A 72,089-nucleotide genomic window follows, 5' to 3' on the forward strand; every position below is an offset into this window, starting at 1 on the left:
GTCCTGCTCCTTTCCTAACCCGCCTGGAGGCCCTGATTCAGACACGCTCGAGCCCGACCTCATCCAAATGCTCTACACTTCACTTCAGGCTATAGTCTCTCTCCAGGACCTACAGAAGGCCTCAGATCAGGACACAGTGCTCTCCCAGCTGCGCAGCTTTATACGCTCAGGCTGGCCCTCCAAAGTCTCTGCCGAACTGGGCCCCTTCTTTCGTGTCAAAGAGGAGCTCCTGTGTTGCCCGGGGGACCTGCAGGGTTGATCCAGCCAGTCTCCAAGCACAGGTTCTCCAGAAGGCACATGCAGGCCACCTGGGCTCTGCTAGGGTCAAGCAACGGTGCTGGGATCTGGTGTGGTGGCAAGGAATCGACTGGGACATAGAAGCACTGGTCAGAAACTGTGATGCCTGCCTCCTTAGCGGGAAAACAAGAGGTCCTCCTCTGCCTCCTCTTCAGCCCCTAGACTGCCCGGCCAAGCCCTGGGATCACCTCCAGCTGGACATCTGTGGGGAGCTACATGGTGTCCTGCCCCATCAGCACTTCCTCATAGCGGCCTATGACCTAATTCAAAATGGCCAGAAGAAGCCTCCACAGGATTGGTCACTACTCAAGCTGTCACAAACATCCTTGAATCCCTCTTTGCCCACTGGGGGCTACCAACTGTCATCACCACCAACAATGGGCCACAGTTTGTGTCTGGAGTGTTTGTGTTTTTCTTGGCTGACCGAGGCATTCGACATGTCCGCACTGCTTTCTACAATCCAAAGGCGAATGGGGGTTGTGGAACGACTGAACCAGACTCTCAAAAACAGTATCAGAGCCCACCTGTCCGAGTGTAGTTCCTTCTCAGCCGAGCTCTTCTGCACTTTTATCCCAGGGTCACACAGTACACCACGACTGCCCCTGGACAGGCTCCGGGCATACCCAGCTCCGACCCCTCATGAAACGTCATGAAAAGTCAAGAAAAGGCGGTATGACAGGTTGCACAGGGTGAAGCCACCTGGAATCGCGGCGAGGTGTAAGTCCCGGTGGAGCTGTCCGGCCCTGTGGGAGAGCAGCCCATAGCCCCTTCTCCACGGCCAGCCAGTTTCAGGTCCAAACCAGCATGGCTTAAAGACATCATGATGCTTTTATTGTGCCCTACTTCCAACAGTGCTTTTTGCTGTCTGGAGAAACTGTTTGTTGTTTTTCTGAAGGGGGGATGTTATGGCGCACACAGCATCTGTTTGGGGTTTACAATGCTTTTGACACTTTACAGCACCTGGGTGCCTTGGTGTTTTTTTTTTTTTTGCCATTCTGTGTCAGTGCTGAGTTATGCAAAATAAAGAGCAGACATCTGTGAAATCATTCCACCTCAGTCCCTGATTTTTCCATGGTGCAACACTTTCCTTACACAGCATGATGTGAACCGGTGCAATTTCTCCACAGTCTCCAATCCTAACTCGGCCACAGTCCTCATTTAACTGTATTATCTGATCCCGAGCTGCACACACTAGTGTTTCTTCAAGAGACTGTATTCACCTGTATCTGATATTTTATTATTACAAAACTGAGCAGAGCAGCTGATGTGTGATGTGTGCCTTGATTTAAGTATTGTTTTTTTCATTTAATCCTGCACTGTTCAGAACGTGCATTATTATGTCCTGTAAGTAAAACGTAGAAATAAATTTGAATTTGTACAAAATTCAAACAGCATAACTCGCAGACTATTCACTATTCTTGATTAGGTGGCGCTCGCAGTTGCAGTGAGGTTTATATTCGGCTGCAGAAAGTCGTTCTCAGCTCTGCTCCTCAGTTGTTTTGAAGCCGCGGCAGCGCTGAGGAATGACGTCATCATGCTGCGCGGCTGTGAAGTTATTTTACCCGTGTGGCGGTGATTGAACCGGTTGCTTCAGATAAATAATAAAGAAGAAAGTAATTCTGTTTAAAAAATAATTGTCTTGCCGGTTGATCAGGACTGATCACAGGAACTGTGAAGAATAAAAAATATAGAAGGAAGGTCTTGTGTTTAAACTCCGCATATCAGACTTTGTTTCTGACTGTCTGTGAAGAAGGATGGCGGCGTGCTTGTTAAATCTGCAAACCCAGCTTCATTGTTTCTTAGAGGTTTTGCTCAATTCGATCGTGTGTGAAGTGTCAGACGTTTTCCGAAAGAGGATGAGTGATTCTGAGGACGAGTTTCAAGAGAAACTCCGCAGCGTCTCCCAGATCCTGGTGAGACGGGCCGTGTTTAAAATCACACAGTGTGTGGAGGACAGTGTCGGGAGTGAAATGGCGCAGCTGAAGAAGGAAAACGAGAGCCTGAAGTTGAGATTACAGCTGTGGGAGAAGGAGTCGGGAGCTGGAGGAGATCAGGGACAGACAGATCGTGTTGGACACACGCTTTCCTGTGAAGTCACTGCAGGAATAAAAGAAGAAATGGACACGAAACTGGAGCTGTCAGGTCAGTGTGGTGACTTATATGAAGTCAGTGTGTCTGTGTGTTTAAAAACAGTGTCTTTAACTTCCTCACTGGTGAGAATATAGTGGAGAGATGCAGAGTGAAGTGGGAAAGACTTGTGTGACGTAGCAACGGGATTATTTTACTGGAAACTGAACTGTTGTTGTCTGGTTATGGCGCTTAAAACACATGCAATTACAGAAGGGCTGAAAACACCTTCTTTATACTCACAGTGACCGGGTGTTTATTAATTCAATCAGGCGTGTCAAACTCTCGTTACAGTGGTTTAGTTTAGAGGTAAACGTACTTCAAACAGACCATAAATAATGCCATAAATGTAATGCTCTACTCACTGGGGTATCTAAATTTACTCTGAACAAACTGTAGTATGTCCAAAATTCAGCAGCCAGAATCCTGACCAGGTCTAGTGCAAGTGTTCAAATTACTCCTATCCTGGAGTCCTTGCACTGGCTTCCGGTCAAATTCCATGTAGACTTTAAAATCCTCATGCTCACCTATAAGGCTCTGCATGGCTTGGCACCTCAGTACCTGTCTGAACTATTATCGCCCTACTCCCCACCTTGCAACCTTTGCTCTTCTAATTCTGCTCTCCTTACTGTCCCCCAAGCCCATCCAAATTGTATGGGTGACAGGGCCTTCTCCTGTTCTGCCCCCAAGCTCTGGAACTCTCTGCCCAAGGATATCAGAGAATCACCTTCTCTAAACTGCTTCAAATCCAGACTCAAAACCCTCTTCTTCAGAAAAGCCTTTTCTGAATTGGTTCCATTCTTCACCCCTCTGCTTTTCTTAGTACCACCATCTCCTCTATATATTGTAATTGTGTTTTATCTTGTGTATTCTTCTTTTTATTGTTTGTTGTCATCCTGTAAAGTGCTTTGAGAAGCCACCTTTAAAGGCGCTATAAAAAATAAAAAAATATTATTATTATTATAAATACCAGAAATAAGCTAAATATTGATAACCAAGTTTTTTGTAGAGTTTTGCAATATCCATGTGTTAAAAAATAGTGTTTGTAACTTCCTCACTGTTGTTGTACGGTTCAGAACAAAAACATCTGTGATACAGTAAGAGGTCTGCAAACTCCTCAATCAGACTTAAATTGACTTAACTAGAATGTTTGTTTATTTTTTAGAGAAGCATTTCAAATCAGGGTTGTCAAAGTCTCGTTATTGCGGTCCAGGTTATATAATCTTAAAAATAACAACAAATATAAATTATATTTGAATTTTTTGCATTATTGGTGTTTATTTTTTAACGGATTGAGGCCTACTGATATGCAGTCGCCACGAAATGACCAGCAAAACGATCTCATTACCATGTGAACGTGTGATATGTGTTTAGCCGTGATTAAATAAAAAAAGTCTAAGCCATTTACGTAGTGAGCAATAATCTGTTTTTTTTCTAAAGAAATATTATCTGGTGAACCAACTGGAAATGTGAATGACATGAAATGTGATTTTGCCACTTGACGCTACTGAAAAGAAAGAAGGAATTTCTCCTGTGAAACTAAACCTAACAGATTTTGTCTTTACCCCTGTCTTAGGTGAAACAAGGCCTATTAACAGTCGTGAACATGCAGTCGTGTCTCTCACTGTGACAGTCCAGGACTCTAAAGGTGAGATTGAGCTGCTATCATGATTCTAGTGATTTTACAGGTCACTAGTATTTTACAATACTAAATCTCTCAGCATCTCTCACACACCTCACCAGCCAGCATATAACACTCCTACAGGCCTTTAACATTTCTCACGCAGCCCAGCAGTCTGTATACAATATTACAGCGCTCAGCATCTATCTCACTACTCACCAGCCTGTATACAACACTCCTACAGCCCTGAGCATCTCTCTCACAACCACAAGCCTGTATTCAATACTACTACAGCCCTCTGCATCTCTCTCACACCTCACTTGCCTGTATACAACACTACTAAACCCCTTAGCATCATTCTCACAGCTCACCAGCCTGTATACAACACTCCTACAGCCCTCAGCATCTCCCTCTCAGCTCACCTCCCTGTTTACAACACTCTTACAGTCCTTGGCATCTCTCTTACTCCTTAAAAGCCTGTATACAACTCTCCTAAAACCCTAAGCATTTCACACACCTCAACAGCTTGTATACAACACTCCTACAGGCCTCAGCGTTTCTCACGCACCCCATCAGTCTATATACAATACTATATTTCTCAGCATCTCTCTCTCTCACCTCACCTGCCTGTGTCCAACACTCCTACAGCCCTCAGTATCTCTCTCACACCTCACTAGGCTGTATACAACACTCCTACAACCTTCAGCATCTCTCTCACATCTTACCTGCCTGTCTACAACACCCATACAGCCCTTGGCATCTCTCTCACACATCACTACCGTGTACACAACACTCCTACAACTTTCAGCATTTCTCATGCACCCCACCAGTCTATATAAAATACTACAGTTCTCAGCATCTCTTTTTCTCACCTCACCAGCCTGTATACAACACTCCTACAGCCCTCAACAACTCTCTCAAACCTTACCTGCCTGTATACAACACTCCTACAACCCTCAACATCTCTCTCACACCTTACCTGCCTGTATACAACACTCCTACAGCCCTCAGCATCTCTCTCACACCTCACCACCCTGTATACAACACTCCTACAACCCTCGGGATCTCTCTCACACCTCACTTGCCTGTACACAACACTACTACAGCCCTCCTTGTCTCTCTCACCTCACCAGCCTGTTTACAACACTCCCACAGCCCTCAGTGTCTCTCTCACACCTCTCCAACCTGCATACAACACTCTTACAGTCCTTGGCATCACTCTCACACCTCAACAGCCTGTATACAACACTCCTACAGCCCTCAGTGTCTCTCTCACACCTCACCAGTCTGTATACAATACTCCTACAGCCCTCTGCATCTCTCTCACACCTCACTAGCCTATATACACCACTTCTACAACCCTCAACAACTCTCTCAAACCTTACCGGCCTGTATACAACACTCCTACAACCCTCAACATCTCTCTCACACCTTACCTGCCTGTATACAACACTCCTACAGCCCTCAGCATCTCTCTCACACCTCTCTAGCCTATACACAACACTCATACAGTCCTCTGCATCTCTCTCTCACCTCACTGGCCTGTATACAATACTCCTACAGCCTTCAGCATCTCTCTCTCTCCTTCCAGTCTGTATACAAAACTCCTACAGCCCTCAGCATCTCTCTCACACCTCACCAGCTTGTATACAACACTACTACAACCCTCGGCATCTCTCTCACACCTCACTTGCCTGTACACAGCACTACTACAGCCCTCCTTGTCTCTCTCACCTCACCAGCCTCTCTACAACACTCCCACAGCCCTCAGTGTCTCTCACACCTCTCCAGCCTGTATACAACACTCTTACAGCCCTTGGCATCTCTCTCACAACTTACTTGCGTGTACACAACACTCCTACAGCCCTCAGTGTCTCTCTCACACCTCACCAGCCTGTATACAATACTCCTACAACACTCGGCATTTCTCACACACCCCACCAGTCTATATACAATACTACAGGTCTCAGTATCTCTTTCTCTCACCTCACCAGCCTGTATACAGCACTAGTACAGCCCTCAGTGTCTCTCACACCTCACTAGTCTGTATACAACACTCCTACAGCCCCCAGCATCTGTCTCACACCTCACCAGCCTGTATACAACACTCCTACAGCCCTCTCCATCTCTCTCACACCTCACTAGCCTATATACACCACTTCTAAAACCCTCAACAACTCTCTCAAACCTTACCTGCCTGTATACAACACTCCTACAACCCTCAACATCTCTCTCACACCTTACCTGCCTGTATACAACACTCCTACAGCCCTCAGCATCTCTCTCACACCTCACCAGCCTGTATACAACACTCCTACAACCCTCAGCATCTCTCTCACACCATACCTGCCTGTATACAACACTCCTACAGCCCTCAGCATCTCTCTCACACCTCACCAGCCTGTATACAACACTCCTACAACCCTCGGCATCTCTCTCACACCTCACTTGCCTGTACACAACACTACTACAGCCCTCCTTGTCTCTCTCACCTCACCAGCCTTTTTACAACACTCCCACAGCCCTCAGTGTCTCTCACACCTCACTAGTCTGTATACAACACTCCTACAGCCCTCAGCATCTCTCTCACACCTCACCAGCCTGTATACAACACTCCTACAACCCTCAGCATCTCTCTCACACCATACCTGCCTGTATACAACACTCCTACAACCCTCGGCATCTCTCTCACACCTCACTTGCCTGTACACAACACTACTACAGCCCTCCTTGTCTCTCTCACCTCACCAGCCTTTTTACAACACTCCCACAGCCCTCAGTGTCTCTCTCACACCTCACCAGCCTGTATACAACACTCCCACAGCCCTCAATGTCTCTCTCACACCTCACCAGCCTGTATACAATACTCCTACAACACTCTGCATTTCTCATGCACCCCACCAGTCTATATACAATACTACAGGTCTCAGCATCTCTTTCCCTCACCTCACCAGCCTGTATACAGCACTAGTACAGCCCTCAGTGTCTCTCACACCTCACTAGCCTGTATACAACACTCCTGCAGCCCCCAGCATCTGTCTCACACCTCACCTGCCTGTATACAACACTCCTACAGCCCTCGGTGTCCCTCTCACACCTCACTAGCCTGTATACAACACTCCTACAGCCCTTGGCATCTCTCTCACACCATACCTGCCTGTATACAACACTCCTACAGCCCTCAGCATCTCTCTCACACCTCACCAGCCTGTATACAACACTCCTACAGCCCTCGGCATCTCTCTCACACCATACCTGCCTGTATACAACACTCCTACAGCCCTCAGCATCTCTCTCACACCATACCTGCCTGTTTACAACACTCCTACAGCCCTCAGCATCACTCTCACACCTCACCAGCCTGTATACAACACTCCTACAGCCCCCAGTGTCTCTCTCACACCTCACCAGCCTGTATACAATACTCCTACAACACTCGGCATTTCTCACGCACCCCACCAGTCTATATACAATATTACAGGTCTCAGCATCTCTTTCTCTCACCTCACCAGCCTGTATACAGCACTAATACAGCCCTCAGTGTCTCTCACACCTCACTAGCCTGTATACAACACCCCTACAGCCCCCAGCATCTCTCTCTCAGCTCACCTGCCTGTATACAGCACTACTAAACCCCTTAGTATCTTCCTCACACCTCACCAGCCTGTATACAACACTCCTACAGCCCTCCTTGTCTCTCTCTCACCTCATCAGCCTGTATACAACACCCCCAGAGCCCTCAGTGTCTCTCTCACTGCTCACCAGCCTGTATACAGCACTCCTACAGCCCTCAGTGTCTCTCTCACACCTCACTAGCCTGTATTCAACACTCCTACAGCCCTCATCTTTTCTCACGCACCCCACCAGTCAATATACAATACTGCAGTGCTCAGCATCTCTCTCTCTCACCTCACCTGCCTGTATCCAACACTCCTACAGCCCTCAGTGTCTCTCTCACACCTCACTAGGCTGTATACAACACTTCTACTATGCTGGGCAAACATTTGAGGTCAACATTGTTCCACGAGGGGGATACCTTTAAAGCGGAGACGACGGCACCAAAAATTTTTGGCGCGCCCTCTCTTTAAAGCCCTGACCAAATACGAAGACAGTACGTACAGTTATAATTCAAACTGAATTAAAAACTACACATCCCGGTTAACATGGGGGTGCTTGTGATCCTTGCGTTTAACCAACGAAGCAGGGCGAAAAATCAGTCACATAACTTTGTTTCAAAAGCTTAACCTATCGGCAACAAAGCGAAATTTACACGATAGGCTACCTCAAACTGTCAGCTACACGACTGTGTATGTCGCTTAAGCCACTCCTATTTGGCTTTTTAGTTATGGAGGCGGGAAGACAGAATTTACTGCTAGTAATTAGTGTACAATTTATAGTTAAAATCTGAACCTGAATTCTGTTAGAGAGCCTTATATGAATTAATAGCAAACATGGTTTCACAAAGGGCTTCTCAGATAGTTGGGGATTCAGGTAGATTGCCAGGCGAAATGATTTGTAAAAGTGTTTTGTTAAAGCAAGTCAGTTTTTTGCAACACATAAAAGATACTTTTCCAAGAAAGTTTAGCCTTCATCACTAATGAAACCACTAAATAAAGACATACACATAAAACTCTAAAGATTTTTTTATTCAATGTTGGTAGCAGGATGAACTGTCAGGTTGAGCTAAGTGTATATTTTGTTGCAGAGTTGCTGCAAGATGTTAACAGTGAAAACTGGTATTTAGAAATGAGTCATTTCAAGAAGACAATTTTTGTAATTATTATGTATCCAGCAGGATAGAGAAAGCACAGAAAATAGGCAGATTGATCAGATTAGTATGAAAAGCCATTTAGCAAAGAGGAAATGACAAACTAGTATACTTTAGATCTTTTTTCTGAACCAGGGAAAATCTGATCATGTTTCTCTTTAACAATAATAAAAACTTTATTTTATATAGCACCTTTAAAAGTGGCATCTCAAAGCAATACAGTAGGTGTAAAAACAGTTACCACAGGACCACAGATTACAAAGTAAATACATATAAGAAAGACAAATCATTAGAAGTGCTACTAAAATTAGAAAATGAAGCAGATACAGACACTATGTCTCCTGAAAAGAAATGTTTTGAGGTTAGATTTAAATGCACTCAGGGTAGGTGACTCTGATATCACTGGGGATACAAATGCTGGGGTGCAGCTAGAGAACGTCCTGTTACCCACAGAATGTAGATGTTCTCGAGGACAGCTAGAAGACCAGAGTCAGACGGACAAAGGTGGGAAGTAGACAGATAATAAGCCTGGGTCTGAATGAGTTGACTCGAAACCTGATAGGAAGCCAGTGCAAGAACTTGAAGACGTAATGCATCCCAATCAGGATTCTGGCTGTCCAGTTCTGAACATATTGGAGATTGTTCAATGTGGATTTAATTACCCCAGTGAACAGGATGTGCATTTATTAATTCTAGAAAAAAGCCTTTCTTGATTTCTCTAGTTCCCTTTAAAAGAAACTATTATTCCAAATGCAGAGTAGTAAATGGCCTGTATTTACATGTGATATTTGTGATTTAAACAAATTAACACAAGCAGTTTTTGGTTTAAGTGTAGGCTGAGTTATTGCAGGATGTAAGACTAGAGATTTAGGTAGGAAAAATATAATTTGGGGAAAGTTGAGGAATACACTGATAACAAGATCACTTCCTAATGAGGTTAGGCATACTTTTGACAAAATGTCAGGAGATGTTATAGACTGCAGAGGAAGATGATGAAGTTAACAGACTGGATGTTTGTATAGATACTGAAATGAAGATTGTATTTTAGATTTATGTAGTTGCTAGCATTGAACTTTGTGTTGGATGCACATGAATTGAAGGATTGGGCAAAAAAAGCTGATACTGATCCACAGAGCCAGCATCTTAAAATGTTAATATTTAGAGGCGATTTGTTTAAATACAGTGTAGTTTTGGATACTGATGTGCAAGAGAGGTGGAAAGGCTGTTTCCTTAAGCCAGCACTATAAAATTATTTATCCTCAGTGAGATGCTGCCATCTTATAGTGGGTTTCTAACAGTGTGTATAGTTCCATCCACACAGTGCCTTTACTTCCATCCATTTCTAATATCTTTATCCAGTACAGAGGATTTGGATCCTATCCCAGTAAGCAATGGACACAAAGCAGAATACACCCTGGACATTGCGCCTGTCCATCACAGGACAAACAGACACACCAGGGCCAGTTTTCTCATAAGCCAATTAACCTACCAGTATGTTTTGGAGTGCGAGAGGGAATCATATCACACATATGGAGAAAAACCATGGAACCCAGGGAGAACATGCAAATTCCACACACACACACAGGATGGCAGGAATTGAACCTAGGACCCCAGTGCTGCAAGATAGCAATGCTAACCACTTCACCACCGTTAGAAATGGATGGAGATCTTTCTAGTTCAGTGGTTTGCATGCATAATTTAATTTTGAAAGCCACAGAGACATCTGGTACTACTGTTGTATTTATGAAAAAAACACAAAAGCATACTAACAGCTGTGCCATACTATTCCTTAGTGAATACATGTTATTTTTATAAACAGTTATAATTCAAAATATTTGGCTAACAATGTCATTTTACCCTATTTTTTCTTTGTGTATTTAACTTATTTTCTGATAGTCAGATTTAATGTATATTTCAACAATAAAAATATATTTTTACAAGATGCGGGGAAAAGTGCAACAATTTATTACAGTGCTAAATTTAATATTATTGATTACTTATAGTTTATGCTAAATTAACTTTCTTAATTAGATGTATTTAAGCAATGAACTAAGTGTAACATAGCATTCAGAAATACAATCGGGAATAGGTTTGTGGTGTATGTATAGATGAAACTTTTCTAAAATGTATAACAAAGTTAAAGACGATTAAAATCTGTAATCTCTCCACGTGTAATCACGTTAGAAAGTACAATAAGTTCCTGCTTGGTCTAACGATGGTATCAAAAAGTAGTCTAAGTGGTGAGAAACCTGTGCTTAATGATAATTAAGGGACTTAGAAGTCAAACAAAATAATTTACTTTGTTTAATTTTAAACATTTTGTTATGAATGCAGACGCAATTGGTGCCATTCGCACTCCACACTATAGAACAGCCATTGTGCAATACTGAGCTCCGCGCCTCCTCCCTCCCTCTCTCGGGGACGCAGCGCAGTGGGCGGTACGCTATTTTCAGAGCCTCTGATTAGGGAAAAAAAGACCTGCTGATCTGTTCTACATACCAGGAAGACAACAGAATATGATTTTTTCTATTCAAAACTTGTTGTCTTTATGAAATTAGTGTATTTTATATATTTTTTTAGATTTTCATGTATATTCATGTATACACAAAGATTCTAAGCTGATCACAAGGAAGAAAATCACCCATTCTTCGCACATAAAAACTGGTTATTAACTCTCGAAACCTGCTTTTATAGCTTTTAAAGTCATGTGATGTCTAAGTTCAGCAGGAACACATCATTATATCTCATTTTTTATTTTTTTTAAATTAAAAAAATTGCCCAGCCTACTTCTACAGCCCTCAGCATCTCTCTCACACCTCAACAGCCTGTATACAATTCTCCTACAGTCCTTAGCATCTCCCTCACTCCTCACCAGCCTGTATACAATACTCTTACAGCCCTCGGCACCTCTCTCACACCTCACTATCCTGTATACAGCTCCTCATGCTGTGTCATTGACAGTGTATCTGTAATGACTGTGTGCAGTGGTCAGTATCATTTATTATTTAATAAGAAATTGAGTTGCTGCAGTGCGTATTAGGATAGAGTATTCTTCTGTCTTATGTGTGATTCACCTGTGTAGATCTTCTACTTGTCTTCGTGTTTCCTGATATCTATAGATGTTTAAAACAACTTAAAATAATTGGTGTACAATAAATCGGCTTTGATGATGTGTAATAAATGTGTTATGATGCAGTTGCATAGTAATTGAATTGAAATTGCTTTCAAATACAGTTTGTGTCTTGATTCAGGATGGCTTTTATTTTTTCTTTTGAATGGAATGTGAATATTTGTATGCAGAGTTTTAACATTGACTCAGTAGCTGAAACATGTTGTGTCTTCATTTGTGTTCATTTCACTTTAATCTTGGCATATGACATCTATGGTACTTCAAATACTTGAATTTAACATTTATTGAAATTTCTCATTTTGTTTATTAATTTGCAGGTACGTTTTATTTTTTCTGTGAGGGTCTTATGGATCTGATTCATAGGGCTAGGCTCGTATTGTGTTTGCAGGGACAAAAACACATTTATTGCATATTTTACTATTACCTATGTACAGTTGTTATTATTATTATTATTTTACTTCACTTGACTTCAGCTTTATTTGTCTTATTTATACGGGTGCCTAGTATAGTGAAAAGTGTTTCTCATTAGTCTCTCAGGTGCAGTATATAATAGACAGAAATACAATAACAACAGTGTAAACAACAGTATGGTACCAATGCAAAATTGTCAGAAACTGTGCAAATACACAAAGAAAAGTATACAAACAGGACAAAAACAGTGCAAAAGTAATACGGAGAACAGTGCAAAAATAATACGGCAATTAATAAATACTACAACTTGTACAATTTCGGCTTACATTCAGTTGTCGTGTATGTAGTGGTGTAGGAGTACAGTCCTTGTGGGTATAGGAAGAAGTGAGGAGAGATCATAGTATGATGGGAGGGAGTTGGGGCGTCACCAGCTTGACAGCTCTGGGGAAGAAGCTATTTTGGAGTCGTCTTGTGTGCGACTGGAGCATTTGGAACCTTCTTTCAGATGGTAGGGGGACAAACAAGTTATGACTGGGGTGAGTGGGGTCAGACAATTTTTTCAGACTCCTGGTGTTGTAGATTTCCTGGATGGATGGTAAGGCACTGCCAATGATGTGTTGGGCAGTTTTGACCACCGCTGCAGTGCCTTACAGTCGGCCTGTGATGCAGCTGGTTGGTTGGTGAGGATCCATGGATGCAGGCGAATGCATGTATTGCATTTGTACTTGTTTCTTTTTCTAAAATAACCTGGGTATTAATTTACATTTGGCTAACTTGTCAGTTGAAAGTTTTGAAATATTTTTTTAAATCTCTAGCACTATCGTAATTATCATCATAATTTCTTCCTTATTATTCAGAATTGATAATTATTGCTAGATAGTGGTGAATAGACGTTTTTTTACAATGATGGTACTTTACATTTTCTTTTTTTCCAAGAACTCTTCTCAAAACCCTTGTTAAAGGTTTTGTTCTCTTGCCCTGTGTTTTTCAGGGTCAGAGGTCAGTGTTCTCCCTGATGCTGAGGAAAGGGCTCCTCTTGAACAGCAGCACAGTGAGGAGGAGTGGGGCTCCAGTGTGATGCAGGAGACAGAGCTCCCTGCTGCAGAAGGGAAAGAGACACTCAGTGAGCAGCACACAGAGAGCAGACAGAGTGTGGGGGATCTGGAAACTGTGCCCATGATGAAGACAGAGCCTGAGAGTGAGACACCTGTGCCCTTAGTAGCTAAGTGTTTTACAGAGAAGTTTAATAATCTGGACTCAAACCTTTTCAAAAACAGTTGTAATGAACTGGATGTCTTTAATCCCACAGAGCTTGACATGGAGCTCCAGTTTATTGACCCTGCAGAGCAGCAGAGTGATGTACCTGGTGAAGAGAAAAGTACTGAGATACAGTACAGAGAGGAACAACAGCAGAACCTACAGGGCTTGATTATAACAAGGCCTTGTTCTGTTAAGGTGGAGAGACTGTCATTGCAAAAGTGTTTTAAACAGTCACATGATCCCTTAGTATCTGATGACTTTACACACAGGTTAAATAATCTGGTTACTAAGAAAATTATTGAACTTAATGAACTGGAGTCTGTGTCTGTTCTTGGGCACAGAGATGAACAACTGAATGAACTGGATGCTTTTAGTCTTGGAGAGCTGGAGATGGATCCCCAGGTGATTCACACTTCTGAGCAGCACACTGAGGGACACTATGGAGAAAACACAGCTCAGTTTCAGCACACAGAGCAAGACCATTCCATGGAGCATTTGCAGAATAAGAGACCACAGCACAATGAGAGGGTGAGGAAGAATCAGTCAAGGTCTTGCTCAGATGCAGTGGACAAACTGCCATTATGGCAAAGACAGGAGCAGCCTTTCTGTCAGTCTTGCATTTCAAAACCCTACCAGCACCTTCACACAGGAGAGAAACCGTTCAGCTGCAATCAGTGTGGGAAGAGTTTTAGTCAATCACATTACTTAAAAAAGCACCAGCGCATTCACACAGGAGAGAGACCATTCAGCTGCAGTCAGTGTGGGAAAAGATTTAGACAGTCACAACACTTAAAACGCCACCAGCACATTCACACAGCAGAGAAACCATTTTGTTGCAGTCAGTGTGGAAAGAGTTTTAGTGACTCAAGAAACTTAAGAACCCACCAGCACATTCACACAGGAGAGAAACCATTCAGCTGCAGTCAATGTGGAAAGAGTTTTAGTCACTCATGTACCTTAATAACCCACCAGCGCATTCACACAGGAGATAAACCATTCAGCTGCAGTCAGTGTGGAAAGAGTTTTATTGCCTCAAGGAGCTTAAGAGCCCACCAGCGCACACACACAGGAGAGAGACCATTCAGCTGCAGTCAGTGTGGGAAGAGTTTTGGTGAATCAGGTACCTTAAGAGTCCATGAGCGCATTCACACAGGAGAAAGACCATTCGTCTGCAGTCAGTGTGGAAAGAGTTTTAGTCAGTTAAGTAACTTAAGAGTCCACCAGCACATTCACACAGGAGAGAGACCATTCAGCTGCAGTCAGTGTGGGAAGAGTTTTAGTAACTTAAGTAACTTAAGAGCCCACCAGCGCACTCACACAGGAGAGAGACCATTTAGCTGCAGTCAGCGTGGGAAAAGTTTTGTCCAGCTAGGTGACTTAAAAACACCAATTTAGTCACCAGTTTTTCATTTAATCATAGTCTTAGTCAAGTCAACTAAAATGTTTATTAGTTCAAGTAGGTAACTGAGTCAGCGTGTAACACCCACAGAAGGCTTCACAGCCGAAATAGTTTCCTTTATTCTCTTTTCAGCATGGAATAAACCTTTACTTGTTACTAAAATGTCTAGTAGTCATAGTAGCTTTGTAGTCACCTACTTTTGATTAAGTCTAGTGAAATAAATTTTGAATGTAATTACTCTTGTGGTTGACAAAAATGGAATTAGTTCTAATCATGCAGTTTAATTTCTGTGTATAATAAAATGTATAAAGGTTTTAGTTTTATTCATTTTTGAATGAAGTCTAAATTGAATTAATTCTTTAGTTTATTTCTTTATAGCCTTGGAATGTTAAGTTTAGCCCTGTTTAATTTACAATTAAGACTGTTCTCATTGGAGAATTAGAATTGTGTAACAGTTTTAACTTACCATGTAAAGCACGAAATGTGTATAAAACAGATTAGGATTCTTTATTTTCACTCTAAGGAAAAAAAAATCACAAATTTGATTAAATTCTACCAAAAAACTCAAAGTCTTTGTTGCACAATCTAGAATGTGTTTATCCCCTGAGAGGATAAATATCAAATGCAATAAATATTTATGCAATAAAGGGTAAATAATAAGGAATCAGAGATATTGTATGGATCTCTCTCAATAAAAAAAAAATCTGTTTTGGCATCATTACTAATAATTCCATATTTTTATATGTTTTTAATTTTTTTTCAATGCACCTTTTTTTAAACCCAGACAGGACAAACAATATATATATATATTCTTTAACAGCTACATTACTAAATGCAAGTAAACATTATTTTCTGATTACCTTGTATGAATATCATTTGCAGTTCCAAATACAACATTCACTCTACAAAGAAGATGTATTATAAATGCTGACACATTTTTTGGACATTTTGATACTGGCGCCACACTGGGTTCGAAACCCACTCATGGAAAGGAGTTTGCTCTCTGGGCTTTCAAATAGCGTGCACGTGAGAAAGGCATATAGGTAATATGTTGACAAAAACACACAAAATGTCCCTTTCCATTCCTGTTTCAGCTCATGCTTAATAGGAGGGAAGCGATTTCTCTTGGTATTTGGTACTAATATATCCTGACCACCACTCAACTGATACCCATTTAGCTCAGCTGTGCTTCAAAAACTCCTTGCATGTTTGGCCCTTTTTTCATCTGCTGGAGATCAATATTTAACTTTTTTGAAGAAAAAAAACAGTAATCAAACACACAGGCAGATTTTCAAAAGTAGCTGACAGGTTGCCCCTGGGGGGAAAACCCGGCAGATAATGACGGGAAAGGAAAACGAAGAAAGCTCTTACACACTACATGAGAGGATAGAATCTGATTGGAGAAAAGCTACCCTATCAGAGAATCAAGCCCTGGTCTCCCTCATGTCAGTTGTGGTACTAACCACTATACTTACAAGGAGCACTTGCTTGCTGTTAGGAAGCATTTCCTCATACGGCTCGTTTTCAAAATTCATTTTCATTCCTTCCAGAGGAGTGCAAGAAAACAAGTTTCCATCTGTGCCATCCCCACTCCTCCTCTGCTATTGTCACTGCTCCTCCTTGTGCTCTACGAACACCTATGGAGTCGGTTCTTTCAGATTTTTTAATTCGGTTTTCAAAGGCTGGAAGTAGGGCACCAGACACACGGACACAAAAAGCATTGTTATCTGCTTCTAGCTGCGAAATGTTGTTTGTAGATGCTGAAGAATTTATTTCCAAGGCTGCAGGTCCAAACGATTTAGTGTTTTAAAAGTACCAGGAAAAGAGAAAGGGCACAATTTTTTTTTTTTGTGCAGCCACACAACAACTTGTGAAGGTTGCTGCAGTTAGCAGGATACAGACCTGCACAAGGAGACCCCAAAGGATTTCTAGGCTATTACCTTACCCACTCAACCATGTGTACAGCAAGTGCTGCTGTCTTGCTACAATCTAACATGGAGTGCGAGGTAGTGGCGGAAACACTTTTCAAAGTCGCTTTCCATTAAAAAAAAAATTTTACAAAATACATGCTAACAGATGGACGCTCCAGAGGATTTTAGGTTGTTTACAGTTGGAATGATAAAGTCTCTCTGTTCGGAAATAGAAAATGAAACTTTGTTAGAAAAACGTCAACCACGGAGAAATGTGGACAAGTGTTCAGAAGTTGTTGTATTTTGAATAGCATTTATAGTCATGTTAGAGGCAGAAATTGCCTTTGATTTGACTTATGCTCTTACAAACGCGATGAAAAGAAAACCTCGTCCTGCAGTTTAACTTTCCTAGCCTACTGATTCTTTAATTTTAAATCTCCAAATCTTCAATGAGAATCAGTAAAACGAAAACCAAACACATATGCACACTCGTGTCCTAGCGTGAAAGCAATATGATGGAAGCATTTGAGAATCTCCTTCACAGCACAGTCAAGGATTTCGATTTCGCACAGCTGTATGGGTGTTTCCTCAATATTCTAGTTTGTAAAGCTGTGACTTAATAGGGTTGAAGCACTTATTTAGTATTTTCGTATCTCTGATTTAAAAGCTAGAAAAAAACAAACCTAGTGCAAGACTTGAAAAACTTCCTGAAATAAAAAAGTTTAGAGCTTCTTATCGCCAGCAGCCATATCACTCTGCAACCCACTGAAGCTAAGCAGGTGTGAGCCTGGTCAGTACCTGGATGGGAGACCTCCTGAGAAAAACTGCTGGAAGAGGTATTAGAAAGAGGTGGGGCCAGCAGGAGTTGATCACCCTGCGGTCTGTGTGGTTCCTAATGCCCAAGTATAGTGACGGGGACACTAAACTGTTAACAGGCGCTGTCCTTCGGATGAGACATAAAACTGAGGTCATGACTCTCTGTGGTCATTACAAATCCCAGGGTGTTTCTCGAAAAGATGGGGGTGTAACCCCGGCATCCTGGCCAATTTCCCATTGGCCCTTATCAGTCATGGCCTCCTAATTAATCCCCATCTATGAATTGGCTTCATTACTCTGCTCTCCTCCCCACAGATAAGCTGGTGTGTGGTGAGCGTTCTGGTGCACTATGGCTGCCATCGCATCATCCAGGTGGATGCTGCACACTGGTGGTGGTGGTGGGATTTCCCATTACCTGTAAAGTGCTTTGAGTGGAGTGTCCAGAAAAGTGCTATATAAGTGTAAGCAATTATTATTATTATTTTTTTTTATAGGAAATATCAAGAGCAGCCTGAACAGCTCCAGCCTATCAACTGTTTTACAAAGTGATCAGCAACTTGATAACTAGTTTATAAGGCTGAAAATGATGTTGGAAGCACAGCAAAGTTCTAAAACCGGCGCTTGAAAAGCGACTAGATACATAAAATGTCAATTTTTTTAAAAGTAAAATCTTCAACTTTGAAAGATTGTCATCCATGTTTTAATTTTTTTTCTTTTTTTCATAAGAAGCTTTCGAGATATAAACTGTCTATTGGAATATAGGGTGCATTAGAAAATGTGACTATAGCTTTGTTAAATAAAACCGGGACGTGTGCCTGTCTCAAATGAATTGCTCTTTCCAGGCACACTACGGAAAGCTTTGGTCATGAATGGGGAGAAGTTACTCTTTTAGAGAGTGCTGACCTTCGAGAAAAGGACCCCTCTCAGGAATATATTTCCACGTGTTGAAGAGACAATTTTCTTGATTTTCGCCATTTCTTTCCGATATTTTTCCAGTGTGGTTATTGATTGCGTTCGAAACATGATTTTACCTGAAAAGTCACAGTGAAACTCTTATGGTGAAAAGATTCATAATATTTATTTCATTAGAATACCTTTGGAATTTCTTAGCATTCTTACAAGCAATTTTTAAGGAAACGCTAGTGTAAATTATACTGTAAATAGACAGGGGCAATTTTTGATAGCTGTAGCTCTTAATTGCGTCCAAATACCCAGTGCGAATAGGTTATCAACAGAATCTTTGATTTATCTACTCATTCAAGGATCTAGAGTCCTTTTTTTATCAATTTGATCAAATATGTGCATTGTAATTTAGTGCTGGGTACCATCAAGGTGAAAGATGGTCAAGAATGAACAGGAAATTTCGTTAATAAGAAATATCTGTATCGGCCAATGTAGAGCATAAACCCATGACCCTGAGATTAGGAGACTCATGCTTTACTGGCTGAGCTAGTCTGGCATTCGCTGAAGAGGTTATTAGTCCCTGCTGATGTCAATTTGAAAAAGGTATACTAGCTGTCTTTTCTTTATGTGGTGTTCTTTGTTAATTACTGAAAGCAGTGCAAATGTCAATAATCATCACAATGTACGCTTGAAAGAAAAATAAAAGCTCAGTTCTCTCACACAGTAACATGCTTTTACAAGGGAATATTTTCACTGTGTTTTTCAGTGCCCAAGCACCTGTTATGTATTAATTGTTTACAGAGTCTTGCACAGTCTGTGTCTTGTGATGTACTGCCAGGTATCATTAAGGTGTCATATGTAAATGTACTGTAAATAAGATGCCCAGTGCTCAACTTGGGCTCAAATCCATATACCTGAGATGCAGAGCCTCTTGCTCCAATGACTGAGCCAGTCGAGTGCTGGCTGGTGGGTGTTATCATTACCTTGTAAAGGTTTAATAGCTGAGTTTCAGTAACTACATAGTCCGGTACAGCGTTGCAGGGTGTCGAGTCAAATGTTGTCCAAAGCAGAGAAATTGTAAGTAAAGTTTGAAACTTATGGTTGAGATAATTAATTTGTTTACTCTTGCAGTTACAGATTTAAACACGGAAAGACCTTCTCTGGGTTTATCTGTGTCTGAGTGCCTGTTGTAAATATGTTGAATGCAGAGTTTTTGATTAATCTATTCAAACAAGGAAATAAATTTGCTCTTGATTATTTTCAAGTTCATCAATTATACATATAAAAAATATAACAAAATTACTATATACTGAACATCATTCATGTTTACATTCATATTCAAACTCAGGTAACTTTATCAAAATATTAAAATGCAAGTCTACAATCCCAATTTAACAATGTCAGCGATCTGTCATTTTTGCTTGTCAAATTCCCCAAAGAATTTTAAAATAGTTTAGCTGAGGATCCAACGTGAGTAGAAATGAATTCTCCTGTGACCCATTCGAAGATCAAATTACATGGGTAAGTGTGATTTTTTTAGAGGATACCAACATTGGGACATTATTTGGCGTTCCTGGTAATGTCTGAACTTATTTATTTACTTGTTGTAGTTGGACACGCATTTCCTGCAACTTTCAAGAGCGCTATACATTTTGCTGAACATGCTAACCGATTGCACGACAGAGACTTCCACGGCTGGCCTTCTCAATCCGCAGGCTTTTGTTCAAAGAAAAATAAAATAGCTGGCATTTTCTCGCCAACCGACAATATTTCTTCTGCATCGATTTGTATTTTATCTATTGGGAAGTTGAACGAATTTCTTGAGAAAAAAAAAGAACCGTTAATACGAAAAAAAAAAGAACCTCCAGTGAAAAGAGAACGGGCAGGCAATGTTCCAAATGTGCTGACCAAGTTTCACTGAAAATTACCAGGTCGAACAGGTAGGCAGACGCATAGTGGAGATGGGGTCTCAGAAGCCGGTCCATCAGCCGTTGAAGGTTGGCGGGGGCTCCATGGAGTCCGAAGGGCAGCAGTTTGTACTGGTAAAGCCCCATGGGAGTCGAAAAAGCGGTCTTCGGCTTTTTCAGGCTCGACAGTGGGATTTGCCAATAACCTTTTGTAATAAATTTGGCATTGCCCAGCTTCTCCAGGAGCTCATCTATCCGGGACATCGGGTAGGCATCAAAACGGGAGATGTCATTGAGTTTCCTGAAGTCATTGCAGAAACGCCAGGAGCCCTCAGGTTTCGGGAGGAGCACAACGGGGCTGGACCAGGGGCTGTGGCTTTCCTCGATGATGTCCAGCTCCAACATCCTCTGGACTTCCTTTCAGATCTCCTCACGCTTCGCTTCGCGTACCAGGTAAGGGGGCGTCTCCACCTGATGCGGTACCAAGCGTGTCCGCCTGAGCAGATCTGAAAAGAGGTGACGGTTCCGGTGTAGGAGCATCTGGGCCTCCTTGATCTGAGGGGGGGAGAGGTTTTGAGAGAGGGAAATTAGGTCCATGGAGGAAGAGGGAGTGTCGCTTGACAGTAATGCCAGTAAGGCCTCTTCCGACGGGGGCTCTCTCCAAGGTTTCAGGGCATTCGCGTGGTATATCTTTTCTTTTTAACGGTGGTCCGGATGGTATACCTTGTATGTGACTGGCCCTGTTAGTTCGCAGATTTCTTAGGGTCCCTGCCATCTCACGTAAAGCTTGCACTCTGGTGGGGGCAGTAGTACCATTATGCAATCCCCAGGGCGAAACATCCTTTGCTGCGCTCAATGATCACAGTATTCCTTTTGTCTACCTTGTGTTCGCTGTACGTGTTCCCCTACTAGTGGCTTTAGCTGTGGAAGCCTGTCCTGAAGAGAATGGACATAGTCGAGCACATTGTGGGAGGACAAGCGCTGCGACTCCCAAACCTCCCGGGCGACATCTAAGATTCCTTGGGGTTGTCTCCCATATAATAACTCGAAGGGGGAGAACCCTGTGGAGGCTTGGGGTACCTCTTGGATGGCAAACATCAGGAGAGGGAGGATTAAGTCCCAATCTTTCCTTTTTCAGCATCTGCTTCAGGGTTTTTTTAAATCTCTCCACCAGCCCATCTGTTTGTGGATGCTGTACTGAAGTTCTCAGGAATTTTATGTTCAGGTTTAGCTATCTCCTGCATCAGGTGTGAAGTGAACGGAGTCCCTTGGCAGGCCGAAATGGGTGAAGAGATTTACCATCTCCTTAACGATGCTGGTGCTGACGGCCCTACGTAGAGGTATCGCCTCCAGACACCTGGAAGCGTAATCCACAATCACGAGGATATATTCGTGTCCCCAGGCGGATTTAGGAAGGGGACCTACTATATCCATGGTGATACGAATGAAGGGCTCGTCGATGACGAGCAGGGGCTGTAATGGTGCTCGGAACTGCGGTTTCGGGGCGCTTAGCTGACAGTCAGGGCAAGATGTACAAAAGCGCATCTCAGCGTATACTCCTGGCCAGAAGAAACTTTTCAGGACTCACTCCCGGGTTTTGTCTACGCCCAGGTGTGCACCCAGCAGAGGTGTGTCCTCCGCTTGGTCTCGGGGGAAGTCTGCAGTGAGGATGCCCATCTTCCAGTTGTCAAGGGGGTCCGTAGACGGCCCGGCTTGCTTAGATCCGGGGGGCAAAGACGGCGAGGCAGATGCATTAGTATTAATTTGGGTAACGCCTCCTTTTCTTTTGCACTTCCCCAGGGCGAAAATGCCTACCTCTGGCTTGGAGTTTTGTTGGTGTTTCGGTTTCTTTGCGGAGTCGCAGTTCGATTCAGAGCTGTTCATCTCAGTGAACAGGGAAAATTCCTTCCTAGAATCAGCCCCTGTGCTACTGCAGCTTGTGACCACTACCGTACACCCTCTAAAACGAAGCCGTAGGCAGGCTACCGGGTGTTCTCTTTGCTTCCCATGAATGCAGCCGACAGAGATCTCATGATGTTTTTCGACCTGGTGTGGTCGGACTACATCAGGGGTGACCAAACAGAGAGCGGTCCCAGAATCGACGAGGGCTAGGAGGGGCTGTCCATTCTACTGGAGGATTTGTATGCACCATCCCCTTGTACCAATTACGGGAGGAGTGGACGATGTTGCAGTCCATTTTGTATCTTCAGCAAGACACTGATCGGACTCGTGTCCCTCTATGGCATATTGGGTATAGCAAGATGACCCGTGAATTCTCCTGGTGGCCCAGTCCGCGGGGGTTGAGGGCACCTTAAATTTGGGGCGGACCCCCCGGTAGGTTTCTGATGTCTTCCCTTCCTGTTGTGCACTTGTGCTGGTGGCATCCTCTTCCCGCCCTGCAAGGTCGGCTGCGGCCAGATGTTTCTCCAGGGTGGCCATGAAATCGTCCACTGTCTGTGGGACATGCTGGGCCACTGAACGTCGCAGCTGGGGGGGCAATTGCTGCAGGTACACATCTAGGACAACCCGCTCGACTTTTTGGCTCGAGCCTTTTTTTGTCCAGATATATCGCGCTGTCCAGATCGTAGTATGCCTTCTGGGCCTCCCCACAAAGAAAGGGAGCCACGAAGCTGGCCCATAGGTTGCGGTCCCATTCCAGGCACTTGGCCGTCCACTCAAAGGCTCTCAAGTAAGCCTCCACATCGTCTTCAGGCATCATCTTCTGCAGGACATGACTGGGCTGGACCTGAGCCAGTGCCAATGATGCGGGCGCTGGTGGGGGGGGTGAAATCTGAATTCGGTCTCCCATCTGTCGGCACAGGTACTGTAAAGCAGTTACTTGGTCCTGTAAATATCTGGTCTGAGCAGAAGCTGACTCCTGAACAGTGGAGATTTGAGCCTGGAGGGTGCCCTGAGCTTGTCGCTGTAACTCGTTGGTTTCCCGTTGTACCGTTACAGAGACACTGAGGGCTCGGATTGCCTCTTCCATCAGGGTCAGGCGATTTGCCATGATGACTACAAAAGCAGGCAGCCCCACGTTGGGCACCAAATGTGATAGTGTTGGTAGATTTAGGAGGCTACCTGAGCACCGGCAGAGCGTCTTCCCTGCGGTGTGCCGGTGTGTAGTCGTCTGCAGAGATTTTGGTTCTCTCGTACAGGAGGGAAATCTTTCTCTAAGGAGAAATTAGTTTGTGTCTCCTGTGAGGGGAACACATTCGGTTCTATTGTGAACACCAGCTGTGGGCATGTGGGGATCCTAAATCGCAACGCTGATGGGTGTCAGGTGTGGAAGCTGCTGAGTAGGAAGCGCAGTGGGAGAGGTGTTCCTCTGTCACACTTATATTTTGATACACCAGAGCATCAAAGCTCTTTACAAAACATGCCTAGAAAATAGAGTATAAATGTGTAATACTATAGTTTCTGAAGTAACTGCTTGGATAATCCAACCACCACTGTTGTTACTGCTGCTACTGCTATTACTACTACTCGACCATGACTACAAATTCTAATACTAATACTCCTGCTACTACTACTGCTGTCATTACTAGTAATAGTGATAAAAACAGAGCACTCACAGCTCTCTGGACATTGGTCTGGACGTGGTTCCATTCCCAGGCGACTCTGGACCTCAACACCTGTTGATGGGTCAATTCTGTCAGACACAACAGCGGAGCCCAAGCCCATCTACACACACATTCACAAACACTGACAGATATACACCTACACACTCACACACATTATCACACACTGACAGACACACACTCAGACACATTCACACATAGACATTACACACACTCACAGGCGCCACACACATTTATACACAGACACTCACACACACTCACAGACACACATTCACACACTGATAGACACCACACACTCACACACACACACATAGACATAACACACACTCACAGACACCCCACACATTTATACACACAATCAGACTGTAACAAGCCACGTTGTTGTTGGAGTGAGGAAACCTATGCGGAGCAAGGGGAGCCGAGGCAGAAGAGCTTTCTAACGAGTCCAAAACGTTACACAGAGACGTGGTCAAGGGCGAACTCCGGGTTCGATACCAAAGGTTATCCAAATGGAGAGAGAGGCAGACAAATCTTAAGTGTTAGATGAGATAGAGGTCAGAAGGGGAGATCTAGGTTCGGGTATCCAATAAAGGCAAGAGAATAATGCGAGACGTTCCGTAGAAACTAACAATATTGAGCAGTGTTCCGTAAAAAGCTTAAGTAGGTCTGGAAGTAGAGGGTGAGTTAACAAGTGAGGTGTTCAGAATGGATGGAGGGATAGACTGGCGGTGTTTGCAGTGTTTGTTGAGCCTCCACCTGGTGCTTAATTGGGACGTTTGTGAGGAGGGTTCCGATTAGTGGCGGATGTGACACAGACACTCACACACATACTCACACACATTTACAGACACACATATACACTACAAATACTCACAGACACACACACCCACACACTCACAAACACCACACACACACAGACACACTCCACATACACTCATAACTACAAATACACTATAACTAACACAAATGCCACTAACATTACAACAGTTACACCAGGGTGGAGCAGTGGCTCTGTGGCTAAGGATCTGCACCTGTGGCTAAAAGGTTGCCGGTTCAAATCCTGCAGCTGGCAGAGAAATCCTACTCTGTTGAGCTCCTGAGCAAGGCCCTCAACCCTAACTGCTCCAAGGGTGCTGTACAATGGCAGACCCTGTGCTGTGACCCCATGCTCTCTTTCTCCCTATCTGTGTGTCTCAAGTAGAGCAAGCTGGAGTATGTGAAAAGATAATTCTTAAATCAAGAAATTGTAAAGGGTTAATAAAGTGATGTTGTTATAATTGTAATAATACACAAACTTATCAACCTGGAATATAATTTTCTAGCTCTAGGATACAATTCCTAAATAATAATTTGAATAATAATTCTTTAATTTCGGATTGAACGTTATTAACACTAAACACACTATGGTAATTGATTGATACAAGGCTGTATTGACTGTTTTCTAAATATTTAAAAAGATATTACACTATCATCATCACTAACACTGACACAAACTACTACTACACTAATAATACTAATAATAACAGTAATGCTATCACTAAAACTAACATGACTACTAGTGTAAATAGTCTAACAGTAAATCTATAATAAGCACTAATATTAACATGAATACTAGCATTAAAATTATCAGTAGCGGTATCATCATTAATACTCACATGAACACTGGCATTAATATTAAAACTACCAGTTGTACTCTCACTAATATTAACATGAATACACTAGCATTAGTATTAGTTGCTGTACGTGATATCACACCGCTCTTTGTGACGAAGGAGAGATATCTAGCCGGGCAAAGTTGCCGTGGTTACCATACTTAATGATTTGTAAACAGTGGGAAAATGCATTTAAACTGTTACCTACACAAACTTATCAACCTGGAATATAATTTTCTAGCTCTAGGATACAATTCCTAAATAATAATTTAAATAATAATTCTTTAATTTCGGATTGAACGTTATTAACACTAAACACACTATGGTAATTGATTGATACAAGGCTGTATTGACTGTTTTCTAGATATTTAAAACAGGGTCAATAACGGGAAAAGAATCAGTACTCACCAATCGGTGAAGTTAATCATTTATTCTACGGTTCTTCAGTTGAATTAATTGATTGTCGATAGATAAGTGATCAATAACTCTCCTCCGTGCGCTCCGCGCGCCTCCCGCGGTCTCGCTCTCTGATCCTGGCGCTCTGGCTTGTGTCTGTGACCTCACAGGGCTCTTTCTGACAGAGCAGAGCGCGTCTCCTCTGGAGGAGACTCCTGTCCGGAGCCCGGGGGGCTTTTCTTACAGATATAACATCTCCACACAAAAAAAAAACACACCGGGCTGTGAAGAGAATTGATTCATAACAGTTGGAGAAGGAGAGCGACTAACCGAGAAATGAAATTCATTAAACAGAAAAAAAAATAGTTTACTTCACAGATAATGCGTTGTATAGTGTACTCCCGTAGAGCAGAATAGAAAGAGCACAAGTCCCTGTACTGAGCGCTTTTAAGCGTTTTACACGAATCTCCACCGAATAGAAGCCAGGAGGATCAGACTCCTGATCCTGGAGGTAGAAATGCATCTTCTGGTTTTATTTCCACTCGAGGTCTCGGTTCCTCAGCCGGTTTGATGATTTAATTAACTGTATAACTGTTATCAGACTCTGTTTAACTGTATATTTATAAGACTCTCTGTGAGAGATGTGTGAGAGCACCTGAATCCCAGGGCTGGTGTGGAATCACACACAGACAGGTCTTCTGTGTGATCTAAGTCCCACTGCTCAGAGCTACTGTATATCACCATAGGAAGCAGGACAGTGCAGTCTCCAATTACCCAGACTGTATGCACAGGAATAAAGCTTTGTTTGATTTCTGAAACCCTTTCTTTATGTCCTGTTTTCATTCAGGTAAGGGTCAACTATATATACACTATAGTGCTGACAGTGGGAAAATTAAAAATATTCTTTACTCAGCAGCTTATTTAAAACAGCTCCAATGATGTTCAAACCGATTTTTTACACAGAAGACTAACACAGCTTTGAATTCTGAATCTCATTTTCTCATGCTTTTGTTTAATGTGGCACAATGCGCTGGGATAGGGGTATGCTGTTCACAAACCAATAGCATTTAAACTACAGCACCCACAATGCTGCAAGTAAGTGTTTTACACACTAAGCAGGTCCTCTGACCTTTCCAAGCCTTGCTTTGGCTTGTGAAACCTTTTATATATATTTATTTTAATATGGCACCATTTGACATGCAATACACTGAGATAGTGGGGTCTTCTTAATGACTCGATAGCTTTTTAAGCACAGCACCCACAATGCTGCAACCAAGTGTTTTACACACCAGACAGCCCCCCTCACCTTATACAACCTTGCTTGGGGTTGTGAAACCTTTTTTTAATGACTTTTTTGGCACCATTAAACATGCATTACACTGGGATGGGGGTGCTATTAATGAGTCAAAAGCTTCATCACAACATCTGAAAATTTTAGATTTGACATTCTTTTTATTTCACGCTTTCTTTTAGTTTTTCCTAATTTCACATTTTAAATAAGCTGTATCTGTAGCAAATCACAATGTAGGTGTGGTATGCAGATGTGACTGTGTAACCATCAGGCGCGAAGGAGAGAAAAACAAAAAACTCCAAAGGAGAAAAAAAATCTCTGGGGGTCCAAGGCCTGATGGTTGACCTCCCCTCCAGGTATGACAAGTAGTTACTAGAAACAGTTCACACCACCATGCAGATTGACACGGTGAATTATATTCCCTGTATTGTGTCAGGCTAGATGTTAATGTTGAGTGTGTCCCATCCACTGGGTTGAGCAGTACAGGATCTTGAGTTTTGTAGGGACTCATATCGGCTGGGTTCCTTACTTCAGAAATCCAGGAGGATCCCTTGTCATGGGGGACAGAGCTCGATATCAACCAAAGGCACCGAAGAGAGAACAGTGGCAGGCATGGTGTGGAGAAAAAAAAATGGGTTAGACACAGAAAAAACAATTACAACGTGGTTGTCTACTTACCCACTTGATATCTATGTTTCTGCACCTCCTAAAGAATTAGATCACTCGGGATAAAGAAGATTACAGAGACGATGTAGAAGACTACAGCATTGTTAAATATGCTTGTAGGTATGGGGCATCCTTAAAAAGGTCTGACATATATTTCCACAATTTAGGGGCTGTGTGCCTAAATGCTCTGCTACCTGCTTGCTATTGTTAACGTAACCTGTTCATTGATCTAGACAGCATCCTACAACTACCTTAACCTTACTGTAAGAAAAGTATCACTTTGGTGTTTAGGCTGTTCTTTTTGATGAGTCTCCAAGCCCGGAGATGTACATTGTACGATATTGAAAGCCAGTGGGGTTCGGACTTCGATGATGCGATTGTGTTTTATTGTTCTGGTTAGAATCCTTTTAGCACTGTGTCCTGTCTGAAGGTAGATAGGGTACTGTTTTGGAAACCTAATAATAAGGAATCACCCTAGATACACTTCTATTTGATAGAAGCCAGTTTTCTTTGATCTTTCTCACAATGGAGTGGAATTTCTTGATTAATCTATCTTTCTAGGATTGATACAATTTTATCTGGAAATCTTTCACATAAATCATGTCATGGTGACATACTGTCAATTTACATTTCTTTGCACTACTACAGTGATGTTAACAGTGTGTAGTGATCATATTTAAAAAGGACTGTGTTGTGTTATGATTAACTTCTGTACTGTTTTCATACAGACTTTGTTTGGTTTCTGGCAATAGATAACAAATGGTTTCTAGTGATTTTGTGTTCTAGTGTTTTTCATTATTTTTTGGCAAAGTGTACGAAAGTTTACTCTTACCCAAGATAAATTTTGGGGGGATATTGAAACTTGTACTTACGTGTCTTTTGGAGGTGAATTCTGCTGAGAACACGTTGACAGTCTTGTTGAGTTTCCAACATGTCTATTATGTAATTCTTGGGAGTAGGGGGTGGATGCTCACTCATCAACAGTGCCTGAAATATAAAACCGTAAGAAGGGTTACGAACTGCAAAGGATCCAAAGAGTATAAATGGGTCACAGATCAAGATCTAGGTATTTGCAGAATTTGCCAGATCTCTCTTAATCAAACTCCTTTTTTCTTACTTTGTGTTTTTACAGCAAGACATTATATTGTTTCTGTGCTAAAAGGCAAGCTCTTTTAGGTGTTCATGGTCGTGTCTTTGTTTCTATACTATTGGAAAGAAACCTAGTAAGTGATTTGATACATCCATGTCTAATCATTAATCTGAGACAGTAATTCTATCTTTGAGATGCCTGTGTCATGTAATAAATTGCACAGATTATCAGTAATCTTTTATGTGTGCCTTCTTTGGTGTGTTTTTTGAAAAGTTATCTCTAATTTATAGAACCATTAATGCCAGAAGACAAGCCTGCAATCCAAACTTCTTAACAATAACAAACAATTATAACGTCCACTGAAATATGTCATCCTATGTTTCTGCTGAATCTAACACTACATGTCCTGCTTAAAACCCTTTCATAGTGATAGTTTGCATGCAGAGCATACTCATCAAACTGGAGTTGGCAAAATGTACATATCCATGTTACTTCATTCTTTGCGCTTTCATACTCTTCTTTTGAGATGCACAATTCATGGAACCAGTTTTCACAACTGTCACACTGAATCTACACGGACAGTAAACCTTATATCAGTTCAGCTATCACATTTCACTGGCATGTTTTGTTATTATGTGCGTACATTACACATACAGATAGAGATGATGTTCACTTACCCAGTTTGTCTGCCGCACCGGGGTTTCTCCACACATCAGGCACATGTCCTGGAGAGGAGCTATAATAAACATGCCAAATAGACTGATTTTTCCAATGTTATCTACAGATCATTGTTGCATAATTGAAGACAGTTTGATAGAGACCTTTCCGTATGCACTTTCCTGATTAGGTGTTCTACTGCTTCTTAAACCGCACATTGTCATGTCTCAGAATACTCCTGTCAACACCTGTTACCCTTTTTTGCGTCAGCGTGTGTTGCTATGATTTTAAGGGGGCACATGATAACACAGCTATGTTCAACCAGCTTGCTTCACTATGGGCAATTTAGACCCACACTTTTCCCAGACAATGGTTGTGTCAACCACGACGAAGGCCAAAGTGTCATTGAATTTTAACTGTGTGAAATGTGATTTAATTAACTTTTCATCACTGTGTTATATAGTACAAAAAGAATACCCAAATGAGTTCTGCATATAAATAAATTGAGAATCTTTTTCATTCAGACTTGTTACAGAGACAGAACATGCTTCAGGAAAACAATATACACCAATAAACGTAGGCAGGAGGATCAAATGGTACAATACCTGAAGCTTCAAGAATTCTGATTGACAGGTCTTCCCGCAACTTTCTTATTTCTTTGGCACTGCTGTTTATTTCAATATATGTTGGAATATCCGGGAAATTGTTCATGATGTCTGCGCCCATCTAACAGACAAAAGTTTTTTGCAATTATATCCCTAAAAATCTCTCATACAATAGTTTTAAGACAGTCCAAAATTTCGGCGTGGAAAGGTTATGCTGACCTGCATCACAAAGACCCCACAGCTTGAGGCATCTGCTTGCCTGATGTGACCAATCACGCTTGGGTGCCAGTTGATATTCAACCAGTCTTCTTTTCCTAGGACATTCCTTCGCATCTTAAAAAAGTCCCTGTGAATCAAAACAATAGGTTATTGATAATGAGGAAATATTTGTCATGCTGAATTTGAACCTGAAATGTATGTGTGCCTCTGCAGAATTTCACCACGAAACCAATGCTTGATTTCTTACCTGAACCTTTTTGCTGCTGCAGTGGAGTCTGCCATCTCGTCACTCCCCATAAGGTCGACCACAAAGACTTTCTGGGATGAAGCATACAGATACTGCAAGAAACAAAGGGCCCATCATCAGACATGAAGTTGCATTTAATGTGGGGCCAGACACACAGGCAGTTTCAGGAGTTTTATGTTGTGAAAACAAAGGTTTTTAATATTTGAATATTTTATATATATAATATTTATATTTATATATTATTTAACATTTAATATTTTGCAAACCTCGGCAAAGACAGTCAGGAAATGACCTAACAGTACTTTTTTTCCTACATGACACTTTGACCTGCTTGGTTGTCTGTTCATTACACAGCAGTATTCACAATAATAATTTAGGAAAAGTGCACTGTCACCATTGCCTTGGACACTCACTATCCATGTCCACCTTTTTTAACAGGAGAGGAACACATACATTGTGACTTTGTAATTTTTTTAGATGCAACAAGGATAATCACTTGAACTGTAATGGTTCCAAGTGTAATTATAAACCTACGCTGTTTTGGATTACCTGCACCACACTTACCAACAATTTCCAGTGGACACCAGTGTTAAAAAAGCTAATAATGGCTTCATAGTTTTCAAAGTTGACCTGTAATGAAAAGAATGACAAGATTAGTACAACAGGCTGCCTCACAGGGATGGTGTGCTACCTTTGAATTTTGATTTCTGACTATAAAGGTAGTTTCTTTAGGCAGCACCATGGGCACAGTTGTGACCTGTTTTGATTGCTTGTAGGTCTCCTTGTTTCTCTATTGATAAAACAATCATCAGTTAGTGAAAAACCATGTTTGCCCCTCACTAATGTAATCCATCAACATTTGTGTTTGATGTCCTTACCTTGGACAAACGTTGTCTAGCCATGCGCTCTCTATTCCCACTCATGATTACACCAGTTGTGTAGTGGTTCATTAGGAAAACCTTCTTCCCCAAGTCCATGGATTCTTTCGCTACTTGAAAGTAACACTCAATGGTCTTATGGAAAAAGCAAACACAATTGAAGAAGATGTGATTTCACGCACTCACACACATTTGATTACACAAAGGCTCAGAAACCTTAACAAATGCATGCAATTAAAACACTTTCATCTTACCTCGCCTATGAGCCACTCATCTGGTTTCAGAGACACAAACTCCGAGTGTCTGAGAATATATGTGTCTGCACTGTGCATGGATGGCAAAACTGCAACCACTAATTCACTCGGATTGATTTTCCAAAGGGCGTGAACCTAAAAAAGATTTACCAAGCCAAAAGCATACACAAGAGATCACTGGAGCTAACATAATGAAAATTGAGATTACACACCACTGTCAACAAGTATAACAAGTTAGAGAGAAACGACAAAGAACACCTACAGTAGTAGAAGATGACATTCATAAGCTCTGAAAAAGAAGTGAATGTCCACACAGAGAAATATTTGAAATACAAATCCTACCTTCTTTCTGAAATCTGTTTTCTCTTTTATAAGTTTTGAGATGGGGCGTGCATCACAGTGTGGTGTGATCACTTCAGTCATGCCCACGGCAGCTTGCTTGGGTGACACTTTCCCTTCTTCTTTGTGCTGCCATTCTTTATATTCTGTGGTTCCTGCTTTCCCCTGCTGTACTTGCAGGCCGTTGCTGTCATCTGGAGATTTTTCACTTGTTTCAATATTTCTATTGCTAATTTTTTTTTCCTGTTTTCTCATTTTTTGGGGGATTGGAATGTTCTGTGGTGCGCTGTAGAATTTATTTTTTGTTTCTTTGCCTACACCTGGTGCTCTCTTTGCCCATTGTTCCTGTGCATGTTCATGACGTGTCTTAGTGGTGATCAATTCAATGGTGCCGTCAAAACCTTTTTGGGGAGAGCATTTTGGATTATATGTTCTCTGTACCGGCCTTGGAGGGATTGTCTCATTATCGTAATAAACTCTGCTGGCCTCAGTTTCCTCCTGTGCTGAAGTATTGAATGCTTGACAATGCCAAACCAGGTCTCAACATGACAATTAGTGGCTCTTGTTTGTGCTACCTCTGACATTGATATGTCTTTTTTGCTGTCTGAAGCATATCTTGCCAGGTCACCCAACAAAATTCCACTCCACAGTGGAAATAGTGCCATGTATCTTTGCAACAGAAATCTAATTATGTCTTCACAGAAATAGGGGTTCACATTGTGTTGTGTACCATAGTCATCATGTCCTTGAGCTGATATGCTGTCTTCATAAATACCTTTGAACTCCACAGCGAAAGGAGAGCGGCCCAGGCTGCCTCTCATTTTTGGGTACAGTACCTCATCTGTGTCTTTGACTTCTGCTTCCTTTTCCATCTGGTCTGGTGTGGTTGTTTGAGAAATGTAAGCATTAAGGAGGCAGACACTAGATTGGACTTCAGTTGTGAACCTCCTGCTTGAGAGTACAATACACATGTGTTTGAAAACATTTCTGGCGACACTCAAAGTTGTGCTTTTTTGCAGGATGGCAAAGGAAAATGTTGCAAAGTCTCGCAGTCCTTTGTCTGTTGTTTTTTTACTAATTGCTTGAGAGACAGCCTTTATGACATGGGCAGAGCAAAGGTGCAGAACAGTGAACATCTGAAGTTCTGTGTACTTATGTTTGCCTTGGCAGACTTTCATTGCACGATTTAAGTATGCATGGATGGTGTCCCCATTGAAGGCAAAAAGAACACTGTGAATCAGGGCCCAGCTGTAGTCAGTTTCTACATGCTGCACTCTTGGTAGTACATGTTGAGATGTCAAACATGGATTTACGTAGCCAACGTTCTATACTGACAATGGTGTGGTCAGTTGTCAACATTTCAGACACTGGTAATGGAGGCTTTCTTTTTCCACCTCCAGGTAACGTTAGACTGTAGTACAAAATTCTTTTGTTCTTTTTCTGACTACCCCTCCTGTCGCATTCAGGTAAAGGCTGACTTTCTCCTTCATCTTTAGATGGGCAATAAGAATTCGCATACTCTGTTCTGTGTAAAGATAGGCAGCAAATGTGTCTAACTGCAAAATCTGTATATATCCTGGAAAATGTACAGTGTCGTAGTCGCATGCTTTCATATATTTTTGTGCCATATGTAATTCAAGCACTGGATCATAGTGAATGCATTTACTGTTCCTGAACTCTGATGAAATGACTTTCAGGACATTCTGTGTTAGTGGTTTAGATAAATTGCCTGCTGCAATTTCAGCAAGCGGAGTTCTGCTCAGGTTCCTGTAGTATACATTGCTGATTCCTTTTGTGAGGGCACGGGCAATCTTTTGACGATAAGGCTGACGTGCTTGTCGAAATTTTGTTTCCCTTTTACTGTGCTGTATTTGCCCTGCTCGTACAACATCAATTGTGATGTCATCATTGCCCATTGGTTTGTGTCTTGTTGTCATTATGTATTTTACATTGCAGAATCTGAAGGTACAGACTGCTTTTATCATCAGAAAGTTTTTTTTTTTTCTGCTGTTCTCTTTCCTGATGTATTGGTATTTGAAGGCTATTGGGCAACAAGGATTTATCTTCCTGAACTCGTTATATAAGATCTGGGTCCATGGTCGTCTTAGTTTAGATGTACCTTTTAGAGGTGCTATTTTTCTCCATTGTTCAGCCTTTAAAAATACTTGGAAAGTTTTAGACACAGACATAATCTTTCTTAATCCCCTTTTATCCTGAGGTGATGTCCCAGACGAGCTTGCCCCCTGGGAATATTCACTGTGCTTTTCAGGCATTTTTTCTGATTCTACACAGATTTTTTCTCCGTCTAACATGTCACCACTGTCTGTGCTGCCTTGTGCTGCCCATGCATCTTCTGATGAACTTCTGAACTCTGTGTTGCCTTCCAAATTATGTCCCTCACTTTGACTTGAAATATTGACTATAGATTGTGTACTGTCATCTGGTTTGGAATTCCTTACCAATACTCACCTCCTTCTGCGCCCTAAGCACTTGGATTCTTACTTTTTTCCTATCTTCATGCCAAATCACTGATAACCATTTCCTGTTGCTGGAGCAATCCTCTCCAAGGACTCTGTTTGACAGTGTTGACCACATATGGTCATGCCACCTAATTTTTTTTTCTAGCTTAGAAAAACTTCAGAAATTCTTTGATTCCCTACTCCACCAGCCCTTGACCACAGGTCTGGCCTCCTACTCCTCTGTCCTCCTTTAACATGTGGCATTGCCAACAATCTGAAAAATAGGGAACACATCTGAATGAAGTGGAAACATAATTGAAATTCAACTCCCAATGGATGTTAATAGTGTAGGAGTGCAACAGATGTCCATTAAATGTTTTTATTTCTGTGTTTAATTTTTGAGGGACCCTATATTTTGATATAGCATCAATCACAAAACAGCATTCTGTCAATGTCAAGACCACCAGCCAGGGGAGATCAACTCACAAAAGAACTAACCAGTACCAGCAGCGGGTTAATAATAACATGTGTTAATCCACCAGCACATGCTCTACTGTGCGGCAAGCAGCACTGTTTTAACCATCCAAACCCGCTTCCTGCTACTCGGTATTGAGTCTTCTCTTTGAGAGCTCTACCTCGCGTTTACTCTGAATCTCGCTTACTAGTTACTGAATTCCCTTTTGCCTCTCGACCTTGGACCTCACCTTCTGTTTTGGATTGTTTGCTTCTCTCTGTACTTCCAGTATTTCGATCTACCTTTCACCTAACAATCTCGCCTGACGTTCTGGATTGTTCGCCTGTCCCAATAACTACTTGCTCCTGCATCTGCACAGGATCTGCATAACTTTTCACTGAGGATTTCTGACAGTCAAAGCCACATAAAAAACTAGAAAAGAAGTATGTGTTTCTTAAAATAAAATACCCCCAAATTGTTTTTTTTAAAAAAAGTCAACATATCTGGGTTGTGTTTGCAAGATTTTTAAAAATTGCAAAGTTTGTGTGGGTATGATTGTAAAAAATCAAATCATAACTGAAGAAGGCTCCATGGTCAAAACATTGTGTTTTCTTCTTCTCTTTTCAGCATGGAATAAACCTATTACTTGTTCCTTGGAGATTACCATGTGCCAATAAGATATGATCACTGTATTGACCATATAAAATTTCTTGCATTAGGAATTCCTATTTTGCATACCCCAGCTTGCTCTCCTTGAGATACACATACAGGGAGAGAAGCTGGGGGTCAGAGCGCAGGGTCAGCCATTTATACGGCACCCCTGGAGCAGTTGGGGTTAAGGGCCTTGTTCAGGAGCCCAGTGGAGTAGGATTCCTCTGCCGACTATGGGATGTAAACCAGCAACCTTCCAGCCACAGATGCAGATCCTTAGCCAAAGAGCCACCGCTCTGCCAAATGTGCCAATTCTTTAAAAGAAGTCCAAAAAAATGCAAATGTATTTTTTTAAATAGCTGTTGTAAATAACATCAGTGGCTATTGAAGAGTACATACAAGCACAGAGGCAAGTTCATAAACTTGGAATGACTACTTACAGCTCTGGAAAGACTGAAGATATTGTTTCCGGTTGTTAAGGAACAAGTAATAGGTTTATTCCATGGTGAAAAAAAGAAGAGAGAAAACAATGTTTCGGCCGTGGAGCCTTCTTCAGGTGTGAGAGAGAGAAGGCAGTAGGCAAAGGTAATGTAGTGGGAGAACAAAGGCTGGGAGGGAGGAGGGGTGAGAGGCGGGAGCAGGGGACAGAAAGAGAGGCCAATCAAGAGGTGTGAAGTCAGAATAGGTGTTGAGAGGTGTGAAATGAAACTTCCAATGAATGGAGAAAATTTAATAGAATAGTAGTCTGTCGTTTAGAGAAGGGGGAAGGTGTGATCCTAGCTGCAGGATAAGTTTGATTTCGGTAGTCTTTCTAATGTATGAGTTCAGAAAACCATCTTTGAGAACACAGACGGAGAGATTAGAGTGGTCATGGCCATCAGAGGTGAAATGAGAAACAATGGTTTATGGAGAGATCTTTAATCTTCACAGCCCTGACATGTTCTCTGAAGCGGTCTCCAAGTCTCCTTCCTGTTTCTCCAATATAGAGAGAAACTGGGCATTTACTGCAAGAGATACAGTAAATAAGGTTGCTGGAGGTACAAGATGCCATCTGGGTGATCCAGAATTGTCCTGAGGGGCCTTGAATGAGTTTGGTGTTGGATGTGTACTTGCAGGCGATACAGCGAGCTCTGTTGCAAGGGAAAGTACCTGGTGTGGATGGTTGCTGAGGGCGGTCAAGGGAGCTGTGAACAAGAAGGTTGCGCAGATTAGGTGATTGGCGACATGAGATGATGGGGCGGTCAGAAAAGAGGGCCCCAATGGAGGGATCATCCTGTAGGATGGAAAAGTTGTCGTTAACAGTCCTGGGGATAGGAAGTGTGTTAGGGAAGCACCAAAGGAATGCGGTTGTTACGGTGGGAGTTCCTGATTGGGTTGATGGTCCAAGGGGTGTTTTTAGCTCGGGCAAGGGCCCTGTCAATAACACTGCTGGGGTATCCTCTGTTGATGAAAAAGGAGTACATTTTGAGGGTTTGGTTCTGGAAGTCGATGTCGTCGCTGCATATTTGTTGTAGCCGAAGGAACTGTGAAAAAGGGAGAGAATTTTTAGTATGTTTGGGGTGAAATTAGCTATACAAGAGATAGCTGTGTGAATCCGTGGGTTTGTAATAAACAGAAGTGGAGAGTCTGGGGTAGTTGATGGAGAAGTTGATGTCCAGAAACGGAAGAGTAGTGGAAGATATGTTAACCATATATTTGAGGGACAGGTGGAAGTTGGTGAAATGGTGCAGGAAGCACTTAAGCTGATCGTTGGAGCATGTGGCGGCACTGACGCAGTCATCAATATATCGCTTGAAGAGGTCAGGGACATAGCCAGTGTAGGAAGCGAAGAAACGTTCTTCTACCCAGCCAACAAAGATATTGGCATAGCTGGGTCCCATTCTGGTGCCCATGGCAACTCCACTCACCTGTTGGTAAAAAAGATTATTGAAGGAGAATGCATTCAGTGTGAGAACCAGTGTTTCTGGTTGTTGTCCTTTAATTGATCTGCCACCAAAACATTAATCCTAAACAGTCAAACAAGTCCATGTGATGAAAACCTTTATGCTCTTTAATGTTTTTTTATGGATTGTGCATCTGCACTAATTTCCCCCCCTCCCACTCATCAGCTTTTGGATGAGAGATTCTGACCACTGTATAAGATCAGAAGCAATAGAAGAAACGGGCTTCTTTTCTGCTTATTAAACACACTCCTAATGCAAACAACACATTACAAGTACAACGCAAAGGTTGCACCGAATGGGATCAAGCAATTTAAAACATATGTTCAGGGTACAGGAAAGTTGTTATAGAGATGAATGGTATTCATGAAACAAATAATGTTGCAAAAAACTTTGCCAAAAGTCACAACCCATTTAACATTCATCAGACAGGTTGAATCAGTTGGATATCTCTTAGGTTTAAAATGCACTCAACGGCTGTATAATGCAAGCTCAAGAGTCAAAAGAACAGTAGTGAACTACAGTTCTTACAATAATAAACAGCCATTTGATCTTGTGAATGATCTATCATACACCCTTGAAATGATGTTACAGATTTGGAAGTTTGCACAGCTTGTAGTCTTTCTAACTCCATGAGACACACAGACAGGGAGAGAAGCTGGGGTTCAGAGCGCAGGGTCAGCCACTGTGCTCTTGTGCCAAACAGGTCATACAAAGACCGCCATTCCTTATATCTTTCCCTGAACCTGTGCGTCACTTCCTCACCTTCCAGAAGCAAAATATCGAGCTTCCACACATCCCTTCTCCACAGTAACAGCTGTTGGAATAGAAATTGTACATGACAGTAGACAATGGTCAGAGAAAAAAAAACAGGGGTTAGGCCTGTGGTCGTGCAAGTAAAATCACGTATCAAAACAAAATGCGTGAGGCTTGGGTCCCATTAGACTTGTGGCATGTGAAACCTGCCCTCCCCTGACTATGAAGTTTGAAGCCATCTTTCAGTTTAAAATCTTTACATAATGTTTGCAATAATATTGATGATTTATCAAATTGGACCCGTCTCTCGCCCGTCATTCTGCCTTCTCTTTCTAAAAGAGAATTAAAATCCCATCCCAATAAATATACTCAGTTCCTGAATTAGGACATATCTGTCATGTGAGCAACTCAGACAATATATATTTAAGAGTTAAATTAGACATTCATGAAACCCAGATACACCACCAGTGCTCTCCCTGGTTTCATTACAAGGTGCTGACGTACCTCTACCATCTTATTTTTAATTAGAACAGCTATACCATCAGATTTATTTTCTTTGGACCCACACCAGATTGATCGGCCCAATGTCCACAGTTCTTCCATATCCTTATAGCAGTTTTTAAAGAGTAACCCACACTCCTGTAACAACACAATATCAGCATTTACCTTCCTCACAAATTATAGTATAGTCCTTGCCCTTAACTTGGAGCGAATGCTTCTCACATTTATGGACACAATATTAAGAGCCATACTTAAAGTAGGACCAGGGGAGACTAAAAGCTCTGGCTACAATCATTCAGTAGGTGACACCTACTATACAGGCCTCCCCCCCCCCCTCTTTTGCTTTAATTGTCTCCTCCTCCACCACCCCCACAATCCATAGGATATTTCTCCACCTGCCCTCCTTGAGTCTCTGGTTCTAAAGCTTGGTCAGTAAGATCACATATATTGGAGACATCTAAACCCATAGGAGAACCTACCTGAGGACTCGGAAAATGATCTTCCCTCACTCTGCTCGGAGTTAAATCATTTTCTAAATCCAATGTCTCTTTTAGACTGCACCCTCTGTTCTGTACATTTCATTTGAGCACTTTCAGTCTCCACAGGTGGCAGGCTATTGGAAGAGATGCTACCAATCAATTCAGATTCCACCTCACTTTTTGCAACATTATCATTCTCTTCTACCTCAGCCTCATCTCCTTCACTCCATTCTGAACCCTCGCTCTCTTTTTCACCACTTTCTTCAACGTCAACCACATCCAGTTCCTGATCCAGAACCACTGCTCCAGCCCTAAATACCTCTTCAAACTCTTCCTGTTTTTGCATCGGTCTTCCCAGTTTTGTTCTATTTGCAAAGGAATTTGGACAGTCTTTAAACACATGACCTTCACACTCACAGAGATTACATTTCCTCACGCTTGTACATTCAGTATATGCATGTCCAATTTCCTTGCACTTACCACACACCACCTTTGTACAGGCATCCACAAAGTGACCCAGCTCCCCACATCTCCTGCACGGTTTTGGCTGCCCTTGGTAGAACACAAGGCCTCTATTTTCACCTAATCCAATCAAAGAAGGAATGTGTTTAAATCCACCATAACCATTTTTTGTCTTCATGAAATGAAACAGGTACTCTCCATGAACAGTTCCAGATGCCATCATCATCCAAGACATTCTGAAGCTCACCTTTCGCTAAACAATACTCCTTCAACACCATCTCATTAAACATGCGAACAATCACAGTTCTATTAATCAATAATAATTGCTTACACTTATATAGCGCTTTTCTGGACACGCCACTCAAAGCACTTTACAGGTAATGGGGACTCCCCTCCACCACCACCAATGTGCAGCATCCACCTGGATGATGCGACAGCAGCCATAGTGCGCCAGAACGGTCACCACACATCAGCTATCAGTGGGGAGGAGAGCAGAGTAATGTAGCCAATTCATAGAGGGGGATTATTAGGAGGCCATCATTGGTAAGGGTCAATGGGAAATTTGGTCAGGATGCCGGGATTACACCCCTACTCTTTTCGAGAAACGCCCTGGGATTTTTAATGACCCCAGAGAGTCAGGACCTCGGTTTTACGTCTCATCCGAAGGACGGCGCCTGTTTACAGTATAGTGTCCCTGTCACAATACAGGGGCATTAGGACCCACACAGACCACAGGGTGAGCACCCCCTGCTGGCACCACTAACACCTCTTCCAGCAGCAACCTTGGTTTTTCCCAGGAGGTCTCCCCTCCAGGTACTGACCAGGCTCACACCACATTAGAAAGATCTATCAGCTTCTGCCATTCAAACATTCTAATCAGGCCCACATCTTTTTTTCTCCTCTATTTTCATCCAAAATTCTTCCAGTAACTTTGCCGATTGAAACTAATGTCAAAACCAATTCCCTTCAGCAAAGTGATTAAGCATTTGACATCTAATGCCTTAATCCTTTCTGTAACACCTTTCTTGAAAAGTCCAACCGTGAAATATCACCCGAGTGAGCCGAACCCTCACCACCCTTATACACCAAACGTGCGCAAAAGTAACGGCGCATGCTGACTCTACAGGCCGCCATGGCTGTTACAAATGTGTCAAAAGCAAACTAAACCTAAACCGAAACTCTTCTGTGCACCAAATACCCTAAAACCCTATTCCCTTAATCTTACACTTATACAAAAACTCCACTCTCGACTTCTGGGTTTAACCCTTTACATCGCCAACGCTGGTTAGAGATTCAGTGTGTCCCAGGCTCAGCGGTTATATAGGACAGGACTTGGCGAGCTGCAGGGGAAACTCGTTGTTCTGCGCTCCCCGTGCGGAATGCGCGTCTCCACCCTCCAGACTCGTCACACCGCCTTCATACTCTACAGCGGGAAAAAAAACTCCCTTTACTGTCTTCATACAGTACATCCCTCTTAAATCCCAGAAACACAGAAACTCCGGGGCGTTTCTGTGAGTCAGTACTGGGTTTCTCTGTTCGAGGTTACAAGCAGAAACAATAAAAGCGCTGAAAGCAGGAAGTTATTTCTGCTCGTAGGCATAAACATGTAAAAATAAATTTTCTGATTCCTAAAAACTAATAAAATCCATGTAAGTCTCCTTTTCGTCCTCAATGCATATAACTGAATATAAACCAGTCAAGTTCAGCTACTTTTCTGATGTATACAGGTATGAATACACTAGTTCTGGCGCAGCTGTTACAACAAAGATACTGAAGAACTTTTTTTTCATACGAGCTCTTGCCGTTTTTAAATTGAATATTTTTTTCATTTCGGTAAATCACACGAAACACCAGCAACACTCATCGTAAGCATCTGACCAATCACATTCCTGAATTTTAAAACCATTTAGTATTTATTTTTAACTTGTTTTATTTTTTTTTAATTTTACACACCTGTTTTAAGTATTCTTGCCATTTTTAGCATATTGTAAGTGGATTTTTTTCAAACATTTTATTTTTTAAATCATGTCAACCCATTGTAACTTTCCATTGATAATTCCTGAGCTTTATAACTGTATATTATTTCTTTTTACCTTGTTTTATTTTTTTATTATTTTACAGAGCTTTTTAATATATTGTGAGCATTTTAGTGTCATTTTAAAATAGGACTATCAATGCTCTTGACTTTTAAGTCTGTATTTATTCTGACATTATTCTCTCCACCTGCAGATGAGGGAGGTATTTGATTTTAAATTTGTTGATTTTGGGGGATAATGTACATTCATTTCCTTGTATGTATCACCAGTGGGAAACTTTTTTTGGATGAATTGCATTGTTGGATGAATTGCAATCTTTACTTCAAGGCCTTCAGACTGATATAGAAATGACGGGAGATTTAAATGACACATTTGATAAATCAGACAGGAACAGCATAACATCTAAAATGGCAGAACCCTCTAAAGTACTGAAAAATTTCAGGCACATTCATAATAAATAAAATTTATTGAATTTGAAGCATAAAATTTGCTTTTTTTTCCCACCTCACCTCACCTAATGCTATTGCATTAACGAGGCTGAAGTTGGCTTCTTATTCGCCAGCTTCTTCGCGTTTTTCGTTCCATCTTAAATGCTGCTGTTGTGATGTCATGCCGTCTTTCGCCTGTAGATGGCTCTCTACAGTCATTTTTAAAAATACTTATCCAGATGTATTACTGTACATATCCTCAGTAAAGGGGAATATGTAAGTAGAGACTGTCCAAATTGCATTTTTGTATGAAACACATTTCAGAAACACAACTCACAATAAAACAATCTGGCATGTTATACAACGAGTAAATAAGACAAAGGCAAAACATAAGTTCACTGGCACTTTCTGCATATTTTCCACGACCTTGCCTTCTGATCATAAAAAGTCTCAAACTTTTTAAGAAATTTTAATAAAGCAGTTTTAAATGGGACATTTAGAACATGGCATATGAGAATATATGGTTAACTGAGGATGAGCAGAGGGTGATCACACGTTCTGCTTATTGCTGTGAACCTACCTCCTGGTTATAAAAATGTCTAAAAATTCTGACACAGATGTGTGAGAGACAATGGAAAAGACTATCAAAATCCTGAACTTCAGGACATTTTACTGTACCGTTTTTTAAATACGACCCTCTGATCATGGCATGAGAGAATACATTGTCAAATGGTAAATGCAATATTTGTTATATTGCTAGGGCCCTCCCTCCTGATTTTAAAATCGTCTCATATTTCTGACATCAAGGTGTGAGACACAATATAACAGACTGTCACAATCCTGAACTTCAGGACATTTTACTGTACCATTTTAAAAAGATGACCCTCTGAACATGGCATGTGAGAATGCATTGGGAAAAGGTGAATGCAATTTCTGCTGATTACAAAATCGTCTCACAATTCTGACACTGAGGTGTGAGACACAATGTAACAGGCACTCATAATCGTGAAGTACAAGAGATTTTACTGTTACGTTTTTTTTAATAATGACCCTCTGAACACAGCATGTGGGGATTTATAGTCAACAAAATAGCACACATTCTGCCAATTTGCTTTGTCCCTCCTTCCTCGTTACCAAAACATCTTAGTATACCGAGACTAAGGTAAATATCGGAGTCAACCGATACTGATCAAGGTCTGCTGCTGCTGAGCCCACAGCCTTCACCATAAGGTCCAATTCCCCAAGCCTGCTGACCATATATGTCTATCCCTTCTCGTCAAAACTCGTATTTTCACAGGGTACCCTTCAGAAATCGCAGTATAGAATGAAAAAAAAAACCTCCAATAGATCTCGGCCGCTGTTGGTGATTTTCCTTTAAAAACAAATGAATGTCCGGAAATTTTACGGAGTGTATCACTTTCACCGAGACCGAGAAGTCTCCACGACCGGTCTTGTACCGCAATGAAATACAGAGCCCGTAGGGGGCAGTAGGCTTGCAAATATAGCTCACTGTGTATATAATGAAGAAGCAGAGATTAGTTCCTCGTCTGCATGTTGCAGAGCCTTACGCTACTCGTACCAGCAGCTGGGGTTTGATCCCTGCACAGGCGATTAGTTGAAAGACCATTTAGCCAGCTGGCTTTTATGTTTCACACTAAATTGAGATCTTGAAACCAAAATAGTTAGAAATATGGAACACAACCGTTGTTCCCCAAGAAGGAAAGTTGTTTTGTACTGACGTCACTCCTTTTGATTTAACCCAGATTGTGAAGACAACTCCGCCCTATCAAAGAAAAATGTTACTCAAAAGTTGGAAAGCACACTCTGAACCCATCTGTATATTTGATTCCCGCGATCCGTTCAAAGCTGCTTAGTGTTTCGCAAGCAAATCATTTCAGGGAAGAAACTCAGTTTAGTGAACTACTTTTGTATTTTCACTCATTGAATTTGATATTTGTACTCTCTTTGCATTTTCAGCAATAATAATTCAAAATTACAGTTCGGATTTATTGGAAAACTTCACAAGCATTATTAGGTTAGGACTTTAAAATTGTATTTTAATATCTTGGTATATTTACCTTCATTTTAATATAGATATAACCATAAATGTTAAGCATATTGTACTTTTGTCGTACTTTTTAAAACATTTTAGCTGAGGATGCACGGCGACTATTATACCTTGTGATACATGCAAGACATCTGTAAACGAAGATGTAATTACAATAAAATTGGCAATTAACAGAAAACCACAATTTGTATAATATTATTTCTCGATATCGATGATCAGTTGAAGGATTTGAAGAAACTATCAAAGAAACAGCAGCAATAGCAGATGATTGGTTTTGAACCCATCTTTACACCTCAATAATCCATTTGTCCTCGAAAAAAGAAAAGACAGGCATGTTTTGAGTCTCATAATTATCCTCTTCTCGATCCAAAAGAAACGTATACCTTTGATTGCTTCTGTAGTATTTTGGATTTTCTTACAAAGATCTCACGAAGTATTGCCAGGATCTATATTTAGCGTTCGGTAGCGATAACACTGCTGATATTGATTCAAAATCTATGATGTATTGACAGCTTTATCTGAAGCGAGAAGTCCTTGAACGCCGCTTATGAAGTGTTGGGATTCATACCAAGAAATACTCTTTGTTTTCCCACCCAAAATACTGCTATTGCATTACACATTACGTGAACATTACCAGTTTTGGTAGCTTCTGGGTGCGATTTTCCAAAACTGAAACTAATTACAAAATTATTTAAGATGAACCATATCCAAAAATTGTAAATCATGACTAATATTAATATCAACTGAAATTACTACAGAAAAAAAGATATAACCGAAATATTCATAAGGCTATGCAAGCCTAAAAAGTAGAACAATTAATTTCATAAAACTTTTTTTTTTTAGAAATGGGCTCACACACCTGAAGACACTAACGTTTCTCTCCGTTAGAGTATGTGAATACTCAACCCAAAATGTTTGTAATTGTGATTTTGTTAAAATGCAATAAATCATCTATCAGCAGTAAGAAAGTAAGAAATTGTTTTTTTTCATAAACTGTAAGACATGAAGAGAGTTTACAGTTCGTATCCTTCACTTTGTCTTTTAACTTAAGCGTTCAGGATCCAAGCCTGTGTGCGGACGGTTGTGTTTCTTGAATCTCTTGTAATCATCAAAAGTCGTTGCTTAGTCCTTCAGTTTTTTCTCAAGTTGTATCATGGATATTTTATACGATCCATACTTTTCATGCTCTTTTGAATTTTCCTTCACTTATAGAAAAAGTTCAAGGTGTTCTTGTCGCTGTGCTCCACATCTATTGACTCGTAAATAGCACCACCCTATCCCCATGTACCGCCTGTCTAATGGTGCCATTTTGAAAAAATCGTAAAAAATAAAGAAAGGGGCCACAGCCACAGCAAGGTTATCTAAGGTTAAGGGGGCTGTCTGGTGTGTAAAACACTTGGTTTCAGCAGTGTGGCTTTTGTACTTGAAATGCTATTGAGTGATGAAGAAGACCCACCTATCCCAGTGTATTACCTGTAGTGTTATCTTCAAAAAATCATAAAAAAATAAAGAAAGGGGCCACAGCCACAGCAGGGTTCTCTAAGGTTAGGGGGGCTGCCTGGTGTGTAAAACACTTGGTTTCAGCAGTGTGGCTGTTGTGCCTGAAATGCTATTGAGCCACGAAGCAGACCCACCTATCCCAGTGTATTACCTGTAGTGTTATCTTTAGAAAATCATTTAAAAAATAAAGAAGGTTCCACAGCCCAAAACAAAGCTGGGAAAAGTCAGAGGAACTGCTTAGTGTGCAAAACACTTACTTGCAGCATTGTGGGTGCTGTGGTTTAAATGCTATTGGTTTGTGAACATAATACCCCTATCCCAGTGCATTGTGCCACATTAAATAAAAGCACGAGAAAAAGTGATTCAGAACACAAAGCTGTGTCAGTGTTCTGTGTAAAAAGTCAGTTTGAACATCATGGGAGCTGTTTTTAATAAGCTGCTGAGTAAAGAATATTTTAATCTTCCTGCTGTCAGTAGTATTGTGAATATAGTTGACCCTTACCTGAATGAAAACAGGACGTAAAGGAAGGGTTTCAGAAATCAAACAAAGCTTTATTCCTGTGCTTACAGTCTGGGTAATTGGAGACTGCGCTGTTCTGCTTCCTAAGGTCATATACAGGTTTTTCACATGAAGCCATATTGAACAGTACAGTATTTCTCACATTGTGAACATGTGCACACAGCGGTCCCCCGGGTTCCAGTTAGTGCGTAATTACACATCGATATAAACGCTCTGTTTCGAACCGGGGACTTTTCACGTGTGAGGCAAACATGATAACCACTACACTACGGAAACGGTGAGAAATTGTGCCCAGTGGCCCAGTGCTGAGCTTCGCCAATGCTATTCAGGGGCCAATGCTCTTCGATGTGAATTGAATGCTTTTCAACTCGCCAATGCTATTCAGGGGCGGAAAAGGGTGGAGACGTGTGTGTCTCGGTAACTCGCCGTGACCGTATAGTGGTCTGTATTTTGCGTTGTTGCCGCAACAACCCCGTTTTGAATCCGGGTCACGGCAGAATAGGGGCATCTGCTTTTACTACATGCACGAATGAAGGCAAAAAAACACCAATCATTGTGAACGAACGGCGCTTTACAGAGGAGTACTGCCTGACTGGATCGTTGATGAACGACAGAGGCCACTCCGACCTCTTCTCTGTTTTCTTCAATGACTTACTAAGGATCTTCTTCACATTCGCCCATGCAGCGGAAGCCAGTTACACCAAAGCAAATGCAGGAAAGTGCATTTCAAGCAGAGACGAGGAGGGACCTGTTTACACCGAGAGTGGTCGGAGTATGCAACAATGCACCCAGCCCTGTTGCTGGAGCCGATTCTTGATGTAATCTTGGGCTCACTAAGAGGCCCCCGCTGGATGCTAATCTTTCTGTTGTTCTTGCAGGTGTTGCGCTGCTTTTGAGCCGACAGAGCTTGTCTTGGTCTGTGGTTCAAGACCTCTGTGAAGTGCAGGAGCATGCAAGAAGAGGCTGTTTTCGCCCGGTCTCGAACCGGGGACCTTTCGCATGTGAGGCGAACGTGATAACCACTACACTACGGAAACCTGTAGGGGGGGGCTGCTGCTGGTGTTTCGCTTGCGTTTCGGGCTGAGAAAGGGAAGCGTCATTTTAGGCAGGGGGCGCTGGAGAGAGGAACAAAGGGTGCGATGAAACAAAATGCCGAAACCCGGGATCAAGCCAGGGACCTTTAGAACATACTCTCACGAATTGTTAGAATACGTGCTTTTGATCATCGATTGCTTAACAAACACATTCGTTCGACTTGAGCCATCAAGCTCGTAGTTTCCCTTCAAATCTTGAAAGCTCTCAATGAGCACATCATAGTCTGCAGGACGCCCCGTAACTTGAGTACTTCAACAGAAAGAAGAGCAGACAGCTCCACAAATATGCGAGGCGCAGAGAGCGCAAGGCGAGCCGCACACGTTTCGGTGGCTGAGAGAGGGCAGTTTTTGCTTCTGCATTTCCCAAGTAAGGACGCATGACAACAAGCGATCGCGGTGCTCATCTACGACATAGTGGTGATGAGTTTTCAGGACGTGTTCTTTTGAACGAGCAATGAGGTTGCCGCCTTGGACAGCTGACTGCACGCTCTCATTGTGCCACGTGATGAGTATTCACCAGGCTCGTTCAGTCATTAGTCACATTCCATCGTTTGCCATAAGCAGACGCTGCGAAGTGATGTGGATATCAGTTCCCAGTCTTGTGGACGAGGAGGAAAAGAGCACACAAGGGCTCGTCCGGGAGTTGAACCCGGGACCTCTCGCACCCTAAGCGAAAATCATACCCCTAGACCAACGAGCCACAGCAGCCTTTTCCATTTCAATCTGTCAGCGAGCTTGAGGACGGGGGAGAGGCGTCATTCGTTCGTCCAGTCAGACCTTCATCAATTAGTCAAGAAAGCCGCAATTACACGACTGCCTTGCAGACGAAGGGCAGTGAACTGCGCCCAGTAAGAGGGGAACAAGCGGCACTAGGTGACGCCGAGGCATTAGCCCCAGTGAGGGCGGTTAGCTTGTATGGTACAGCGCTTGTTTTGCATGCGAGAGGTAGCGGGATCAATTCCCACATCCTCCAGGTGTGTGCTTAGAGATTGATGCGCTGAAAGGTGTCCTTTAGCCTGTGGTCACGCCTTGCGTGGAGAGCGTCGGGCAGCTGTCAAGCGTTTCGCAGCCACGCCCCCTTTTCATCTTCTGTCTGGCTTAAGCATCTCCGCCACTCTCTCTTGACATTTCATGTCAGCATGTCAGAAGTCCGAGTGACATTTTTAATGGCTGAGTGAGGGCACGATGCTGAAGCAGAGAGGCCACTTCAGCCAGAGAGACTTGTGCTAGGTGAGATCTGAAAGAAGGACTCGCAACAGAAACAGACCAAAAATGTATCGGTGAGATCAAAAGGCAAATGCAACATTCAGCAGAGGGCGTCTAAAGATTAGGGAACAGGCGACTGAAATCCATGGGAGCCAAACTTTCCGGCATGTGTCCTGCAGCTGGGCTCGTTGGCATAATTGGTAGTGCGTCAATCTCATCATCTGAAGGTCCTGAGTTCGATCCTCACACGGGGCAGGGCTGCTTCCTCTCTTGCTCTATTCAAACACTTGCGGCAACTGTTCGCTCATAACCACATCTGGAATGTGTGACCTTTACACGGGCGACAAGCAACGCCACATCCCTTTTCTAAAGAACGTTCACATTCAGAAATAAGTCAAGACATTTGCCATTACTTTCGCTCGCACTGCTGTCAGCATGCCCATGTTGCCAAAGAAAGATTCAATCGGCGTCAACATGATAGAACAGCGATCACTTGAAAACAATGTTCCACACTCCGTAAGCAAGAACTTCAGTGTTTGCAGTCACCCGATATGCCGATAGTCAAAGGAGCGCAAAACACGAAGCGTCAAAAGACAAGATGAGTTGATGGAAAGAGCGTTGAATTGATGAGCACAAAAGTTCAGCTCGTACAATAGGCAACGAAGGTCCCGGCGTCGTCATTGCACTTGAAAGGACTGCCTTGCAGACTAAGGGTAGTGGGAGGTTGTTGTTGTGAGACGGAGGCATTGGGATGGTGGGCCGAGATCTATTCTTCTTAAGGAATTCTTCATCATGAAAGATCGGTCCACAGGTCATCTAAAGAACTCAGGGAATCATGTGCTACTGAAGGGAGTGAAGTGCTGAAACACATGACATGCCCTCTTGATCTCACATGCACAATTCTGCTGCAACATGCACAGCTACCGTCCACACCAGGCAGTGGGGCTTCAGCAGAATTTGCTACGCCACCTGCAAATACATATCCAGCTGCACACATATACATGGCTTCCTGTCCTTTTCAGGATCTCAAAAAAAAGCATCGCGTGGTTTTCCTGCAACCTGATTGACCGCATCTCCCTCAGAATGTGCCCCGCTGCATTCATTGCTGAAGCAGGACGGAGGCTAACGGACATGCCAGAACAGTGAGGTTCAGCGATCTCTCCAAAATATTGTGGTTGTAGTGGAAGAAATATGGTTTAAATTGTACCTTGGTATTTCAAACTCTCTCTAGAATGTTATCCATTTCTATTTTATTTTGACAGGAACTGTTAAAAGGCTAATGACACTAGATGAAAAGAGAAGAAAGAAAACACAACGTTTTGGCCGTTGAGCCTTCTTCAGGTGTGAGGGCTCCATGGCTGAAATGTTGTGTTTTCTTTCTTCTCTTTTAAGCATGGAATAGACCTATTACTTGTTCCTTTGCAGCCTACACATGCTGACGCAGCTCCCCACCTGAATTGCTAATGATACTAGATGCCTGGTAGTTTGTGGTACTTGGTTATTGTCTTATGTTTGCTCAAACTGCATATGTGTGATTGCATATTTTTGTGTATTTTCATATGTCAATATTTAATTCACTGACATTCCTGTATGCTTGGAAGGAAGGCAGATTGGATTTGGCACAGGACACCTGCTCATATATGTTGATCTTTGTTGGGCTGGAAAAACAATGATAAAAAGTGAATGAAGAAAGCTCTCCCCAACATTTCCCTTCTCTTGGCCATGGTTACACTGCCCTTTCTTTCCGTCTTTTGTCCTTCTACAAAGATTCCAGGGCTCTTTATCCACCATAATATCAGAAGCCAAAAATAACCATCTAATGTGTAAACAGCATTTGTAATGTTGGTAGCTGGGAGAGGTTAAGTATGTTTGCAAGACCTAGCTGATTACACCACAGACTTACCTTGTTGTTGTCAGTTTTTTTCTCTTTTAAAGGCTGTGCTGGACTGTACCACTATCATAGAAGATTTTTTTCAGGACACATTGCAGTTCCATAGTAGAATTTATCAATAGTAGAATTCCATAGGACATTATTTATCAACATCTAACATTACCCAGTGTGAGACTCTGCCAGTAAACCTCAGAGCATTGAGTTCTCCACTGGTGAAGATGGCTTTCTGAAGTCATGAAATCCACTCCTGGGATGCCTGAGAGACAGTGATTGAATCCTGGCTGGAAATAGGCTCTCTGTTAGTGTTGATCTGTGGGAATTATGTTGTAAAAAGGGAACACTCCTTTACTTTAGTCACTTTGAAAGTTCAAATGTACAGATCTTCAGAAACCCCAGTCTGAAGGATGAAGCAGGTTCTGCTCAAGAAGTTGCCTACGTTTTGCTCCATTCACTCCAAGCAGATAGTCCAACATTTGCCTTCTCTTGGCCATGATTACACTGCCCTTTCTTTCATCTTTGTACTTCTGCAAAGATTCCAGGACTCTTAATCCACCATAATATCAGAAGCCAAAATTAACCTTCTAACATTTACAAATCATTTGCAATGAAAGGAGGTAGAAGGGTTTAAGAATGTTTGTAAGACCTGGTTGATTACCACACATAGACATACTTTGTTGTCAGTTTTTTTTCTCTTTGAAAGGCTATAGGAGGGGTGTGATGGACTGTACCGCTATCATAGAAGATGTTTTTCTTCTAAGGACACTTCTGTAGCGGCAAGGCTTATTTAAAATACAGGAATTAAGTTTGCTGCTCCCTTGCCAGTCCCTCTCTCCCTCATCTCAGTGCAGCTGGATACAGAGAGGCCATTCCATCTGGTTCACATTTAAGGTGTTTTTCTAGCTGATAGAGTTTCCTGATAAGGAACAGCTCCCAAGGCTGAGATTCACCAGCCACCCTAATAAATGGTCATCTCTGGCGCCTTACTGTCTGGGAGATTCCATGGGAGAGTCTCATCCCAAGGTTTACAACCCTAAGGTCAGAGGTCATTGTTACGCATCCTCCACCTCAATCAGCCAATCAGGAACTGGTAGGGCAGGGTAACCCCACGTGGGCCTCGAATGCCCACGGAACTTTAAGCCACTGAACTACCGTAGTTCCTCCAGATAAAACAGGCAGCACAATGCCCAGAAGGTGCCCCTCCAGGACGTTCTCAGACTCAGCTCGGACAATCACGTGACGGCCAGTGTGTCCGAGTGCCAGGACTTAACTTTGTTCTAAGAGTCGAGAACGGAGGTTGCCCGTGCATAACAAAAAGATCTGCCCCAGGTTAGCCCAGCTGACAGCCTCGTGAACCACCGGTACTCCACCGCCAAAGCTCGCCTAAGCAACGAGTGAACTATGGTCAGAACTGTCGACAGCTGAATCTCAGGATTCAGGACCAGCGCTACATCGGGAATGAACTGGTCTTCTTCCCATACAAAGAGTGTGACTTGCTTGGACCCGCAGTCACTTTCCATGTGCACAAGCTCTGCTAGTTTCAGCCAACACTAACTAGCCGGTCTTCAAAGAGCATCAGCAGCGCATCGCAGCAGGAACCTCTCCCTCCTCTCCTTCTCGCCAGCCGCACCGGCCACTGCCTGGCACCGAGCCAGAGAGCGCCGACTGCACACAGCAACAGCCTGCCACTGCTTCTTTGTGTCCGCGGGAGATCTAAATCCACACAGATCGGATGAGTATTCAACATTCTGCATTACAGCTCGAGAATTCAACTGTTACCTCAACCACAATTGATATCAATCTAATACCTATGAGTGATGTACTTGCTTTGGAGTATCTAGTGTAGAAGTTGTTATCCCAGTTCATTTACGAAACAGTCTAAATGAATGGTATACTGAATGTATGTCCCTCTTGGTTTGGAACTCTTCATGATTTAATATATACCTTTTGTATTCTGCTAACCCACACTCTTAAGATCTGTTATGTTTATATGCACATTTTATGTATTAATAAGTGTATTAGTATCTGTGTGTGTGCGTTAAATGAGTTAACCCGCAAGGTCGGTTTTCTAATAGCCATCAAAGAATCATTTTGTAACTGACTGCTACAATTAATAATTGTCCCAGTAAATACACAAAACCCCTACACACGCATGGAAACATTAAGGAATTCTTACGGCTAACAGCTCCACATCAACTTCCTTTTATAACTAACCTCATCAGATCTCTCAACTACACTCTTCCAGTTTCTCACTTCAGAGAAGGAAAAAAAACTCAATCATCCTCTACAAAGAAAAACCATCAACACCCCTACCACCTCCACCAATCCTAACCTTGTTGTTACTGTACCCTATGACCTTTCCCTTTCACCCCTTTGCATCCTCAGCTAACATATTTTAATATTACAACACAATTACAATAGATTGTACAGTATTAACAGTTTAAAATTAAGGTAAATATGTCAAAATATCAAAATCCAACTGCACAGTGCTAACAAAACAATGCTTGTCAAGTTCTCAAACAAACCTGCATTGTATTTTTAAAATATTTCAGCAGAGGATTCAACTGGAGTACAGATGCAGCCATTCAAAATGCGCGGTAAAAACCCGCGGTACAGTAACCTACCCACAAGCCACCGCAGGGCACCGGAGGGCACCGCGGTAAGTGATTGGCTGGCCAAAATGACCGACAGGGGCACTCGTGGTGCATTGGTTGGTAGTGCAAAGATTTAATCATTTAATGTCTTTACTGTGCACATTTTAATCCGCTTAGTTTTGAATATTTATATGGATTTTACCACTAAAGGGAAATTTTAGTAGCTGAGCATAAAAAGAAGAGGAGCATAACGCATCTGAAGGTCATAAACGATATTAATTTAGGAACATAAACATTACTGTATGTATGTAAACTGTACTGTGTATGGCTGGTCTTGGTAGTTTAAAGAAAAAATACACACCAGTCTTCCATTTCTCCCTAAACATTTTAAGCATGAAAGTTTTATGAAACGGTACCCAAATATGCGATTGCTGTATAGAATGAATTTTAATTTAAAAAAATTATTTAACACGAACATTAAGCTGTTTACATCTTCCGCCTGAGAACAGTCACCCGTTGCTACCCAATGCAGAAACACAGCCACTAACTAGCAAAGAGAGGACATTAGCTACCCAATATGATAGAGAAACAAATGATTATTTTGTTTATTTCTTTTGCACATTTATTTGAACATTTCCATCGATTGTACAAGCACTTGGAAACTGTCCAATCCCTAGTTCATCAGGCATTTTACCGGTCTGGCGCCGGTCTGTGTCTTCCAGGATATAATGCCAGCGAACTCTTGTTTTTATGTCCACTATAACAGACAATCTCCTTTGCTTTTAACCGAGCGTTTAATAATTTCCTAAAATGAAAATGATTTACTTTATTTCCCTCACGGGATCAATAAAAGTATCTATCATCTGTCTAAACTATGGGACAGAATTCTGGGGTCTCCCCATACCAGAGATTATGGTAGGGCTTCAGAATGGTGATTGGCTGACACCATCTGACACCCCTCTGATTGGAGAAAAAAGACGTGCTGGTTTGCTATACATACTGTACCAGGAAGAGGATTTCTTTCTATTCAAAACGTGTATTTTAAAAGTTTAAGAAGTAAAAACCTTACAGCGTACACAGATTTCTAAACTGATCAGGATCGTTATCTTTGTCTTATGCATAATAATGTTCACCGCTCTGTCCAGCAAATTAATAATAAACTTTATTTTATATAGCGTTTTAAACGAATAAGTAATTAGATTGCTCATAAACCTAATCACTTGCTTTTTCTTTTTATTTAGGCTCAGATTTCAACTATAGATCGTATTATTAATAACCATAATAACAACCAACCAACAAAAACAACCATATAAACATAATACCAACCAAAAACATAGATAACAACCACAATACAAAATCAAATATATCAAACCATTTTACTCTCGCAAAGTCCTCCAATTATCATAATCCCGCCCCTTATGCAAAACCAAACCTTCCTCACATCCCAGTTTATCCTATTTATCATAAACAAAATCCACCTCAATTTTCAACATAAAGCATTACACAAAATCAATACCTCAACACTCCATACTCAACAACGATAATTCACAAACAGCCAGAACATGTAACTACACATTCCCAAACAGACCTAATTTCCATAGCCCCGCCCCTTATGCAAAACCAACATCCCTCCCCTGTTCTCTCCCTCCCCTGGCGGTTGTAATTGTTTTTATTTTCAAATAAATTTTAGCAAAGTCATGTATTTTAAAAATCTTAAGATTTTTATATTTATGTCTTCATTTAGTGGTTTCATTAGTGACAAAGGCTAAACTTTCTTGGAAAAATGTCTTTTATGTAAACCATGTTTGCTATTAATTCATTCAGGGCTAAAATATGTTCATTGTCTTCTAATGAAAGAAGGGTTCCTTTCGCCGTAGTCGGGTTGAAATTAGAAGCTTGCCACGCCCGGACTGTTACACCAACGCATTAGCATGTTAAAGCGATTTCATTGAGGAGCCTAGCCTTTAACTAGTAAGTACTGTACTTACTGGGTTTTTGAGGGGGGGGGGGGGTGTCTTTCGCTGGAAATCTCGCCTCCTACTTTGAAAATACCCGTGAAACCGGTTCAATTCGTCACAGCCAGCACTCCTGCAGAGAGGGGGGTTGTACTTGGAGTGTATACAGTACACGCGTTATGCTCTTCGTTAATGTCTAAGCCGGAACATATCATTATATCTCATTTTGTATTTCTTAAAAAAAAATCGTTTTCCCAGCCTAACAGTATTGTTTTTAACCTGTAAAGCGCTTTGAGGAGCCACCTTTAAAGGCGCCATATACAATAAAGTTCATTATTATTACTATTGTAAATTTGCTGGACAGAGAGGTGAACATTATTACACAGAAGACAAAGATAGCAATTTACGTTGCATTGTGTATCGTGCTGCTTTAATACAGTTTTAAATAATTAAAAGTCTAAACAGTATCAGCTTTATTTATGGGTTTTAAATAAAGGTGATTTAAACGCGATTTAAATCAATATAAATGTTTATATTGTAACGCATAGGTGACTATTCATTGTTATTAAAATGACTTAAATTCGATCATGTTGTGATATTTAGAAAGATACATTTGTTTGGTGCGAGTGAAGTTTTATTTAATCTCTGAGCCATACTGATTCTTCTGGAAGCCAGTTTCCGCCAGGGAGTAAAAAAAAAAAACACACTATGGTATTCTCTCCAATGCAGTGCAGTTAAAAACATACCTCTGATGCTGCTCCTAAATGAATATCGTTTATGACCATCAGAAGCTTTATGCTCTTTTTCTTTTTTCCAGTGGATTGAACAGGGAGAGGCATTTCATGATGTACTTTTCACTGATGAAACAACAGTGGCTCTGGAACAGTTTTTAACCATGTCGTTTTATAAAAAGGGGAGATATGTACACATTACTGAAGCTAAAAGTTTAGCCTTTGTCACTAATGTAACCACTAAATAAAGACATATAGAAATCCCTACGTTACAGACTGTATATGGCTGGTATTGGTAGTTTAAAGAAAAAATACACACCAGTATTCCACTTTCTCCCTAAACATTTTAAGCATCAGAGTCTTACATGTGGTTATTTCGGAAACGTTTGTACATGCTCCTTCTGACCATGTTACTGTTTACTGTTACTGACCATATTAAGTTTAAGTGCCTGTGGGCACTTTTCCTGTCCGTGGGGGGTGGACCGTCTTTCATTAGAAGGTTAGTCTGTTCTACTCTGAGAATGTAGAGGGGGTGGAAAGTGCCTGCGGTCATTTAATTAGTATTAAAATTCGCACTGATTCCCTTGCGAAGATACGGACATAGGAATATTCGTGCGTGGTCAAAAAATGGCATAAAAACGACAAAGTAAAGGCTGTGAAAACATTCACAATGTACTTTATACACAAAGCAAATATACCCCCCCCCCTCTCAATTCAATTCAAGCTGCTTTATTAGCATGACAGATGGGTACAATCAGTGTTGGGTATTTACTTTGCTTTGAGATGCCACTTTTAAAGGTGATATATAAAATCAAGGCTTTAACTTGCTTTAACTCCGCAAGTCTGAGTTCTTGTGTCTGTCCTATCCGAACCCGAAAGTATTACAATATGTATCTTTATAGCAGGTGGTGTACAGCTTTTTAGTATAGATTACACTTTTCTAAAATGTATTTAAAAAATAAAAACGATTACAATCTAATCTTTCCACGTTTGATCCCAAAATAAATCTAAACGGGGAGAAAGCTATGCTGAAAGTTTATTAAGATACTTAGAAGACAAAGATATCAATTTATGTTGCATTTGTCTGATTGTGAATCAAAAAACACATATATTTAAACCCGCATTTGCGATTTAAATCAAAACGTTATTTAAATCAATATAAATGTTTATATTGTAACGCCTAGGTGACTATTCATTGTTATTAAAATGACTTAAATTCGATCATGTTGTGATATTTAGAAATATAAATTTGTTTGGTGTGAGTGAGGTTTTATTTAATCTCTGACTCAGTGATGGCCTGGCATGGTGAGGTGCGCTGGCAGCTATGTGGTGTTACGCAGTGGTGGCCTGACACGGTGAGGTGCCCTGGCAGCTGTATGATGCAGTGGTGGCCTGGCACGGTGAGGTGCGCTGGCAGCGGTGTGGTGTGACGCAGTGGTGGCCTGGCACGGTGAAGTGCGCTGGCAGCTGTGTGGTGTGACGCAGTGGTGGCCTGGTACGGTGAGGTGCGCTGGCAGCTGTGTGGTGTGACGCAGTGGTGGCCTGGCACGGTGAGGTGCGCTGGCATATAATGAATATATTCATGTGCATCCAACACACAGTTCAACGCTAGCAACTACACAAAATCTAAAATATGAGCTCTACTTGCCACTTACAATACCAACAGTACCAGCTAACTTTAGTAGTGACATTTTCATGGATCTTTTTAACAATAAAATTTACAACATCAGACTTCAGACACAATTAAACAGGCCTCAAAAAAGTCTGGTACAAACATTTTCAGCATGGTGAAACATGGTGAACATTTCCACCACTGCGTCACACCACACAGCTGCCAGCGCACCTCACCGTGCCAGGCCACCACTGCATCACCCAGCTGCCAGCGCACCTCACCGTGCCAGGCCACCACTGCATCACACAGCTGCCAGCGCACCTCACCGTGCCAGGCCACCACTGCGTCACACCACACAGCTGCCAGCGCACTTCACCATGCCAGGCCACCACTGCGTCACACCACACAGCTGCCAGCGCACTTAACCGTGCCAGGCCACCACTGCGTCACACCACACAGCTGCCAGCGCACCTCACGGTGCCAGGCCACCACTGCATCACCCACCTGCCAGCGCACCTCACCGTGCCAGGCCACCACTGCATCACACAGCTGCCAGCGCACCTCACCGTGCCAGGCCACCACTGCGTCACATAGCTGCAAGCGCACCTCACCGTGCCAGGCCACCACTGCATCATACAGCTGCCAGGGCACCTCACCGTGTCAGGCCACCACTGCGTCACACATATTTTAGCGCCATATATTTCATGGATATTATGGAATATAATGGATGGATATCTTAGTTATCTTTCTAGTTCACAGGTTTGCATGCATAATTTAATTTTGAAAGCCACTGAGACATCAGGTACTACTGTTGTATTTATGAAAAAGAAACAAAACAAAAACAACTAACAACTGTGCCATCCTACTCCTTAGTTAATACATTTTATTATTCATAAACAGTTAACATTGTTAGCAAAATATTTTGAATTATATTTAACCCTATTTTTTCTTTAGTTTTGTATTTAACTTATTATATGATAGTCAGACTTAATGTATATTTGAACAATGAAAATATATTTTTACAAGATTTTACATTAAGCACTTAAAATTAATATGGTTAATAATAGTAAACTGTAACATGCTGTAACAAGATCGGTTAAACTGCGAAGAAAATGCTTTCAGAGAAAATGTTTCAGGTGTGAAGAACATAGATCTCCAATGCAATTTCAACCAAACCTGTTCCCACACACCCTGCCCCCACTACCATTAGAATATACACAAAGCACTCAAATCTTTCGAGCTAATGATCAGGTGACCCGAGAGAGAGCGAGAGAAACACCAAGGGGTGCGGAACCAGGGAACTATTTACATGGAAAACGGGCGATCTCCCCAGACTGTCCGCCCGTTTCACTGTTACCTGGATACCTCTTTATTTAGAACTCACTAACACTGATTTTTAGTTTAGAAGGATTCAAGTAGGGTTTTAGATGAAAGGCAGCGACCTTAATCAAGCCCAAATCATAATTGAACCCATTCAGAGCCTACATTACATTTTAGCGTTTCATTCTGAGCAGAAGACCCTCACACCTGAAGAAGGGGGAGGTGTTTTTCGCTGGAAATCTCGCCTGCTTCTACTTTACAACCGGAGTGCTGGCTGTGACGAATTAAACCGGTATTACAGGTTTCAATCACAGACCATGTGACATGGGAGTCAGGAAACTAACACAGCGCCACCAGATTTGATAACGCTATAAAAACGCTATAAAATAATGTGACTTGGCACAGAACAAGTTTACAGCACAGTACAATAATAAATGCTGACCATGACTTTAGAAGCATAAATTGCCTTACACTCAATTTAAACACAAGCTGTCTTTAGCCCTCTAAGCTGGTTCATACAGAAATGTAGAGATCCAGGCTCAGAACACACAGCTTCATTAGCGAATACATATGCAGGACAACTAGAGAAGACGTTTTACAGAGGATGGATTTTTAGAAACATCCCATCAGTGACATCACTGAAGTCAACTCCTAGGTACTGTAACTGTCGTGTGGATAGTTTCACAAGAATCAGACAAAGGTTTAAGCATCGCTTGTACTAGATAAAACTGCAAAAAAAAAACAACAACCCATAATGTACTTCTTTGCGGCTCTGTTTGCCCAAATCATATATTCACAACGTGAAATCTAGAAAATAATATCACGTAACCAAAATCCGCAATATGGAAACAGAACCTGTGTAATTGTTGATAGATGATGTACTCGTAACATTTTTTCAAGACGAACTACAACATTTAAAAAATGACTTGTATGTACTTGATATCTCTAATCAATCCACGGGTCCCAGCACAAAACGAAAGTAAAACGCATACCGTTTCGTGCTTCTTATTAGTTGCTCAAAAGTAATTTGACCGTATGAAATGCATAATATAAACCTAGAAACATATACGTGAGCAGTACTTAAGCACTGTAGTATCGGTGTTAAGACATACCTCTCAAATACTGTAAATCAAGTTAAAAATATCTCAAGACCGATTCTGGTCATAATGAAACCATGTTTCGTGTATGTTTTCTTTAAAGTACCGAGACCAGCCATATACTGTATGTTTATGTTCCAAAATTAATATCGTTTATGGCCTTCACACACGTTGCAGTATGCTCCTATTCTTTTTATGCTCAGCTACTAAGATTTCCCTTCAGTGGTAAAATTAGATATGAATATTCAATACTTAAACGGGCACAGTTAAGACATTAAATATACATATACATACTGTATACAGTACAGTTTGCATACGGTAATATGTTTATGTTCCTAAATCAATCTCTTTTATGAGCATGTGAAAGGCATGGTGAATCACTGTACTTTGCATGATTGGAAACAAATGCGTGATTGCGAAATGCTGTGGTGTTACTTTTACAAAGACGGTCAATGAAAAAAAGAATGTTGACCAGGGCAATACTTTGAGTTTACACTTACAGCTTGTCCAAGGTCATTCATTATTAATACTATTAGTAATATCTTCGTTAAAGACTTTGATGGCCACAGCTCAAACATGAGAGGTTGAGCTTTATTAGCTCCACCTTGCGGAAATTCCGGATACTATTATTTTGCTTGTCGTATTATAGGAGAATTTACGGTAACTCGCGGTATTTACCGGTAGCTTGCGGTAGACTGCGTACAGCGTACCGCAAAATAATGCGGTATCGCCCGCGCATTTTGAATGGCTGCATCTGTATAAATGACGATTCGACGATCATTTTTCTTGGGTGAATATGGTTTTCTGGGGAGTTGCGATGTTGGGCATTATTGGACATTTTTGACACGTGTTGTACAGTCGCATTTCCTACAAATATTAAAATGGCTATGGTTTAGCTGAGAAATCCAATCGACCTATGCGAAAACAATGTTTACATCGCAAAAGAAATCCGTCCCTGGGTGGACTTGAACCACCAACTTTTCGGATAACAGCCGAACACGCTAACCGATTGCGCCACAAAGACTGACTGGTGGAGTCTTTTCTCGAATCAAAAAAAAAATCTCTTACCGTTCTTTTTGCCAGCCGGTAATATTTCTTCAGCACTGATAACCAAGAACTGAATTTCATGTTTCGCAAGCTGTGTGAATTTAATCAAAAAACAAGTTTTCCAGAAAGGAAATGAACACATGCATTTAACGAAATCAAGCCCTTTGTGAGTGCCCAAAATGGTACGTTCTGTACTACAAGATAGGAAGAAATACACGGCTGGGATTTGAACTGCGGTTTTTTTGTTTAATAAAGAGGCGCTTTAACCAACTAAGCTATGGTGACAGGACATCTGTCACCTTTTACAGCCACTTGGACACATCGCTCTGAGACATCTGCGTTCAGAAAGCGCTAAACCTGCTCTCAGAGCAAATTGCGTCTTTTACATACAGTAGCAGCCCCGACACTGAGAAACGAAGAGAACTGGCTTTTATCTGGCATTTTTCATGTCCAATGCGTTTGACATCTCCCAAGGGCGACAGAGTTCTTTTGCGACACTATTTCTTCTTCTTTTTTCTTTCTGTACGCTTTGATAAAAAACGAGAAATCGTGCAAGGGAAAAATGTCTTTTTTTCATAGAGAAAACGTGCACTAGGAAATGTTGTGTTGAGAAGAAGTGATTTAACACGATACGTGACCTAATTTATCGGAGCAAATACTCACCCAGCAAGGTCTGGAGAGGTTGGAGAGTCTGGTGGATGTGATAATTATACGGTGTTGTGGAAGAAAACAGTCTTTCTTTGAATTCTCAATCAATCGGAATTTCAGTGCGAAACATAAACCCTTTGTCTGATTTAAAGAGATAATATTTTAAAACTCATAAAAAATCAGAAAACACATGTTTCTCACTTTGAAATTTTAGACGGGGCGGTGCATTGCTAGTAGCGACGCTGAGCACACTATGGGGGGATTTAGGTTATGTGAAATACCAGCAGTTTAATAAATAACGCATCTGATTTCGGATCATAAGATTGTAAGTTCGACTTCTACCTGGCTCGTGTAAATTTAATTCAAGCTCCTCAGTAATAGATGTCTTTTATGTAATGAACCGCACCTGAAAGCAAACATTGGGTCTGTTTCCTTTGTTTTCCAGCATGAAATAGCAAATCGTTACAAAAAGTACCTGCTAATGTCCAATAGCGGGTTTTTTTTTCAAATTACATTTTTAGGCTTCAGACACTTTTTAATAAAACAAAAGTGTCCGGAAATTCCCTAACTTTCAGGTTTGCTTGAACCTGTATTAAAAGAAGTTATTTGAAACTTCCGGGATTCCATTCTCTGATGTAGCTGTCTCTAAAGACGGATGTGATGTTTCGCAGATGTTAACTGTGCCTTCTCTCTTGTGTTCAAGGGTATTCGCTGTGTGAGATCCTAACTGTATGTCCAGTAGGGCTCTATTTTGTTTAGATTATCTATGTGGTGTACAGATAGAACTCAACTACATGGTGTGAATTCCGTGTTCAGGACGAGCAGAACCTGAAAAACTAAAAGCAGACCTCGACATAATTTGAACACACAGCCTTCTGATGTGGAGTCAGACATGCTACATTTGCGCCACAACTATCAACTGTTTTGAATTCCCCAAAGGAGACAAATCAGCTTCACAAAAAATTCTCCTGTGAAGAGCGCCGCTCTTCCGAAGAGAGTCTCTTCATCCCAGACCATATTTTATTCTTCCTGCGCAGCTCTTGTGCAGGTGTTGTTCTTGATAACAGATCCAGGAACACTGACTGTTTTTCTATTTTTTTTTAAATTAAGTACCCTATGGTGCAATGGTAGCACGTCTGACTCTAAATCCCGAAGTTAATTTTCAAAGTATATCGGAGTCAACTGATACTGATCAGGTTCTGCTGCTGCTGAACCCGCAGTCTTCACCTTAAAGTTCAATTCCCCAAGCTTTCTGACCTTATATGTCCATCCCTTCTCGTCAAAACTCATATTTTCACAGGGTACCCTACAGAAATCACAGTATAGAATGAAAAACTCCAGTAGATCTCGGCTGCTGTTGGTGATTTTCCTTTAAAAACAAATTAATCTACGGAAATTTTGCGGAGTGTATCACTTTCACTGAGACCGAGGAGTGTTAAGATATACATGAGTCTTTGTGGCTCGGGTGTTAACCAAAAGGGTGGTGGTTTGAGCCCTCCCAGGGACGCTATGAGCCTTTTAATGTACAAACCTGTCTCACTTCATCTCCACGGCCGGTCTTGTACCACAATTAAATACGGAGCCCGCAGTGGGTAGTAGGCTCGCAAATATAGCTCACTGTGTATATAATGAAAAAGCAGAGGTTAGTTTCTTATCTGCATGTTGCAGAGCCTTACGCAACTCGTACCATTAGTTGAGGTTTGATCCCTGCACGGGCTATTAGTTGAAAGACCATTGTAAATGATGTGTAAGAGATTTATCCAGCTGGCTTTATGTTTCACACTAAATTGAGATCTTGAAACCAAAATAGTTAGAAATATGGAACACAACTGTTGTTCCCCAAGAAGGAAAGCTGTTTTGTACTGACGTCACTCCTTTTTATGTAACCCAGATTGTAAAGACAACTCTGCCCTATCAAAGGAAAATGTTACACAAAAGTCGGAAAGCACACTCTGAACCCATCTGTATATTTGATTCCCGCGATCCGTTCAAAGCTGCTTAGTGCTTCGCAAGCAAATCAAATCATTTCAGGGAAGAAACTCAGTTTAGTGAACTACTTTTGTATTTTCACTCATTGAATTTGATCTTTGTATTCTCTTTGCATTCTCAGCAATAATATTTCAAAATTACAGTTCGGATTTATTGGAAAACTTCACAAGCATTATGAGGTTAGGAATGTAAAATTGTTTTTTAATATCTTGGTATATTTACCTTCATTTTAATATAGATATAACCATAAATGTTGTTAAGCATATTGTACTTTTGTCGTACTTTTTAAAACATTTTAGCTGAGGACACACTGCGACTATTATACCTTGTGATACATGCAAGACATCTGTAAACGACGATGTAATTACAATAAAATTGGCAATTCACAGAAAACCACAATTTGTATAATATTATTCCTCGATATCAATGATCAATTGAAGGATTTGAAGAAACTATCAAAGAAACAGCAGCAATAGCAGATGATTTTGGTTTTGAACCCATCTTTACACCTCAGTAATTCATTTGTCCTCGAAAAAAGAAAAGACAGGCATATTTTGAGTCTCATAATTATCCTCTTCTCGATCCAAAAGAAACGTTGATTGCTTCTGTAGTTTTTTGGATTTTCTTACGAAGATCTCACGAAGTATTGCCAGGATCTATATTTAGCGTTCGGTACCGATAACACTGCTGATATTGATTGAGTAAAAATCTATGATGTATTGACAGCTTTATCTGAAGCGAGAAATCCTCGAACGCCGCTTATGAAGTGTTGGGATTCATACCAAGAAATACCTTTTGTTTTCCCACCCAAAATGCTACTATTACATTACACATAATGCAAACATTACCAGTTTTAGTAGCTTCTGGGCACGATTTTCCAAAACTGAAACTAATTACAAATTATTTAAGATGAACCATGTCCAAAAATTGTAAATCAGGATTAATATAATATCAAATGAAATTACTACAGAAGAAAAGGTTTAACTGAAATATGAATAAGACTATGCAAGCCTACAAAATAGAACAATTAAATTTATATTTTTTATTTTTTTGAGAAATGGGCTCACACACCGGAAGACACTAACGTTTCTCTTCGTTAGAGTATGTGAATAACAGTTTAACCCCAGATGTTTGTAATTGTGATTCTGTTAATATTCAAAAAAGCATCTATCAATAGTAAGAAATTGTGTTATTTCATAAACTGTAAGACATGAAGACATTTACAGGTTATATCCTTTGCTTTGTCTTTTAACGCAAGCGTTCAGGATCCAAGCCCATGTTCGGACGGTTGTGTTTCTCTTGTAATCATCAAATGGCATTGTTTTGTCCGTCAGTTCTTTCTCGAGTTGTACCATGGATATTTTATAACATCAATACTTTTCATGCTCTTTTGCATTTTCCTTCACATAAGGAAAAAAACTCAAGGCGTTCTTGTCACTGTGCTACACAGTACAGGACACGCAGGGAGGAATTCGCACAGCTTTCAGCTCAGTGCGGAGTCCAGAGGGAGGACTCGCTCAGTGAATGATCTCTCAGGAAATCCCGGGTGAGATTCAACATCCCGGGTGAGGTTTTTCTGCAACAGCCACGACAAGTGTGAAGACGTTCTCTGGATTTCCTGAATGTGACTTTAAATTAGTTCACATTCTTTGGTAGTTAACAGAACTAAATGCTTTGGAGGTACATTTAAATGTGCAGAGAACACTGTAGCATTTCGAGATTAATTGTGTAAACCTGGCTCTCTATGAACACGAGCAAAGAGTTCTCACTCAACAGAAGACTGCGATGTGAGCACAGTAACATAAAGCACTTGGAGATGCCAGAGATTGAACCCCGGACCTCATACATGCAAAGGATACACTCTACCACTGAGCTACATCCCCAACCTAGAAGGCTGTGGAAGTGACTTAGAGATGTGCAGGTGCTCACAGAACACAATCCATCTTTTGCATCTTTTAAGTGCTCTTGATTAAACTATGCATAGAAAAACAGCAGTACTGATGATTTTCATGGACTGATGCACACTTGTTCTGTACAACTCCAGTGATAAAACCTTGTCTATAAATATTGTAGAACGTAAAAGGGTGAAACAACGCTCCAACCACAGGAATGGTAACAGAAAGGATAATTTTATTATTTAATACGTCCTTTTGAGATGCCTTGTCAACGCACACAGACGTTAGAGCTGAACAAATATTTTGTACACAAGACGGCAGTGCCATATTAGAATTCCTGTCTTCTTGATGGGTTCAGACTCCTTCTCAGAGGTCCATGCTCGCCAAATAACTTTACAGCTGTAGCGGCAATGCTTATTAATAAGACAGAATTAAGCGTTGCTGTGCTTTCCTAAATGAGGCCCCATCTCACTCTCCCTCTCTGTGGTGAAGCTACAGAGAAAGCATTCATGCAGGCTGATTTAAGATGTTTTCTTTTGATAAGGGACAGCTCCCAAATGGGGATGCACTTAGCTAAGCCTGGCTATCATGATCAATGGTCATCCATTGGCGCCTATCTGTCTAGGGAGTGCCAAATGGACATCTGGACTGCATTCCTAAGTGTCAGGAGTAAGTGACTCATATCTCACCTTGATCAACCAATCAGGGACCGGCAGGGCGTGGTAACACCACGTGGGTCTCCAATGCCCGCCAAACTCTCAACCAATCAGCACACATCTGTGTCTTGGTCAAAAAGGGAGCGCAAGCTCAGATCGGGGCTCTCCTTGGCCATTTTCGCGCATCCTCAGAGACAATCACGTGACAACTGCTGTTGTCTACACTGGGACTTGGACTTTGTTCTAAGCGCGAGGCCGAGGATCCCGTACGTACTCAGAATTCTACCAACGTGAATGCTCCGCTTGATCAACGGCAGCCTACAGTTGGACCCTCGTCGACAACCTGAATAGCTTATTCAGAAGCAGCGCTGAACCGGGAACGAACCAGTTTCTTCCCAGGCAAAAGAGTGACTTGTGAGGACTCGCGGTCACACTCTGTGCATAGAGACTTTCTACTAGCCAGCCGGACTGCCGGTAGATCCCCTCGGAGCAACGACTGCCCTGCGCGCCGCAGTCAGATTCCTCCACCCGTCCTACTCCGAGCTGCACCTCGACTGGTTGGCCGGTAGCCAGAGGACGCCGACACAACGCTCATTGGACAACCGCTGGAACAGAGGCTGCAACAGAGCCTGTCAGCTGGTTTGGTGTTCGTGCAGGGAAATTCCAAATCCAAACACAGTGGATAAGTAAACCCCATGTTCTACATTGCGTCTCGAGAATTCAATTGTACCTCAACACAAGTTGTTATCAATTTAATTCATGAGTAATGTATTTACTTCCGAGTTTAGAGTAACAGTGGGTAATAACACTGATTAGCGATTTGGTAACCGAACGATATATATTGACATATATTCTCTGTTGTGTATCTCTTTGTGTTTGCATCTCTTCGAGATTATATACCTTGTATATTGATAACCCTCACAGTAAGGTCTGCCGCTCGTATCCAGGCAGACTAGTATATGTTTGGTGCACAGTTTATATTAATAAATGTATCTCGTGTATTGAACCCGTGTGTGTGCGTTGTTAGTTGTTCTGACGATTGATTTTCTAAAAGCCCCAACGAACAACCTCGTGATTACTGCTACAATTAATAATTGTCTCAGTAACCCATCAAACCACTACATTTAATGGCGTCCCTGGGTGGGCGAGTTTAGAATGAAATGAGAATCAATCGCACAGAATAACTGATATTGCTGTGAGTTCAAGTTCAGCACAGCACCGCGGCTTCTATACGCGAATACCAGGTGTGCTGATAACTGCGTAAAGAAATCCCCCTGTTTTCTAGCGTTTAGTGTAACGCGTGCTGATTGGAAATCCATCTGCTTGGGTGTTTAGATTCCATACTGTATTTTGGTAAAAGGAAAAAAAAGTAATACTCTTAAAGTTTCTCTGACGTAATGACAATGGCTGCTAAAATGTCTGAAGTGGAGTCGCTTATAAGTACTATTTCTAGCGACGACAATCCTGGTTACTGGAGCGGTATCGAAAAGTTGAACTTTGATGATATTGAGAAGCTGCAAGTAGATTTAGTAGATAAGGTAGCGAACCAGCTTAACACAGGAGGGTCCGTGAACGCAGTTTAGGTCTTATCTAGTTTCGCCTTAAATCTAGCTAAACAGCTGGAACTGTCTTTGTCCGAGCTGACAAAGTTTCAAAAGCTTCAGGGAAAGCTAGAAAGATATAAGGCGGAGCGAGTTGAGTTGTTGGATATAATCAGAGAAAAGAGAGTGAAAAATGAGGAAAGTGAAGACAGACTCAGGGAAGTTTTAGGTAAATTAGATGACCTGTCTGCTAGAGAAACTGCGGCTGAGGTAGCTAGGAGAGACCTGGAAGCGAGCTTGAAAGAAAAATAAAAATAAATTGAGAGTTTAAATGAGCTCAGCCAGAAAAGGCAAAAGGAGTTAGATGCTGCTGTACTGGAAGCAAAACAGGCTAGATTCCACTTGCAGGCCAGCCCACCTAGCAGCCCGGAGCGCTCACCCAGCGCGCCGGGAGGAGGTTTCTCCCAGCCAGGGTCTGTGGTCGGATCGGCATGGGGGAGATCGCCGAGTCCTGCGCGAGACGCAAGGGCGATGCAATTCAGGCATAGACCCCCTGCTCCTGATCACGGCCGTCCCCCTGCCCGCGGAGAAACCGTAAAAATTAACCTCCACTCCCTGAGGCAGTTAGCCAAAGATGTAGAAAGGTTTGACCCGTCAGTGTCAGGGAATAATGTGGAAACCTACATCGATGAGCTGAGATATACTTTGCAGTTTATGCCCGGAGCGTCCGAACAAGAAAAGGCTATGTTAGTAAGGAAAACTACCAGAAGAGCGGTCCACGAGTGGATGTCTAGACAAGGACCGGAGGTCTGTAATAGCTTTGAGGAGCTGTGTCAGGCAATGATCGGAGAATTTTCGGCTTTTATCGATCCCATAGCTGCCGTGGCCGCTGCGCAACATATTAAGCACGAAAAAGCTGAAGCCCCTCGCGACTTTTATGAGAGGCCTAGGCGCACTTATTTTGCAGGGCGGAATGAAGAGGGTTGCGTAGAGAACGTGAATTTCAAAGGTTTATTCATTGCTAATCTGCATCCCTCAGTCAGGAAAATGATTGTGATGCACACTGATGCAAAAGCGATGAAAATGGCTGACATTAGAAGGTTGGCTCAAAAAGCCTGGGGAGCTGAAGTCTCTGCTTCCTCAGAGCGAAAACCTGCTAAAACGGCCGTGTTCGCCACTAAAGCCAGCAGGGTTGACGACTCGCCTCAGCTCGAGGGAGCTGAGGTTCCTGAGCCCGCTAAGCCCCGGCGCAAAATAGGCAGGCAGGACCGCACTAAGCGTCAGAGCCGCCGTGAGCGCTACGGGGAAGGCAAGGGCACAGGCAGAGCCTATCATAAGGCTGGACGAAGGGAGTCGACTGCAACTCGCCTGGCCAGGCTTGAACATGCCCTGCTTGAGAGATCAGGACAGGGTAAACCTTCCGCACCGACTGCCGGAAGCGTGAATGAGCTGAGGGGGACCACGCCCCTCCTCACAGGAGGAAGCGGGGATCTTCCCCAAGCCCCTCCCTCAGTCTATCTGATTGGGTGGGACGGTTCCTGCCTGGAAGAAGGCTGTGACTCTGAGTTGGGCGCTGACCCCGCCCCTGAAGTCAAAGAAAAGGCAGGCTTCCAACAATTCTTAGGGAATCTCAGCCAGAAAGGCAAAGCAAGGCGTATTTATATCAAGGTTTCTCTTGAAAGCGTCTTAGATAGAGAAGCACTGATTGACACTGGGGCTGAAATTAGTTTGATGTCAGCCGATCTACTCAGAGAGCTCAAACGAGTAGCGAAAGGAAAAGGCATCAGACTTAAGGTAGAACCGTGTAAGATAGATATTTCCAGCTATACCCAGGATCATGCCAGGATCACACACCGAGTGTGGGTGGCACTTAGGTTCGGGCCAATGAACGTGGTGCATCCTGTTTACATCTCTAGGTTTAAAACAGAGCCACTACTCATTGGCCAAGACCTGCTTGACAGGCTGGAGCCTCTGGTGGACTGCCAGCGTGGAAAATTGTGGGCTCAGGTCAAAAACCCTAAGCCTGTCGTACAGCAAAAAGGGGGGTTCAGTGGTTATGCTGTGATCACACAGTGCCCACTGAACACTATAGCTGAGTTGGAGGTTCCTCCTGGTTCCTCTGGATGAGAAATAAACGTCTCTTCTTGCTTTCCAAAACTACAGGGAAGTCCTGCCCAGGCCAGCACTCCCACGGTCTCCCAACTACAGGAGCAGTGCTCCGAGCAGCTGCTTGACCCGCCAGGTAAAGCACACCCCTTTTTCATCCCTGAAGAAGAGTGGATCTCCCTGTCCGGTAATGAATGGGAGTCCTTTCTGTGCGCCCTGGTACCTCAGGGGGACCAGGACTACCACCCCATGGTGGTGGGAGGGGTCCAGGTGGCAGAAGTGCAGGTTGATGATGTAATTCTCAGCCTCAGCTCTGAGAAGTCCATAATCAGTGAAGGTCTGTTCAAGGACCTGTCGCGAAGCCGTCAGGTGACCCTGGTGACGCAGTCACAGGTTCTGTGGTGGGCACTCCCACCTCATAGGTCCATTTGGAGCAAAGGAAGCTTTGTAGCTTCCATCTCCATCGGAAAAAGGAAGTTTGCTCACTACTTCCAGGTAGCACCTCAGCTGACCCACTCGGTCTGTATTGGTGCAGACCTGTTGGTTCGACTGGGTGCCCAGCTGGACACAGTAAACAGTGTGCTGTGGACACGGGTGAACCCAGATGCCCACTCTCTAAGCGGCGATGCCGAGAACATTCGGTCGGGTCAGACGATTCCTCAGGCCTGCCAGGTAGTAAACGAATCGGAACTGATCGTTCCTGCGTCAACAGCAGGGTTTCTGGTACGCCTTGTCTTAAAGAAGGGACAGAGAATGGACGCTGAGATGGTTTTCTTCCAACCATCAGCTCAGTTTATCAGACTGAACCTAGCAGTCTGTGGTACCCCCAGACTGGAACGGAATGGCCGAGCTACCTGCCTGTTGGTGCAGAACATAGCAAAACAAGATGTCAAAATCCCTGCTCGCACTGACATGGGACTGGTAATTGACAATGGTTTCTATGATTTCGAACTGGCCATGCCAGTACTGGGGCAGCTCCCTGGTCCCTTGGCCAGGGAGGGGGGAACCGAGCAGGTATACTACACCTACCCCCGGCGGATGATTGCAATTATGCCAATAGAGGGATTCTGCAACCAGGAGGTGTGCAGGGTGGACCTTAGCGATAAGGATGAGATGGTTGTGTACACAGTACACGCAGGTGTTCCGACGGACCACTCAGCCGAGAGTGCGACCCGGGATACCGCCATGCCGTCAAAAGCGGGGTTCCTAGAGCAGGTACAGGAACAGGTTGGTAAGGCAGATGCCCTGGAAACGGAAAGCCAGCGTCAGCAGCTGCGTCAGATCTTCCAGGATTTCCAGGAAGTGTTTGCACGGGATGCCTATGACTGCGGGGTGACGGATTTGCACACAGTGCGCATTCCTACGGCCCCTGGCGCCCGCCCAACCTATGTCAGGCAGTATCGCATTCCCCTCACGGCATATGAGTCCATAAAGCAGACGTGGGATGCTCTACTAGAGCGTCAGATCATAAGGGAGTGTAACTCCACTTATAACTCCCCACTGTGGCCGGTGCTGAAACCCAATGGTAAGTGGCGTCTGACTATTGACTACCGGCAGCTGAATAAACAGGTTCCTTTGTCACGATGGCCAATGATCTACCTAGATCAGGAGTTAGCCAAGGTGACAACAGCGAAATATTTCACCACAGTGGATGTGGCCAATGGGTTCTGGACCCTTAAGGTAGAACCGACAGACCAGTACAAACTGGCCTTTTCCTTTGGAAATAGGCAGTTCACCTGGAATCGATGCCCCTTTGGGTATTCCAACTCCCCAGCGGAGTTCAACATATTTCTGCACAAAGCCATGAGTGATGCAGCCGCCAGGGGCAACCTGGTCTATGTGGACGATATTCTGATGCGGAGTCAGACCTGGGTAGAACACATGGCCGAGATCAGGCATGTGTTGACCCAGCTCTCCCGTGCAGGGGCCAAACTGTCCCTGGCTAAGGGACAGTGGTGTAGGACCCAAGTGGAGTACGTGGGACTGTTGGTTGGAGCCCAAGGCATACAGCCACAGTCCAGCCGAGTCCAAG

General features: G+C 42.3%; 1 protein-coding gene and 1 non-coding gene across 2 annotated transcripts; one reads left to right on the plus strand and one right to left on the minus strand.

The window, feature by feature from the left end:
- The first annotated feature begins 1,874 nt into the window (after positions 1 to 1,874).
- LOC148824721 (uncharacterized) lies at positions 1,875 to 15,731 on the plus strand. The gene is made up of 3 exons (XM_088926424.1): positions 1,875 to 2,439; positions 4,001 to 4,072; positions 13,346 to 15,731. Exons 1-3 carry the CDS (start codon positions 2,052 to 2,054, stop codon positions 15,007 to 15,009), a joined length of 2,124 nt encoding a protein of 707 aa, XP_088782550.1. The 5' UTR covers positions 1,875 to 2,051; the 3' UTR covers positions 15,010 to 15,731.
- Positions 15,732 to 48,400: 32,669 nt separating this feature from the next.
- On the minus strand, positions 48,401 to 48,472 carry trnap-agg (transfer RNA proline (anticodon AGG)). Its single transcript has one exon. It is a non-coding gene; the product is annotated as a tRNA-Pro (tRNA).
- Between the last annotated feature and the right edge of the window lie 23,617 nt (positions 48,473 to 72,089).

This window comes from Atractosteus spatula, chromosome 10 (genome assembly GCF_055471065.1).
Source record: "Atractosteus spatula isolate fAtrSpa1 chromosome 10, fAtrSpa1.hap1, whole genome shotgun sequence".
Taxonomy (NCBI): domain Eukaryota; kingdom Metazoa; phylum Chordata; class Actinopteri; order Semionotiformes; family Lepisosteidae; genus Atractosteus; species Atractosteus spatula.

What these genes read in the sequence shown, in the direction of transcription:
- LOC148824721 (XM_088926424.1), top strand. Translation starts at nt 2,052, where the DNA reads ATGGCGGCGTGCTTGTTAAATCTGCAAACCCAGCTTCATTGTTTCTTA. An exon ending in CACGAAACTGGAGCTGTCAG is followed by an intron (nt 2,440 to 4,000) that starts GTCAGTGTGGTG and finishes CCCCTGTCTTAG; the next exon opens with GTGAAACAAGGCCTATTAAC. An exon ending in GACAGTCCAGGACTCTAAAG is followed by an intron (nt 4,073 to 13,345) that starts GTGAGATTGAGC and finishes TGTGTTTTTCAG; the next exon opens with GGTCAGAGGTCAGTGTTCTC.